The 71,151-nt window shown below is 47.7% G+C and overlaps 2 protein-coding genes across 24 annotated transcripts in view; both read right to left on the bottom strand.

Annotated features, from left to right (window-relative positions):
- Nucleotides 1-20,950: 20,950 nt before the first annotated feature.
- Meltf (melanotransferrin) lies at nucleotides 20,951-42,489 on the bottom strand. The gene is made up of 16 exons (XM_036203862.1): nucleotides 42,338-42,489; nucleotides 41,148-41,302; nucleotides 39,473-39,572; nucleotides 37,366-37,548; nucleotides 36,329-36,485; nucleotides 35,015-35,082; nucleotides 31,579-31,766; nucleotides 30,846-31,026; nucleotides 30,203-30,354; nucleotides 28,369-28,465; nucleotides 27,393-27,587; nucleotides 26,286-26,442; nucleotides 26,126-26,193; nucleotides 24,021-24,208; nucleotides 22,298-22,496; nucleotides 20,951-21,800 (listed from the first exon to the last, which is right to left on the bottom strand). Exons 1-16 carry the CDS (start codon nucleotides 42,384-42,386, stop codon nucleotides 21,721-21,723), a joined length of 2,217 nt encoding a protein of 738 aa, XP_036059755.1. The 5' UTR covers nucleotides 42,387-42,489; the 3' UTR covers nucleotides 20,951-21,720.
- A 10,994-nt stretch (nucleotides 42,490-53,483) lies between these two features.
- The window catches only part of Dlg1 (discs large MAGUK scaffold protein 1), a 206,747-nt gene continuing 189,079 nt past the window's right edge, over nucleotides 53,484-71,151 (bottom strand). For all 23 annotated transcript variants that reach the window (XM_036203736.1, XM_036203743.1, XM_036203745.1 and 20 more), the window contains 6 exons: nucleotides 69,993-70,043; nucleotides 68,948-69,049; nucleotides 68,533-68,705; nucleotides 63,992-64,101; nucleotides 58,632-58,723; nucleotides 53,484-55,173 (listed from right to left, as the gene is read on the bottom strand). In XM_036203736.1, coding sequence (XP_036059629.1) covers nucleotides 55,067-55,173; nucleotides 58,632-58,723; nucleotides 63,992-64,101; nucleotides 68,533-68,705; nucleotides 68,948-69,049; nucleotides 69,993-70,043 — 635 coding nt within the window. In that variant the 3' untranslated portion in view covers nucleotides 53,484-55,066. The remainder of the gene's footprint in view (nucleotides 55,174-58,631; nucleotides 58,724-63,991; nucleotides 64,102-68,532; nucleotides 68,706-68,947; nucleotides 69,050-69,992; nucleotides 70,044-71,151) is intronic.

Raw genomic sequence — 71,151 nt, 5'->3', positions numbered from 1 at the left:
CCCCCAAAACCCCATTTATTTATTCATTTAGAGAAAATGTGTGTGTGTGTGTGTGTGTGTGTGTGTGTGTGTGTGCGCGCGCGCGCGCGCGCGCGCTCTTCTTCCATCATGTATGTGGCTTTGGGGGCTGGAAATCAGGCGGTCAGACTTGACAAGAAGCACCTTTACCTGCTGAGCCATCTCACAGACTCTAGAATTGCTATGAAATGGACTTACTTATTTAATGTGCACGGGCATTTTGCCTGCATGTATATCAGGCACTACATTCGTGTCTGAAGAGGGAGTAAGAAATCTTGGAACTAGAGTTACAAACAGTTGTAAGCTACCCTGAAGGTGCTGGGAATTGAACTCAGGTCCTCTGGAAGAGAAATCAGTGCTCTTAACTATGGAGCCATCTCCCCAGTCCCTTCTAAAGCAATTTAATAATATCTGCTTTAGGATCTCTGAGCTTGAGGCCAGTGCGGTCTATAGAGCAAGTTCCAGGGCCAACCAGGGCCGCACAGGGAAGCCCTGTCTCACAAAAACAGCACCTGCCTTCATGATTCCAATCATACCTCCACGTGCAGATATTCAGATGTGTGTGCCCTCCACGGGGCCTCACAACATTCCGTGTCTGGCCTGGAAGCCTTGAGCTCAAGCTTGGCTCTGCTGAACAGGGCTGGAGGACCTGCCCAGTGTCACATATCACTGGGGACTAGATCTTTCTCATCGCTAAAATGAAACCAACAGAAGTGCCTTCCTTTATCTCAGGAAAAAAGCTTGTATCGTTGTGGCCACATCGAGAGACACCCCCACACACACACACACACACAACAAGACCACCACAGAGCCGATATCCGATGCAAAACACACAGGAGTTTATTACAAGCCCAGGCTTGGTCCGTGGCCAACATCCGACACAGTGGGTGGAGGAGGATGGCCCTGAGCTCTCAGAATGAGGGGTTTTTAAAGGGAAAAAAACACAAGCAGGGTGGTACAAGCCTTGGTGTCATATGATTGGGTGAGGGTGTGTAACCTTTGAATTTACTGGTTGGGGGTTACAGTTATCATTTGAGGGGCAGACCTGGACCAGTCCCAGGCTCTGTCCTTGAGCTGCCATGGAGGCTGGCTGGCCTCGCACGTTCACACTGACCCATGCACGTAGCTCTAAGTTGGTGAGGGGTCTCAGACAGTAAACACCTGGCTGAACCTTGAGCAGTCAGAGTATGTGCAGAAAGGGAGCTACTGCAAGGACTCTGTCTTTTGTTCATAGCCCTCCCAGAAACTGCTGCTCAAGTCTCAGGAAACTGAAATTGAGGCCTGATCCCTGAGAGAAGACTGAGCAGCCTGTTATGGCATCTGCTTGGTCCCTTCAGTATCATGTAAATGCTGTGGCTGTGCCCAGAGTCCATGCCCTTTTCAATTAGCTTGTGAAACCCCGTTCCCAGTGGGAGTGCCACTGGTCAGTTGTTTGTCTCCGTCCACGAAGCAGACCGTTCTCTCGTTATAGACACTAGGTGGCACCATGGATCCGCTTCCATGAGTGTTTCCATCTCAAAGGCAGCCGTGGGATCTGGTTGAATCTTGCTAGTGATGTTGCCTTTTTTTTTTTTTTTTTTTTTTTTTTTAAATCGGCCATTTCATACGGTTCTCCTAATGCATGTCTATCTAGTCTTCTGCTCTGGGCACTTTTGCTTGGCTTATGTCAGTTCAATGCTGTCCCTTCTCTGCGGATTCAGCTGCAGAGATTCCTTTACCAGCCTACGGTAGGATTCTCAGTGCAGCCCTGGCTGCGGGGTGACCAGAGGCCCAGGGCCGTGTCTGGCATGGATGCAGGTCTCCCTCCTGGAATCCTATGCAACCTGTAACCCTCAGATCTTCAGAAACACGTGGACCCTTGCTGGGCGGAGGGGACTAAAGTGACTGCTGCAGAACTTCCGGGGGAGAGCCAGCAAAGGCCGCAGAGGTTTGAGCCACCAAGTGAGGAGGACTCCTGTTTTTCATTTGGGCAGATTTCCCTGGCTCCCAGGAGCCTTTCCCATCCAAGGACAAGACACCGCTTTCAGTTCCCTGATTCTTGGCGCCCACAGGCAGGGCTCTGGGCCCCCAGCATTGTGAAAGAAGCTGAAGGTCTCTAATCATTAACAGGATTGTCACCCTAAGAGTGGGGGTGACTCACCCCAAGGCTGGGTGCACAGCTTCAGCCAGGTCCTCACTAAAGAGCCCCTGGTTTGACCTGAAGGCCGAAAGTGCATTTGTCCCGCTACAGGTCCGCCGGTCTCTTCCCTGCAGAGTGGCCGGGAACACTGGGCAGTTGGTGCACACCCAGCTTTTCCACACCTGGCTTGGGGTTCTCTTCAGATACAAGGGCTCAGATGAGAACGTCGGAGCTGTCCTTTGTTTAGTTATTGTGAGGTCTCTGTTCACTTGCTGCGGTGTGTGCGTGTGTGCGTGTGTGTGTGCGTGTGCGTGTGTGGGGGGACTTTTCCCTTCTAGGGTCCATTGAATTTCTGCTCATGTGGCCCCCTTTCCTTTCCTTTTTAAAAACGATTTCTTTTATTTTTTGAGATTATAATTACATAATTTTCCTCCTCCCCCTCTCCCTTCAAACTCATATTCCCCGTCTCGCTCTCTCTCTCACACTCACGGCCTTGTCTTTTCATTAACTGCTGTTATGTGTGCATATGTATATTCGGAATATATTACTAAATACATAATACAACCTGCTCAATCCATATGTTGCCCATGTGTGTTTTCAGGGCTGACCATTGGCATTGGATAACCAGTTGGTGTGCTCTTCCTGGGGAAGTCTCTCTCTCTCTCTCTCTCTCTCTCTCTCTCTCTCTCTCTCTCTCTTCTTTGTGTAGGGTGAGGCCCCATGGCCTTGTCCTCATCCACTTTGACACGTCTGGACAGTCATGCTGGTGAGACCTTATATATCACCAGGAGACACAGTCTCACAGCAAACTCCCTGATCCTCTGGCTCCTCAGGCTTCCCTCCCACTCTTCCTGAGGGTTCCCAAAGGTTTTGTATCTGCTGGGACTCTGCAGCTGCTTTTTTAAGGGCTAAGGGAAGAAAAAATTCAATTGTTTTGTTTGTTTTCTTCAGAAGATGAGGTCTTCCTGCATAGTGAGGCGGCAGGACTTAGCTTCCCAAGAGCTGGGGTTACGGCCAAGCTCTCAAAGGGGTTACAGGCTCTCTAAGAAATTTTTTAAAAAGCTACCTTAGTCAGGCATGGTGATGTACACCTTTAAAAAATATTTATTTTTATTATATGTGCATTGGTGTCTTGCCTACATGTATGTCTGTATCCTCTGGAGCTGGAGTTACAGACAGTTGTGAGCTATTATGTGGGTGCTGGGAATTGAACCTAGGTCCTTCTGAGCAGCAACAACCAGTGCTCTTAATCCCTGAGCCATCTCTCCAGTCCAGTGATACACACCCTTGAGCCCAGTGCTCTGGAGGCAGAGGCAGGTGGATATCTGAATTCGAGGCCAGTCTGGTCTACAGAGAGAGTTCCAGGGCAGTCAGGACTACACAGAGACCCTGTCTCAAAAATAAATAAAAAATGAAATAAATAAAAATAAGTTACCTTGCAGAAATATCAGAATAGTTCAGCTGGGCATGATGGCATAAGCCTGTAATCCTAGCGTTTAGGAGGCAGGATGATGTATTTGAGGGTATCCCAGGCTACATAGTGAATTTCAGCCACCCTGGGCTATAGATTGAAATGCTGTCTCAAAAACAAAATAAAAGCTTCACTACCAGGAAGTTAATGTAATTTATCATACTACCAAATGAGTAAATAAAAGGTCAGGGCTGGGAGATAGGAAGTGTCTGCCGCACGTGCATGGGGCCTGAGTTCGGATCCTCAGCATCCCCGTAAGAAGCCAGGTGTGGCAGCAGGCAGCCTGTAACCCCAACTACTGTGAGGTGGAGGGGAGACAGGTGGATCGGCTGCTCTAGCTGAATCAATGACCACCAGGATGAACGAGAGAACCTGTCTCAAAAATAATGAAATAAGCCAGGTGGTGGGACACATACCTTTAATCCCGGCACTTGGGAGGCAGAGGCAGATGGATCTCTGTGAGTTTAAGGCCAGCCTGGTCTACAGAGTGAGTTCCAGGACAGGCTCCAGAGCTACACAGAGAAACCCTGTCTCGGGGGGTGGGGGGTGGGGAGTATGTTTATCATAGTATCAGAGCCAACATTATGCTTTATGGGCACAAAATAGAGCATTCCCTAGTCTGATGTGGGAACAAGAGGGATATATGCACCTCACAGGTGTTAGTTAATGTTTTTCTGGATTTGGCAAAAACTAGAACAGAGAGATACTGACACCAAAGGAAGAAATGATCCAGACAGCATCGTCTCATACCCGGAAAACCCACAGTCCTTGAACTAAGAAGCATCCAGATCTAACAAGGATGAACAGAAGGCCCATTTGTTGCCAGTGGGAAGATAAAATGGCACAGTCAGGCTGGAAGGCTCCTCAGCAATTCCCCATCAAAGTAAGATCCGAGCCCCTTGGTGCTTATCTAAATGAACTAGAATCTTCGAACCACATGAAACCTGAACAGAAATGTATCTACTAGTTGTATCCAAATGCCAAAGCTTGGTGAATAATCAAGGCGCCTTCAAGGGGTGAGTGGATGGTCTGGACTCTCCAGACAATGGAATATTATCAAGTGCTAAGAAGAAATGAGCTTGCTAGTCTTGGTGACCCCGAGAACTCTCAGGTGCATATGACTAGGGACAGCAAAGTGTTTGGACAGGCACTCTGACTGTGGGACCTTCTGGGAAACACAGAGCTGTGAAATGGTAAAAAAGATGAGAGGTTGACCAGAAGGAAGAGGAAGAACATGAAGGATTTTGTCATATCCGTGAAACCGTTCTATGTGGGATCAATTTGTCCAAAGTTGTGCGATGTACAGTTCCTTGAGTGAGGCCAAGGTGAATGAGCTCAGGTGATGATGGTTTATCCATTTGGGTTCACGGGTGGAACAAACACGTCCCTCTGGGGCCAAGTGTGGGGGAGGGTGCAGAAGTATAGGGGAGGGGAGCAGGGAGTGTGGAGAAATCCCTGAAGAGAGGCAAGGTTTCTCTTTCGCTCTCTGTCTCTCTTTGCCCCTCTCTCCCTTCTTCCTCTCTCTTTTCCTCCTTCCCTCCTCTCTTCTTTTCCCAACATAATATTTTATTGTCTTTTGAGAATTTCATGGACTATATATATAAATGGCCCCCCAAGCTCATGAGAAGTGGTACCATTAGGTGGAGCAGCTTTCTTGTCGGACTTTCTTTGGCCCACCAGTCCCCAAATAATGACACAAAGACTTACCATGAATTATGAAAATTCAGCCTTAGCCTTGTTTTCAACTAGCTCTTTTTTTTTTTTTTGTTTTTGTTTTTCGAAACAGGGTTTCCCTGTGTAGCTTTGCGCCTTTTCCTGGAGCTCACTTGGTAGCCCAGGCTGGCCTCGAACTCACAGAGATCCGCCTGCCTCTGCCTCCTGAGTGTTGGGATTAAAGGCGTGCGGCACCACCGCCCGGCTTCAACTAGCTCTTATAACTTAAATTAACCCGTTTCTACTAATCCGTGTTTTTACCACATGGCTCTTTACCTCTCAGCACTGTGCATCCTACTCACTCTGCATCTCACCAGAGAAAGCAACACGGCTCAGATTCTTCCAGTTCCTCTCTCTCCTTGGAAGTTCCTGCCTATCCTCTCCTGCCTAGCTATGGGCCATCCAGCTCTTTACCAAACCAATCAGAAGGTGCCCCAGGCAGATGAGACCAAACAGAGATATATCTTCACAGTGAACGAAAAGATTATCCCACAACACTTAAAAGGTGTGGCCTTGTTGGAGGAAATAAGTCACTGGGGGTGGGCTTTGAGCTCAAGTCAGGTCCAGTGGCACTCTCTCTTCCTGCTGCCCGCTGATCCAGATGTAGATCTCTCAGCTCCCCTCCAGCACCGTGTCTTGTTATGTGGTCCTGGCCCGTCCCAGATGGGATGCAGTTTTCTTGTCTCAGCCCCCAGGATGCTGAGATTCAGGCTTGTGCCACTTGCCTGGCAGCATTCTCTCATTTATTTTGTGTTGTGAGGTATTCACCACACAAGAGTGCGCCGACATGGGTTTAAGCCAATAGGAAGTCTTTATCAGCTGGCCGGTGACTACACTGGGTGTTCATTATCCCAGTGAGGTCCTGAGCCTTTCACAGGGTGATCTTTTAAACAAAGCCATGTTCTAGGTTGACATGCTTCAATTAACAAGAACAGTTAGCCAGAAGCAGAACTACAGAAGCAAAAAAGCAAGGTTAGTATATTAAAGTCTCTCCCAGAACTATATGGACTTTGACAGATTAGGTCTTTGTTTTAGTTTTGGCAGGTGGTGCTGTCTACATGCTGGGCTTTACAGCCTGAATGGCACTTCCATCATGGAGTCAGTTGTGCTAAGGTCTGGGGGCCTGTTACATCTTGTATCTTTCTTTATTCTTCTGAGTCATGTTTTCCTTCCTTAGGTGCCTCTGGTGTCCCTGGTGCCCACAGAGGCCAGGAGAGGGCAGTGGTTCCCCTGGAACTGGAGTTGCAGATACTGTGAGCTGCCAAGTGGGTGCTGGGATCTGCGCCCTTGACCACTGAGCCACCTCTCCAGGCTAACACAGGGTTCTCAGTGGCAGACGATCATTTTTTACCCTCACTGGGGAAAGACAGTTTCAAGGGTTTCCAGTGCTAGGCCAACAGTTGTCTCCCATCAACATCTGCATGATTACAGTCATGAGTGTTAATATTCTGACCCGCCCCTTGGAAACCCGCCTCTTGGGGCCGTCCTGCGTCCTGACCTAAAAGCCCGATTTAAGGAAAAACCTCTCCCTTCCTCTCTCTTCCGCTCTCTTTCTCTCCATCCCACGAGGTGTGCACCCTCGACCCTCCTCTCTTCCTCTTTCTTCCTTCTGTCTTTTCCTCTTTCCTTATCTTTCCCTTCATCTCTGTCTATTATAATGAACTCATTTCCTCGGATGCAGCGCCTGGGTTGTGAATGACATGCCATCACATCTGCCCGGCATGTTTTCCCTCACGTGGGACACCCTGGTCCAGCCAGCAGGGAGGTGTCCCCTCCACACACACACACACACACACACACACACACACACACACACCCTGCACACTATCACAATGAGCTCCTGTACTCTTTTGTTGAGAAGGCTGCCAGTTGTCCATCCTTTGTGTGTAACCTCTCCTTTCTCTCTCTTTCCTTTTGTTTTACAGAGGTAAGTGTTGTGTGCGGATTTATTTATTTATCTATAATTGTACAACAATGGTCATACAATATATTTTGATCATGTTTTCCTCTCCCTCATCTCCTCCCATGTTCTCCCAACATCCCTACCTACCTACCTAAATTTGTGTTTTTTTCTCTCTCTCTTTAAAGACAAACAAAAAACAAGAAACAAAATCAAAAACGAAATAACAACAACAAAAACCCAAGAAATACAAAAATAAGAATCAAAACAAACAAATAAAAGACAAGCAAAAAAAAAAAAAAAAAAAAAAAAAAAGCCAAAATCACTGAGTGGTGGTGGCACACGCCTTTAATCCTAGCACTCAGGAGACAGAGCCAGGCGGATCTCTGTGAGTTCGAGTCCAGCCTGGTCTACTGAGTGAGTTCCAGGACAGCCAGAGCTACACAGAGAAACCCTGTCTTGAAAACAAAACAAAACAAAATATTGGCCAACCACTCCCGGGCCTGGAATGTGGTTGATACACCCAGTGAGATCCCTCTGACAAACCTGGTTTTCCCTTTCCCGCAGGTTTCAATTCCAGAGAGCTTATTGGTTAAGGTTGGGACCTCATGTCCCCTCCCCTCTCGGTGCTGGCCTCCCCCCCTCCCCGTCTGGCTCGACCCGGTGCAGGCCTGGGATGTGTTACCACAGCCTCTGAGTCAGCGCTGCCGTGTCTGGAGGACACCGATTCCTTAGGGGCATCCTTCCCTCTGGCTCTCACCCTCTTTCTGATTCTTCTTCCACATAGATCCCTGACCCCTGGGGTGGGGGTGGGGGAGACATTGGTATGGGTGTGTTTGTCTTGCTTGCTGTGCATTAGTATTCCTAGACCTATGATATCCATTTCAGTCGCTGTAAAAAGTACCGTAGATGTGTATTTAAAAAAATTTTAAGTCTCTTTAATCTGCATTTTGTGTGTGGGCTCTCTCTCTCTCTCTTTCATACACACACACACACACACACACACACACACACACACACGCTCCTTTTACATCCCCACTGATGTTCTTTTCTCACTGTTTCACCTTTGATAGATTATTATCTGGTTTATCTCATTCTCTCTTTATCTGCGTCAGACTGGCAGTTGGAATTTTTCTTTAACCTTTAGTTTTGTTTTGTGAGTATAGCTCTTCTGCCGGCATGTGTCTGTGCACCATGAATATGCAGTGCCTGTGGAGGCCAGAAGAGGGCACTGCACCCCTGGAACTGGAGTTGCAGACAGTTGTGAGCTGCCATGTGGGTGGGAGCTGGGAATTGAACCTGGATCCTCTGGAAGAGCAGCAGCCAGTGCTCTTAACACTGAGCCAGCTCTCCAGCCCTTACAGGAAACGTTTTTCATTTTTTCTTTTGTCTTTTCTTTTTGATTTTTCCAGACAGGGTTTCTCTCTGTACCCTTGGCCGTCCTGGAACTCACTCTGTAGCCCAGGCTGGCCTTGAACTCATAGACATCCGCCTGCCTCTGTCTCCCGAGTGCTAGAATTAAAGGCGTGCGCTGTGGCCACCACCACTGGCTAAGAAATGTTTTTCATTTTACTTTTTCTTTATTTCTTCAGTTCTCTCATTGCCTACAAATAAAAACATACATGAATATATTTTCGCAAATATGCATATATGTGTAAACTTCTTTCTGTGTGCATTTGTGTGTGCACGTGTAGGTAAGTACGTGTGTGTGTGTGTGTGTGTGTGTGTGAGAGAGAGAGAGAGAGAGAGAGGGGGGGGGGGGGATGTACATTGCCGGAGGATTGAACCTAGAGCCTTTGAACACTAAATGCATGCTCCACCACTTAAATTTTATTTTGAAATAATTTTAGTTCCCAGAATCATATGTCTTAAATAATATGGATTCTCCCAGGTTTGGTGGAGAGCTGCACAGAGATGGATTTCAGGTGAAATGTCCTTTAGTAACAACACCCCTGCAGTGGGAGAAGCTGGGGTGGAGCAGAGCCAATGACAGCCCGAGAACACAGCAATCCCTTCACAGACTCTAGAGAGGGGAGCGCTGAGGTGAGGGGAAGCATCTCTGCATGCAGCACCAGGGGCCTCTGGGTTTAAAGGATCTGTGAGGGTACTCGGTAGGAGGTATCGCCTTAATTTGGAAAGCTAATCTTTTTGGCCCTACACTACTTTGGGACTGCTGCATGCTGGGAGTTTAGCAGTTCAGGGAAAGTACCAGATGGCTCTAAGATGGGGCTGATTGTCTCTACAGGGAGCATCTGTGAGCCAACGCTGGAAAGGTGGTAGAGGCTGTAGTATAGTTTCATTTCACATCAACATCTCAGGTAACCATGGAATATCCACAACTAAGTGAGAGAGAGAAAGAGATCGGTTAGCACGTAACAGTGTGTATCAGCCGAACACTCATGCACAGACAGACAGACAGAGGGACACAGATAAACAGACACACACAGACCACAGACAGACAGACAGACACACACACACACACACACACACACACACACACACACACACACAAGTTTTATGAAGATGTAGGGATTATTCCAAGCTCAGTAGAATGGATGCTTGTGTTGGGAACAGGGAAGGACAGGAAATTGAAATGGCTGAGAGATGAAGGGAAGATAAGGAATGTGGAAGAGCCTAGGCTGCCAATAAACCACGGCAGATAATGAATCCAGTCTGTGAAGTCCATGGTAACTCTAATCTTTGCTATCAGCAGAAAGGTTTGTGTGTGTGACCCTGTCACATGGCTGGTCCATAGTCTTCCTGGAAAACTGCAAGCCACTGGGGGCCCAGAGGAGAGGCAGATGAGTGACCCACTCTCTCAAGGTGTCAGCTGTCCATCCAGTCCAGTCCAGGTCCCCAAAGCCCACATCACTGTCTAGAGGAGACCCAAGCCACGCATGGAGTCCTGCAGATGCTGCCTCAGCTTGTCCTGGGCTTCTGGGTTTTTCCAGAGAACTGACTCCAGGTCTGAAGAGATGGCACTGGTTGCTCTTTCGGAGGACCTGGGTTTGACTCCCAGAACCAACATTGGTGGCTCACAACCATCTGTAACTCCAGTTCCAGAGGATCCGATATCCCCTTCTGACCTCCACTGCAAGTACAAACATACACGCAGGCAAAACAACTATACACATGAAATACAAACTGAAATTTAGAAAGAAAAAGGCTTGAATCCTGTCAGCAAAGTTCTCCAGTGTACCCCAAACCCGGCTAGAGTTCTTTTTCGAGTCCCTTCCTCTCCCACTTATATAGACATATCTGAGTTAGAAGCAAGTCTGGGCCTCAGTGCGCCACATGAAATCCCAAAGAGAAAGGCTTCAGTGACAGCCTGCAGGGCACCAAAGAGTTTTATATTAATCATATTTGTTTTTTGGTTTATGAGACAGGGTCTGGCTACAGCCCTGACTGGCTGTCAATCAAGTTGACTCAAACTTGCAATGATGCTTCTGCTGGGGCCTCGCTAGTGCTGGGCTTCCAGGAGCACCACCACGCCTGTTTCCTAAGGACGAGAAATTCTGAAGATGTAAGACTGCTGAGGGGCCAGAAAGCTATGTCCTTGAAGAAGGTGGAGAATCGGTGGGGAGAAACTGGGAGGAGTAGAGGGAGGGGAAACTGTAATCAGGATAGATTGATCGAGAAAGAGAGAGAAGCAACTCATGCCTGTACTGTTAAGTGTCCATTGACAGAGAAACAGAGTGTTCCGCTGCTCACGGGGAAATGTAATCCCCAACCGCAGCGAGGCGATGCTTTCATCTATTAAGAAGGCCCCTCTCCAGAAAACAGGGGCTGAGGGTGTGGCTCAGCGGTGAAGCGGGCACTCGGGACGTGTGGGCACCGGGCTACCTTCCAGCCCTGCACAAAACAGAACAAAACCAAGAAGCAGTTGTTGACGGTGAGGTGGAGAAACTGAGGACTTGGATGGTGCTCGGGGATGGGAACAGCACAAATGCTGTGGAAAACAGTTTGGTGAGTTCTCAGAAAACCAAAATAGAAATATTGTAGGAGCTAGCAATTCTACTTCTGGGCATATACGTGAAAGACAGAAAGGCAAGGTCTGGAACAGATGCTCATGGAGGGAAGAGGGGGCGAGGGGGGGAGTACAGGAAGAGACAGCTAAAATTAGGGGCCATTTGAGGGGCAGCATGGACTCCTAATACAGTTGGAGCTTCCTAAAATATGCACATATATGAAGGTGATGTAAATGAAATTGCCAAATAACAGGGAGACAGAGCCCCAGCTGGACATCTTTTATCACCAAATGAAGCTTCCGGTACTGAGAATGGATTACATCTAATTGATTTGTGGGCCAAACCACGGGGAACCCCAAACAACCCAGGCTGTTGCCAAGAGTGTAGGCTGCTCTCCACAAACTGACATCAAGACCCCACTGCTGAAGATAACAATACACAACTCATGCCTACCTAGATCCTTCGCCCCCTACAGCATAGCGTCCTTGGCACCAGAAATGCACGCTGCAGGCTACCAAAGGAGAAAGGTAAATACCAATCCGCCTACCAACCCTTTGGTCTATGATGGTGACCTGGCCTGCAAGATACGCTAGTACAGTGGTGGTACAAAGCTTGTGGGAGTCCCCAACCAACACTTGATTTGACGAAAGGCCCACTCCATGAGATGGCGCCCATACCAGACACTGCTTGAGACTAGATAACGCAAAGACCTAGGGGAAAACCAAACACTACTGTTCTACTAAAGGAACCCAGCAAAAAAAGGGACTCCTAAAGACATTCTGCTCTACTCATAGATGAGTACTTTGCTCAGTCATCATCAGAGAAGCCCAGGAAGAGGAGACATCACAGACAGTCCTTGGTGAGGTCTCAGAAGAAACCCAGGTTCAGTTAATGCGTCCTTAGCCTCTGATGGAAATGGCAATGAAGGCTTCACAAGCTCTGAGCCTTGAGACCTCCCTGGGTGTGGCTGTGTCCTGCAGCCCTGTCCCTGTGCAGGAAGAAAGGCCGGGGTGTGGGGGGGCGGAGAGGTGTGTGCATAATGCCTATGTTTCTGTACTCAAGGTTGTCACAGCTTTGTGCTGTGCAGGGCTGGGAGCTTCAGCAAAAGCAGTAACTAGTCCACCCTCTGGGTCTCAGTAGCTAAGGTGAGTGGTACTTTTCAGCTCTGCAGGTCACTGCTCCCCATTCATACACATGCTATGTTGTGGGGTTACAGGCCCCCTCAGCCAGCAGGCTGAAGGCAGGCTGAGCTGCTCTCTATTCACCTCTGGCCCACCCAGGCCTAGCCTGGCAGCCAGTGCAGGCTAGAGAGCTGTGCTGTGGAATCCTGTCCTCAAAGAGATGAGCTGGCGCCCAGCCCATCCATAAAGGGCAGGGCCAGTACTTCTCTTATCAGGGAAGAGCCTCTGCTTCCTTCAGCAAATGCTCACAGGGCCTCTTTGCTGTGGGGGCACCTGCCTCAGTGGCCCCCAGATGATTATGGAGATGGGGAACAGAAGAGATAAAAGCAATTGCACCTGGACTTTGGCCAGAGTGTCCTGGAGGCTACAGGCAGGCAGGCCAGACAGGCCTGCAGAGGATGCTGGCTTCCCAGCAGCCAGTGCTCAAATCCCAGCTGGCTCCTCCAGTTTTCAAGTCTCATCTTCAAAACCCAGAGAGCAGGAGAACATCACCCAGCTCCCCTGCAGGAGTGTGGGAGGGAGCGGAGGCCATGGTGCTTCCAGGAATTGGTACACTATGCTTGGAAAGTGCCACAGACCTCTGCTTCCTTTCTGTCTCTGGATGGACACACTGGATCCTAACAGCCACAGGACACTGGAGCTGGAGAGAGCAGGGACAGGAAGGAAGGGATTAGAGGGGACCGCTGGTGTACCCCTTAAGCACTAAGCTCCTCACATGGAGCCCTGTACTAGGAGAACAGGCTTCTTCTGACATGAGTCAGCCAGCACCAGAGAGCTGTCCAGCCAGCCCACTGCAGGTCAAAGCTGCCTGCTCCCTTGACGCTCTTGAGGAAAGGCAAGGGGAAGGTCAGAGCATCTAGAGCTAGGCAATGCTTCGTAGGTGGACAGACCTTCTCTCCAGCCCAGATTGTCACAGTGTCCTTTGACATTTTATCATAGATGGGAGTAGGGACCAAGAGCATGGTAGAGGCTCTGACGTTCTGTGCTCAGCCTAGACCAGCAGAATAATAACAGATTGTTGCAGATTGAATGGCCCCTGCTAAGATTCAAATGTTGAAGGTCTAATCATCTCTACCCCAGGATTTGTTTGTTTGTTTGCTTGTTTATTTTTTGTGACAGGGTTTCTCTGTATAGTTTTGGAGCCTGTCTTGGATCTCACTCTGTAGCCCAGGCTGGCCTCGAACTCACAGAGATCCACCTGGCTCTGCCTCCTGCGTGCTGGGATTAAAGGATTGCGCCACCACCACCCAGCAGGATTTCTTTATGTAAAATCGGGTTGAGACCTAAGAAGCAATGGTGATGATAAAGGACCATCCACCCATCACTTTCCAGCTCTATAAATCCAGGCTCCTAGAATCTTAGGGACCATGCTTCTGCAGAGATTGCTTAGCTAAACACTAGGTGTCTGGTCTTGGGCCATGAGTCGGGTGTGGGGGTGTTTAGGGGTGTGGGGTGTGAAGAGGTGTGGGGTGTGGGTGTGTGTGAGTATGTGAGGGATGGGCTCTGGGTGGGATGTCTGTCCCTGAAGGTGTCATTCGGGAGAAGAATCATGCAAAGAGATGAGAATGAAAACCTGGTGCAGATTGACTTCATCAACCTGGATCAGGCTTCGGGGAGTCTAATGCCAGGCAGTCCATTGTCAGCATATTTTTTTCCAGAGCTGAGGACTGAACCCAGGGCCTTGTGCTCGCTAGGCAAGCTCTCTACCACTGAGCTAAATCCCCAACCCCTCTTTGTCAGCATATTTAAAACAGTACAATTTGGAGAAAGGTTTCCGGGCAACAATCAGTCCAATCAGTCCAATTCCAGGTACACAATAAAGCTTAAGCTGTAACTACATAGAGACTCCTTTACACAGTACATGTGACCATGAGCATGGGTTCTGCAGCTAAAGGCCTAGAACCTGGTGTGGTCTCTGACCGACAGCATAGAGGTCAGCAGGCCATAAAGTACATGTGACATCTCCCCTAAGGATGGGTAACTGTCTAGGGAGGGAAGAGTCTGGGATAATCATTCTGGTGAACTAGAGTGAGGTCTGTCTTTATAGCAAAAGCTGGGTGGGGTCTACTTCCGAAGATAGCAAAAATATCACCAGGTCATTAACCGCATCCACTCCCAGCTTTCTGGGTGGAATTTGGGTATTTGGTTTTTATCTCCTTCAGTGAGGAGACACCCCTTTGTGATGAACACTCCTGGTTCTCTTAGAGCTGCTCTGTGAGTACAAGGACCCCTGTGCCCTCAACAGGGCTACTCTAGCCAGGCTGTATGTCCTGCGTGTGGAAACCCGGAGGATTTGGAGCAGGCAGCCTGAGGGGAAGCCGAGACCAGAGGCAGGTCCTGCTTCCCAGACTAGTCAGCAGGCAATCCCAAAGGCCCTGAAGATCAACAGAGCTGTGTCCCAAACCTTGTCCCCTCCACTCCCTGCCACTGCCAGTGGTCCTGAGCCTTCTGCCAGGCTGTGGGCAGATGGCAGAGAGGTCATTGGGACATAATGGACGGAAGTACAAGCTCAGCTGAGTTGGGCTGGCAAAAGCTAAGATCTGCCTGATTGCTCAGGAGGCAGGGGCATGGGAAACCTCCTCTAGAGCTCTCCAAGCCCACCCCCTGCCTGACTTATTCACACGCATGGCACTCCCCGCACCCGCCTACGAACTAGGAAGGCAGGTGAGGCCCCTCTTCCTTCCTTCCAACTAGCCATGGGGCAGATGCTTAGGGGAGAAGCGGAAGGTCTCAAGAGCAGTAACTTCTCCAAGGTCACGTGGCCAACTGTACAGCTGCACCTACATCTGGATTGAGTGGCTCCAGGTCTGGGCTCCTTGGGCAATGACAAGCGCCTGTGTCCGTGACAGTGGAAGGCTTCTTTGTCATTACTGCCATTGTTTATTTGTCCATTCAAGATGAAAAGGGTTATTTATTCATCCATTCACCACCAGGCTAGAGTTTGAACCCAGGACCTCCCTCATAGGAAGACCATCACTGTACTGCTGAGCTACGTCCTCAGCAATGTTACTTCAAATGTTTTGCAATTCAAAATTTAGAGTTCCAAGAAACTAAAAATAAAGTTTAAAGAAAGTAAAACTCACCCTTAAATCCTAGCAACTGAAGAGAGTCACTTTTAACAGTTGGCTGAACAGAATCCCAGACAGCGCTGTGCGTGAGTGCGGGGACTTGGTGATGGAATCGCATACTGTTTCATAACATGCTCTTTTTACTCAACAATATGTCACAGGGATCTTCCCACCTCAGGGAAGGCAGCCCCACCCTTTACATAACGGCTGTCGACTGTCCGCTGCAAAGGAGGTACCAAGGATGCATTGAGATGTTTCCAGAATTTTGCTGTTCCTAAAATTATATGGTAAATGTTATACCATCATCATCATGGCCCCAGCTACTGTTTAACTATATCTTAGCAGGCTGGTCATTTATCTATTAGTTGTTTGTTTAATTCTATTCAATTTATTTATTTACTATTTATTTATTTTTGAGTGTGTCCACATTTGCATGTGAATGCAGGTGTCCACAGGGGCCAGAGGCACTGGATTCCCCTGGATCTGGAGTTATAGGCAGTTGTGAGTCACTGGGCATGGGTGCTGTGACCTGAACTCTGGTCCTTTGCAAGAGCAGCGAGTTCTTAACTGCTGAGCCATCTTTCCAGCCTAGAGTTCCGGGGTTTTAATGGGCAAATCTTGCCAATGACTCTATTGCATAAGGCTTCTAGGTCACCCTTGAGGAGGGTGAAGAGTCCTGGGCTGATAGACACCAGGCTGATATGGAAACATCTTTCTGAGCCACCAGTTAGAGGGTGATACCTCCACAGAAGGCATTTGCCAAGCGCTTTACATCCCTCCTTCTTGGGGTCAGGAAGTCTCCTCCCCACTGGAGAACTGCACGGTGCTTTCAGGATCCACCCGGGTCAGGCTGGAGGGTAGAGCAGCTTGGGGCCCTGCACCCCATTTCTCACCCTAGGAGTTTGCTCACTGTCCTCCCTTTCCTTCTCCCCTCAAGCCTTCTATTTCTAGGGGAGTGCCCCGGCCAGCGGGGAGGACTGTGCCCCACAGAACCAGGCCTAAGTCAATGCACACGTCACTGGCATTGGCTGACTCATGGCCTGGGGGTCACCAGTGCAGAGGTTTCTCTCCAGCATAGCACCAGATCTCGCCCTTCTCGGCCAGTAAAGCACTCCAACAAGGTTCCATTAGCTAGAGGGGTGCAGAGAGGGAGAAAGAACTTCGGGCTTCTTCTAAGACAAATGTGACGTCCTGGGTCAAGGTCAAGGTTAGGGGGATACCTAGAAACACTTGCCTGCCGGGTTAAAGAGCTTGCAACAACTGAGCTACTGGAGACCCCTTGAATTTCGTGCCTCGAGATTGTTTTTTGTTTAAATACCAGTCAGATAATTCCCAGGATGTCACCATCCCCAAGGTGGCTGTCTGCCCTGTCTCTGAGCTCTATGGTTTCCAGCATCATGAGTGAGCCAAACCAGGGCATGAGGAATCCCAGAGGCCAGGTTCATCCCCATAGATGGGAAACCAGGAAACAGGAGTGTCAGCTGCTCCAGAGCCACATGGCCTGCTCAAGGCCACGAATCCACCCAGCACTCTTTGCACCCTTGCCATCTTTTAGTGGCGACAAGGGACCCAAAGGGGCCGTTAGATCAGGTCAGTCCAGGCTGCTTGCCCTGGATTCCCTCTCTACCATGTCATTCTTTCCCTTTGCCTGCTGCTTCTGTGTCAAGGTGGTTCATTTTCAAGCCACCATGCCTGCTTTCTGGGCAGGAAGTGGTGAAGGGCTTCCCCCCACAGCTTTCCTGGGCTATGTGTGCCCAAACCCAACTGATACATCCTCAGCGCATCCCCTTACACCTGAGGCTCAGGGAAAATCACAGAAGAGGGGAGAAAAAGTGGTAAGAGCTGGGAGACCAGGATGTCTTTGGTGGGATCGCATCTTCTATACATGACCGGGAAGCGCCCCCCCCCCCCCCCCCCCCCGTGGACTTTCAAACAATATGGCTGCCAAACAGGGCCAGCATAAAAACACCAGCTGACTGCCAACCTGAAAGAGAAAATTCCATCCCCTAGATGAAGAGCCACAGGTGGCCAACGAGACAGAATCAGTCTTCTGTGAGAATGAGCCCCCACAGAGGTGGACACATGCACACATGAAACACCAATGAATGGACTCAGCAGATGATAGACGTGTGTGTGTGTGTGTGTGTGTGTGTGTGTGTGTGTGTGTGTGTATAACAATGATAATTAAAGAAGAGATCATGAATTTGGGAGTAGAGGTAGAGTTGGGGGGGGGGCAATGACATAGATGCAGGGCTCATGCATGAGAGTCTCGGAAAATAAAATTTTCTGAAGCTGACACCCTGTGACCTCCACTTAGTTTTCATTGGCTTGAACTCAGCTGTCTGGTAAACCCTAGTGAGTTTGGCTGAAACTAAGAACAGGACCTAGGGCAGTGGTTCTCAACCTTCCTGATGCTGTGACCCTTTGTGACAGGTCCTCATGGTGTGGTGACCCCAACTATAAAATTATTTTCACTGCTACTTCATAACTGTCATTCTGATACTGTTATGAATCATAATACAAATATTTTTGGAGACAGAGGTTTGCCAAAGGGGTCTCGACCCACAGGTTGAGAACCACTGACCTAGAGCCTTGTGCATGCTCTGCTAGTGCCCTACCACTGAGCTACCTCCCCAGTTCTGGTCAGCCTTAACTGGATATTTTCTACACTGGGGAATGAACTTTGGACTTCGTGCATCTAAGCAAGGGTTCTACCAAAGAGCTACATACACCCCTAGGGCCCTTTTTGCTTTATGTTTTGAACCAGGGTCTTTAACGTGTACAGACTGGCCCTGAACTTAATCTACAACAGGGACAGGCCTTGAACTTTCTAACTTCCCACCCCAGCCTTGTGAGTAAATGGGCTTACAGGACCGTGTCAGCAGGCCTGACCAAGTGGATAGTTTAGCTGGGTATATGGCCATAGACCAGAAGTAATCAGGTTCTGCTAGAAGGAAGATGAGAGAAGGGATCAGGTGACCAGGGAAGTTAGCCAGTGAGGTTTCTTGGATTGAGGTTTTGGCTAAGGACACTCGGTCCACCAAGCCACTGGGCTTTTTCTTCTCTTTGACCCCATGTCTCAATGGTGGGCACAGCAGAGAATATCAAGTTTGAGCTGTAGGTTTCTGGGGACTTTGGAAGCTAAGGAGAATGAGGGGTAGTCTGAGCACACACACCACTCCCTGGTGAACCTTTGGGTTCTCTCATCTTCCTACGGGCTGGAGGGAAGAGTCAGTGGCTGGCTGGAGGCAGGTGGCTGGAGGCTGTCCCTTGCAGCTGGCTTGTTGGAGTCCACAGCTAGGTGATGGTGTCTTTCAGCACATTCCACCTCCCACCACAGGATACTGCAGAAGCCACAGTCTTTCACCCAGCTTACTGCACAATGGACTTTCGACTACGCATCCTCCTGACAGAAGCCCTAGGCACTGGAGGGGCAGGCGCCTGCTCAATGGCCTCAACCAATGTCAACTCACATTGCCTCTAACCACGGTCTTCAGGTGAGGAAGCCTACCCCCAAAGCATCAGCATCAACTAGAAATGTGCCAGAAATACACACTCTCAGTCCCCTACCCCAGACCTGTGGGACATGAGCAGCAGGCTGCAGCAGCTTGTTCGACAAGGCCTCTGGGTTATGCAACTGTCAGGTTCCGAGTGTAAGAGCCCCCCCCCCCCCCCCCCCAAGTGAGATGACTCTCAGCCCTGAGACTGCTTCTGCCCCCGCAGCAGCCATGCCAAAGGCTGCTGGGAAAGAAGAAATGAGAAAGACTACCCAACTCTCTGTCCTTCAGTTCGGGCTGTGAAAACTGACTTTTCTTGACCTTGTTTGTTTTGAGGCAGAGTCTGGCTGTATACCCTTTGCTGGCCTCAAACTTTTAGTTTTTCTGGCTCTGTCTTCCAAGTACAGAGTGGGATTACATGTATGTGCCACCACACCTAGCTAAAGTGAAATATATATATATATATATATATATATATATATATATATATATATATATATATATGTTTATATATATATATATATATCCCAGGCTGGCCTCAAACTCTAGATTCTTCTGCCTCAGCCCTGCTGAGGGGAACATGGTAAAGGGCCATCTTCATGAGAGAGAGGAGCATAAAGCCCGTTCTGAGTTTCAGTCCAGGCCTGAAGAGTCTACTTTGAGAACTGCGGGCCTTCTTCCCCACTGATGAGTTAACAGGGAGCTTGCCAAAGATAAAGTGTGGGCAGCTTATTCTGGCGACACGGGGCAGGGGCAGCAGGGATGTTCTCATCCTCCTCGGCATCCAGTCCCCAGAGAAGCGGACACCCAAGAGGCTGAGGGGGTGGAGGCAGCTGGCATAAGCCAGGGATGGGTATGGCTGAAGCATTGTGGGGGCCAGAGAACCGGTCCAGATGGAGAAGCTAACGGAGGCCACAATGGCTGGAGCGCAGAGTGGTCCCTGACTCTGGCTTCCAGTCAACGGGGCACTAAATGATCTGTGCCATCTTGGGTAAGGCAGGTAGGCTTTTGAGCAACAAAGAAAACAAGTCTCCATCACAACCCAAGCCTCTGCATACACAGGGATGCTTGGCTTTATTTAAAAAGGAGCCAATGTCTTTCTTTAGCACCAACACAGCAGTGGCCCTTGGCAATCAGACGTCATTTACACAACACTCTTGAAAGTCACACCTGTGAGGCACACAGCAGACATCACACTTTGGGCAGCATGATCGCCCACACAGAATACATTTCTCACTTCCGAAAGTCTCCTTTAAGAAAAATATCCATCCCCAGGTCAGAGAGGAATGGCTGGCTCTCTCCTGAGAGGAGGGACTTGGTCTCCAAAGCAGCGTGGTGACCGAGATTCCCCAGGAAGGTGTGACTCCGGCTGGGACACTGCCAGGTCCCTTCTCTACTGCTGAGAGATATAAAGGATCTGTCCGTCGCCCACAGGTGGGGGCGAGCCACTGGGAACCTGGGCCTGTCATCAGCATCCTGAGGCCCCCCACACAGACCAGTACACAAATAGCTCCAGGCCCACGCTGCTTCCAGTGCTGACAAGGGCTCCTGTTTCTTCTTTTTATTATTTTACAGGAACAAAATGTGGAGTAAAAGCTGGTAGTTCTGGAAAACTTTTTCTGGCTCTTAAGAGAACAATGGCAAAATGGAGTGGAGAGAGGATCATCTCTAGAGTTTCTGTTGACTCTCACAGTGTGCAGGAATCAGGGGCCCTTCTATACCAGGTGCAGGGGTAGGTGGGGAAGACAGGGCTCTTCCCAAACCCGTGGCTCAGGTTTGTTCCTCAGACTCAGCTCATCACAGGGGCTGATTCTGGGCTAGCCCATGCTCCTTCAGACAAGGTATAGAAATGCTCTCACACAAACAAGGTGTGTATGAGTGTGAGCGTGCGTGTGCATGCGTGTGTGTGTGTGTGTGTGTGTGTGTGTGTGTGTGTGTGTGTGTGTGTGTGTGTGTTGATGGAGGCAAGGGGCACAGTGAGGCAGAGAGGAAGATAATGTTGAGATTGACCCCAGAGGAGGGAACAGTGGATTCTAGGAAGCATTTCACTCTGCAGTGAGGTCCAGGCATGGCATGGCAGGTCCTACACAGGAACTGCTAAGCAGGAGAGACCCCACCCTATATCAGGCTCCTCACCCACTAACATTCTTTCTAGGGGGCACTTCCTTCATCTGAGGTTTTCTACAGGAGTCCATCCCCACAGTCCGGTTCTGGCCTTTCTCCTGTCCCATTCTGGTAGAATCTGCTGTCCAGAGGGTTGGGCTCCTTGGTGTCACAGAAGGTTCAGGTGCTCAGCAACCTTGCTCCTCCGAGCCTTGGTGGGCAAATGTCCTCAGGAGAGAGCGGTTGGGGAACGAGAGCAGGGGCTGAGGGGTGTGAGTGTGCCACTGAGGTCCTCTAGGTTGGTGGTGGGCTCCCTGCCTTGACACCTTCCCAGGCTACTGGCAGAGGCTGGTGTGGGAAGCCGCTCCACGGTTGCCATGGCAACCGGTCTCTTTTCCCCAGCCAGCCCGGAGGCTCCAGGTGGGAGGCATGACTGGGCTGCTCGCCAGTCGCCTCAGGTACCGAGGGCTCGGGCAGGTGGGAAGACTTGGCCTTAACAATCATCCTGATTCCAGAAATTTCTCTTTGGGTTAGAATCGCACATCCGGGGACTGTGTACGAGAGACCTCGCCTTGCCTCTTGCATCCCGCGCTCTCCTGCAGGGTTAGCGGATTTCCAGGTTTCCTGGGTTGCACTCTGTAGCTTTCCCTGCTCAGGCTGCTGCCGCCTGCAGCAGCCACGTTCAGAGAAGGTGCAGGAGGAATCCTGCGGCCAGGCCCAGCAGGAGCAGAGACAGCAGGGGGACTCGGTGCACCGCGGCCACTGCGGGTGGGGGAGGAGGGATGACATGTAGTTAAGGCTGGAAGCTCCAGGCCTGTGGGAGACCAGCTTGGTGCTCACACACAGGCAGCGCTATTTCTGTGTGCTCCGCCAGCTCCAATCTCTTTCCTGCCCCATGACAATTTTGCCTTTCCCTGGTTTCTTTACATATGCATTCCCTTCCAAATTATGCTGCATGCATATTTATGCCTTTACCTCAGATCCACCAAGGACTATCATTTTCAGCATTTATGTGCATGATCCTGGTCTATTTGGGTGACAGGCTAAAGCTCCTGACTAGGTTATCTGCAAGCCTCCCTGTTTGGACTTTCCTGGGATACTTCACCTTGATAGTGTATGAAATAGGGATGTCTTCCTCTGCCTCACCCAGGCCTGGGACACCGTGCAGCTTTCTCAGAGTTTTAATTCCACACCCCCAGTGGAAATAGGGGTGTCTCAGGGCCAGTGACAAGTGTTGGCACAGAGGCCTGCTTCCCTACCTGCACCCGAGCACTGCTGAGACAGCATCCCCTCCAGGGCTGCCACATAGTCAGGACCGAGCCATTCCAGGTATGTGGTTTTCCGACCAACAGGTACTGCTCGTACTGTCGCATCTTTGAAAAGCAGGTCTTGGCTGTGGTATTTGGAGGAATCAAACATTTGGAACCCATTCTGGTTGTGGTCATCTCCAAACAGGTCCTGGAAATATCAAAAGCAACTGCTATGTCTGGGCTTATGGAAAATCGTAGGGGTCCCAAAGAGCAAGCACTCCAGGGCACCAAGTCTTTCAGCTGAAATCACCTACTGAACCACTGACGAGCCCGTCACGAACGGAGTTTGGGGAAAGCTTTGCATAGAGGTACCATCCAAAGACAGCCAGAAATGTCACAGCCAGAAATGTCACACCTGACGGTTCTTGAATACAGAACTGAAATGTGAGACTTATAGCAAGAAGGGCCCAGAACTGAGAGAGGGTGCAGATGCGGTGACTCAGGGCTTGGCTAGGCCTGCCCGGCAGTTCTCAATCCTTTTGGCAATGCTTTCCCGTCAATCTTACGGGCGTCCTTTCCATGAGCCAAGACAATCTCACAGAGAGAGGCCTTTGTTCTGTTACCAGGACTAAGAAAATGGGGAGCTGATGATGTCACTACTAAACCTCATCAGTGTCCCGGGGCGGGGTGTGTGTGACCCTGCTACTTGCTTCCCTGATGGGAATCCTTGGAGAAATGTTTGTTGGGCAGCTCCAAAGGGCTAGAGGAAGATGAGCCATAATGGCAGAAGCTGTACATGGCAGCCAGGCATGGTGGTCTGTACTCACAATGGACTCAGAAGCTGCTTATGCACACCGTGTGTCCACTGTTAAGTAACAATCAAGGGACAAGGAGGAAGTGGCCATGGCCATCAGTCCTTTTGGAGGGCACTTGTAGATTCTCCTGAAGCTATCTACTATCTCAGAAAAATGTACACCCACGCAGTCTTTGTCCTCACTTCGGAGAGCATGAGGGACCGAGGGGAGCCACGGCTTGGAGGATTTGCTCTTGGAACAGAGTACATATAATTCCAAAGTTGAGAAACAGTCCAGTCTATGGTTCTGGTGGGTCAAAAGAGGGCACATTCAGCCTAATAAACGGAGCTGGGAGGAGAGCCAGTCTGGTGTGGGGACCTGAGAGCCATTGGAGGAAGTGGTTCCAAGAGGAGGGTGAAGCTCAGGAGGAGGGAGCTTCAGCCAATGCTGCTGTGAGCTCAGGAGCAAGAAGGTCCTAGAAAGTGACCCTTGGATTCAGCAACATGGGTCACGGTGCCCATGACAAGAGCCGTTTCAGGGACCTAGTAAAGGTTGTCTGGAGTAGTGTGACCTCCAAGAGAGACCAGGAGAGGGACTGATTGGCCGTAGGGTGGAGACAGCTTTGGAGGAGTTTTGCTGTCAAAGGGAGTGAAGGGGCACTTCCCAGGCACGTAGGAGGCTCTAGGTTTGAACTACCCCGGGCCACATTAACAGTATCAGCAGTAGCAAGGACAGGGTTGTAATGGTACGAGGCCAGGAGGGTTCGTTTGCTGCTTGTAGATGGGGAAACAGCATGTTTGTCTGTTGGTGGACATGGCCCAGTCTGTTGGTGGAAATCACACAATTGTTGCCTAGTCTCCTCCGTTTCTTATGAAGGTACCTAGGGGCTTGGCTCACCACTGCCGTCCACCCTCTGAGGTCACTCCAGCTTGGCTCACCTGGGCCTTGTCCAGGAGTCCATACACACTGAAGATGTTTGTGTCTGGATGAACCATGACAGCGTGGGATGGTATCTGTGCCAGGTTGCAGGCTTGGAACTGGCTTACTTCAGCCCGGGCCCCATTGGGGCAGAGTAGCTCATAGTCTTGCGACCTGAGGTGAGCAGCCCAGGGCTCAGGGTTGTGGCCTGGGAGATGGCATGGGGTGGGAAGAGGTGGGAGAGAGATCTGTGAGACCCTTCATCAGAGGAGGTGGCGATATCTAGACTGCTTCCCAGGCGCTGTGCTCTGCTAGGTCATAGAGTGACAGAACCCAGCTGGGCGAATGTGGTGAGGAGGAGTGCTCAATGTGACAGGCATGGGTCACAGCCACTGCCTATAACGCGGCAGAGTGGGGACTATCACCTCCATTTTCCAGATGACAAAACCAGGGCCCTTCTTTTTTTTTTTTTTTGCGGGAGGGAGACAGGGTCTTGCCATATAGCCTAAGCTGGCCTCAAACTGTGATCCTCCTGCATCAGCCTGCAGAGTGGTAGGATTACGGGAGTGTGCTACAGCGCCAAGTCTGGTTATCTTCATGACTTCCCCTCTCAAGCAAGAAGTCCTATCTGGAGGCTGGGGAGATGGCTCAGGGGTTAAGAGCACCGACTGCTCTTCCAGAGGTCCTGAGTTCAATTCCCAGCAACCACATGGTGGCTCACAACCATCTGTAACGAGATCTGGTGCCCTCTTCTGTGTACAAAAATAAATAAATAAACTTAAAAAAAAAAATCTTAAAAAAAAAAAAAAAAAAAGAAGTCCTATCTGTGGGTTATGTCCTTGAGCCTGGGCATGGGTGACCTCGAAAGCTAAGTTCTCGGAATGCAGAGGGTCTGACACCACCCATGGGTGTAAGACACAGTTCCAAGGGGCCCTGCCTGTGAAGAACCTCACTCTGCACATCTTGGGGCGAGGCAGGAATCTGCATTTCCAACCAGCACTTGTGATGCTGAAGCAAGTGCCTGGGCTCAGAGCTTCCCAGAAGCCGACACCCTGGGGAGTCACATCATTTTTTGTCTTAGGCGTTTACTTAGCATCACCCTCCTCTCTTTCCAGAAGGAACCCCGAGCGGTTTCCACATGGAGCTAAAGACAAAAAAAGCACCCTGGGGGGGGGCAGGTGTGTCATGACAGCCAAATCTCCCACAGCCCTCTCCAACATGCTGCCAGGTTTGGGGGACTAGTCAGGGCTGCCAGGGTCATGGGGGAGGCCAGCTCCCTTCCATGGAAGGTGGGACCTGAGGTTCTAGGTGTCATTTGGGCAAGGAAGCAGGGCCATAGCAACAGGGAGGGCTTTCTCCAGCTCAGCTGGGGTGGAGTCCTGTGACCTCAGTGGCCTCCGGGGACTGTGAGTAGAATCTGAATTTTGAAATACTGATGTTTTTCCTACGTGTCTTACTTGCCTTCTGGGCCACAGCTGTGCCTCTGAGTTGTGTCTCTGAGAAGACAGAGGAAGGGTGAAGATGACTGAGCCTGGTTTTGGGGGGAATGTCAAGGCCTGGGGCGCGGCATTCACAGCAGGTGAAAAGCATTAAGCGCTGTGCGCTCAGCCCCAGCCTTTAACCCAGATGTGGCTTCTCCACCTGAGTGGGGGGTGCTGGAAGGTGAGAGGCACTGGACTCAGGATCTTGGATGTAGCTTTTGGGGTCCTGGGGCTCTTCTGCCCCAGTGGAGACTGTGAGGGTGACTCCAGAAAAACTAATGATTTCTGTGATGAACCTGGCTGGGCTCTGTCTTAGTGACTTGAGTGGACTTCCTTGAACAGGCCACTGACCTGCTCATGACCAGTGACCAGAGGAGAGGTCTTGCAACCCCCCCCACCCCACAGGCTTCAGTGCCCCAATAAATATCTGCAGAGGGCCTGAGATGCAGTTCCCACATTGCAGTGGGATATGAACTTGAATTCTGGACCAAAAGAAGGCATCCCCAGTAGAACCTTCCAGACCCAGTCTCCCCTGGATGCTGCTCGGTCTTCAAACCCAGCCAAGCCCTATGCTTGGTTATTTGGGACCAAGAATAGCCCTCCCTCCCACTTGCCTTTGCTCCGGCCCAAGTCCCCTCATGTACCATTTGTATTCTCAAAGACAGTTGTGTGCTTGACAAAGGCAACATCCCCTGCATTCTCCGCAAGGCACCTGTCACAGGAGAGCAGGGCAGACGTCAGAAGAAATGTCCCTCTTGGGAGCCAGGCCAGAAGACCCCCTGCCCGACAGCTGCCACCAAGTACCTGAAGGCCCCGCTGTAGCCATAATACCTCTCCTGGCTGCTGCCCACACACTTGTTTCGGCCATTCTCATCACCCACGCAGAGCGCACACAGCGAAGGAGGGTAGTTCCTCGGGTTGTTTACGGGCACACAGCTGCCATTGAAGAACTCGCTCACCGCTGGTGCAGAATGGAAAGGATGTGATGAGGAGCCCCATAGAAAGACAGCCAGGGAGGAGAAGGGCAGGCTTCAGCCCCTTCCCCAGCCCACTGGCCAAGGCCCGAACTTCCTCAGGGATGGGGAGGTCACTATCTGAAGATCTAGTCACCCTTTTAGAACAACTGCCGGACCATCAGGAGAGGGGACGGTCAATCCTTGTGTCCTCCATGTGCTTTGAAGTAAGAAAACTGTTTATTTTCTCTGAGTTCCCAGCCAGGAGGGAGGTACATGTGGCCAGTCAGCTTAAGGACCTCACTGGCTTTGAACTGTGAGACTATGGGGAGAGATTTGCATGAGACACATGGTGGGCAACTAGCAAACATTTCTTACTCTGTTCTCATCTTAGCACGTAGAACATGGAGACACAACAGTGTGTGCCCTGCCACTTTCTAACAAGGTCCTCAAATGCTAGGGGCTGGTAGGTGTGGGGGCCACCCAGGCCCATTCTCGTTCCCATATACCTGTGTTGGCCAGTGTAAATTCTACTCAGATTGAGTGTCTGGAATACTTAGCCATACCATGAAGCTCTGTGTGTGTGTGTGTGTGTGTGTGTGTGTGTGTGTGTGTCTGTGTGTGTGTGTCTGTGTGTGTGTGTGTCTGTGTCTGTGTGTGTGTCTGTGTGTGTGTGTTGTGTGTTGTGTGTGTCTGTGTGTGTGTGTGTCTGTGTGTGTGTGTGTGTCTCTGTGTGTGTCTGTGTGTGTGTCTGTGTGTGTGTGTGTGTGTGTGTGTGTGTGTGTGTGTGTGTGTGTGTTGTGTGTGTGTGTGTGTTGGGGTGCATCTCTCAGGACCATGTCAAGAACAAGGACCTATTAGGGAGGATTCACAGGCTCCCGACTCTCACTCAGAGCTGACCATCTCCCCATCGGATCCCAAAGAGCTTCGGGATCTGTGTCCCTTAGAGGGAAGGTACCTGTGAGGACATCACAGTCCTTGGGCCGGAGGAAGCCCCGCTGGATGAGGGAGCCTATGGGCACATCCCAGCCCGCAGGACTGCCCAAGCCTGGGTGGCAGGACCGCTTGCTGCGTAGCTCATCCAGGGTGAAGGAGTAGGAGCTGTCCCGCCTCACCACAGCCACCACGAAGTAGGAATTGCTCCTGTCCTCCTCTGCAGGGAGACGGACATCTTGAAAGGGTCCTTTATCAGAGCTGTGATCCATGCCTCAACTGTTCCCTCCTGTTTCTCTATCTCATCTTGTGGGTACCCCACAGGCTTGGGGGTGCCCAGGTTGATGTCCCTTAGCGAGCAGCTGGTGTCTCTACTCTTCACCCGGCTGAAGAACCAACCACAGGAGCCCTTACCCATGGTCTTCCTCACACCCAGGTGGTATTATTCTCACTTTTGGGGAGAAAAGCAGGCATGGCTGAGGCCTTTAGACACATTTTCTAAGCCCAGAGATTTCTCACAGCCAAGTGGAAGGGACCAAATGTCCCAAGGTCAGTCCTTAAGAGGACAAAGGACAAAGTCAAGCCCAAGCCACCAAGAAGGTGTAACTAAGTAAATAGGCAGAGGGCTCCACATAATGTCAGGGAGAGGCCAAGACACCCTTGCAAACTGTCGTCTATACGTATGGCCTGGGTCAGCCTGTAAGAAGGGCTTTTATAGTTGTTAACGGGAATTTGAAAATCAGAAGAATATGCAACAGAGACCAGCTGGGCTCTGCAAAGCCTACGGACCCTGCCCAGAAAGTTTTCAGACACGTTAGAGGTGTGCATTGTGCAGACTGGTAACTGAGGTCTGGGATAGGGGGGCTCACTTCACAACAGAAGCCTGGTAGAAGACCCAGAGATGAGGCACCGAGAGGAAGCTGGAGGGTCTCAAAATGATTTAGGGCAAGGCTTCAGAGTTATAAAAGAAGGAGCCACCAGGCAGGGGCAGGTACACTCACCGGCATACAGCTCCCCGGCGGCTGGGACCAGGCCGTACATCTTCCCTGCTGTGTAGATGTCCTCTCCTCTCAAGGTCACTGCATCAATATACCCTACCTGCAGGGAACAGAGAGAGTCCAGTGTGTTTCCGGATGGCAGGAATCCCTAGAAATGGCAAGCCTTTTCCCCTCTTGGGGAATGGTTTGTGAGCTCTACCTCTCTCCTTTGGGAAGTCACCCTGGTTGGGAGAATCCCATTTTGTTCCTACCCTGTCCCTTCCCGTACTTGTGAAGATGCCAAGCCTGGAGTTGCTGGGCAGATGGAGGGCTAAGGGCAGCCAGTATGGGCGGGGGGGGGGGGGGGGGGGGGGGGACACTCCAGCTCCTGCCAACATAGTTTTTGGGAACACGGCTGCTGAGACTCTCCCGAATCCCTGCTTTGCCGGGCACTACCCCTGCCCCACTGCTTGGTCCCCTGGAACTGCCATCTCCCAGAGACCTGAGGTCTCTCAGCACTCTTCGGTGGATGGTACATTGCATGGACAAGATGTACCTGCAATGGCAGAGTGGCCCAGAGATTAGAAGATTAGATGGCAATTCTGGGGCCTCAGGAGGATTTTCCTTGAGTGTTAGGGGCAGATCCTGTCCAAGAAGGTAGCGGACAGCTCTTCTTTCCAGCCACCCTGGACCCTTCCTTCCAGGTCACCTACGCCCTACCCCACCTGCCCATTCTGAAGCCTTTTGATCCTAGCCTAGGTAGCTAGCATCCTAGAAAGGGGTTACATGGCAATAAAGTCACAGGAATATGCTACACCCCAAGAGAAGGGCCAGGCTGGAGAAAGAGGGGTCCAGCACCCTATGAGGGTACCCCCACACTATATAGCCCACAGGTGTGAGGAGGTAACAGTGGGGCAGCAGACATTTGTCCTAGTGGGTGTGTCTCTAAGGGCTTTCTGTTTACTCAGAGTTCCTCACACCTCTGTGATACCAAGGAGGACAGAGCCAGAACCCATAGCCCCGGGGCCCACTCACTGTAGAACTCAGACTAGGCAAGTGAACGCCAACACTGGACACCAGCTCCAGAGTCTGGGATGCTAGAACTGAGGCTCACTGGGACCTCCTGCTGAGCTTCTGAGGGGGCCTGGGGTGGACTCTGCTCCTCTCTCCACAGGCCTGGGTGCCCCTTTCTCTGGCATGCCCCTCTGAGGCTGAGTGGAGGAGTCTCCAGCTGAGAGGCAGCTGACCCTGCCCTTGCCTTCTCTTTGTGCTGTGGCATTTGGAAAGAGCTACCCAGATGAAGGCCAGTCTGCCAGGCACCAGGACAGACACCCTCTCCTCCCAGCCTCCCTTTGCCTTAGTCTCCAACCAAGGAAGCCAGGAGGACGGACTGGATGAGCTCTGAGCAAGGGCTGGGGTTTTCACTGTGGACCAGTGGGTACCAATGCCCCTGAATGGATCATAGAAAGTACTCAGGGCAAAGACTAAAACCAGATGCAGTAGAAAGAAACACCGAGCATTCTTTCTATCCCTTTATATGCAGGATGCATAGTTTTCATACATTCCTACTAGAATTTTTTTGCACACTAGATCTCCAAACACAGTGAAATCTACTGAGTGTGGGCTGCCTCAGAAACTCCAGTGAAAGACAATCTCCCATTCTCTCCATGTACAGAGGAATCTGAAGTTCAGAAGGGAGAGAGACTTTCTCAGACCAAAGGTCTGCTCCAACCAACTGTACTCTTTCCTCCTCTCTCCCCCCCCCCCCCCCCGTGAGATTGTCATAGCACCCCCCCCACCAACCCCGGCACCATGCATTAGGATGGGAGATAAGGACCTCCTCCCTGGCCCACTCCACCTGGATCTGTTCCATGCAGTGCTCAGGGGACTCAGCTGACACACACTGGATCTCTGGCTTGAGTCTCTGCCGGTTGAAGGCCACAGCCATATCTCCGCACTTCTGGATCTCGGGTGTGGACAGCACGCACCAGCGTAGGTAATGGGGCAGCCCTGCGGGAGGGTACACATGGGGGCAGGCTCTTCATCAGGAAGCCTTTCAAACCAGAGATGCTTGAGGCAGCCTAGCTGCTGTGTATTGAACTCAGTCTGGCTTGCTATCTCCTTGGCCATAGGGATGAGGGCTGGAGGCAGGGAGCCCACTTACAGGCTACTGCATTCCTCTAGACAAGAGATAATACCTGAGCCCGTAAAGGTGCTGAGGGAGGAGCAGGAAGCTGTGGCGTGAGAGTTGACAGTTCTGGATCGTTCTAAAACAAGCTTCGACGACCTGGGTCCCAGACCCTGGAAGCTCTTCCAGGGTTCCACAGGTCACACAACTACAGGGCAGCTTCCTCCCCAAACCTGAGGTAGAAGTGACTACAGGGGCCACAGGCACGCGCCGGACTGCCCGGGTAGGTGTCCTGCCTGGCAGCCTCATCCAGAATCCTGCCATGTTGCTTACGCAGGGCTGCCCCTGGAAGGTCAAGGACCAGAGGACTCACGGTTGGGGTCACACAGCAGACCCTTCATGGCGTGCAGGTATTCCTGGCCCAGCCAGGCCTCATAGTTCTGTGTGGCAATGGGCACAAGCTCCAAGGTGGAGTCTTTGAACAGCAAGTTCTTCTGGCCGTAGGCCTCAGAGCTGAACATCTGGAAGCTGCTGGCCTCATGGCTGAATAGAATCTGCGTGTCAAGGGTAGAAGCAGGGTGGTGAGGGGATTGTGGGCTATATCCCTTCCTCCCAAGTTCAGTCACCTGAACCTCCTTCCTGCGGCCTCAGGCCGGGTGCCCACTCTGCCAGTTCTCTGCATTGCCTTCCCCAACACTCTGCTCCCTCTGAACCCCTCCGCTTTAGCCTCATCAAACCCCACCATTTGAACACCAGGCTCGTGGCCCAGGCTTAGATGCCTACAAGCACACTGGGTGGTGACTGGCACAGCAGGGTCTCTGCAAAATACTGTTTGCCAGTTAAGCAAACAGGAGTTGCTATCTTATTTGCCCATAGGTTGTGGTTTTGATCTTCAGAGGCACACGGAGGAAGGGGTGCCCATGCTCGGGCTATCCCCCATCCCGGCCAGCTTGCAAAGTGTTTTCTCTTTCACACTGACCTGGCTGCTGGCCCCATTAGCTCTGTCCCAGGTGGAGTCCTTCCAGACCTTAGCCCTGAGTCCCCACCCTCCACCCTAAGGGGCCGGTGCTACCTGGGAACTTTCAGGGCACAGCATCCCTCCTCACCTGGCCTTTATTGAGCAGTTGGAATATGAGGCCCCCATCCATGTCATCCCTGACCACCACGGCATGAGCAGGCACCCGGGCCAGGTGGCATCGTCTCCACTCAGTGACGTCGGCCCGGCCGCCATCCCGGCACAGTAGCTGGAAGTCCTGTGCCATCAACGCCTTGCCCCAGGATGGCAGGGTTTTCCCTGGAAAGTGGGAACTGGGGAGTCAGCGCCTGTGCTCACAGAGGGTGGGAAGAAGGGCAGTGGGGGATGGGAGAGGGGTCTGGAGGAGGCTGGGCATTTTGATTGGTGGGAATCTAGCAGTCAAGATGAAACCCCTTCAGCTGTACACGCCGCCTTGGACATACACTTTCCACCGCTCACAGTTTCTGTTCAGCAGGACACACGCCGCCTTGGACGTACACTTTCTACCTTTCACAATTTCCGTTGAGATGAATGTGAGGTAGCGTGCCACAATAGAACACACACAAACATGGCTACTTACAAATGGTAAAGAGGAGTAAGAAACCGGAGCTGCTTAGGGGAGAGAGCTAAATGTAGCAAAGAAGGTAGCGGTGGGGGGGGGGGGGGGGCAGGGGACGGGACAGAAGACACAGTGAGTCACCTGGCAGAATCCCCTCAAGCTGTGGCCCTGAGGGAGAAGGACGATCCTCCAATCTTTGCCCAAAGCGCCAAATGTTACTATTTTTGTTTATTCCCCCTTAAGGTCTTTTCTTCTAATTCACTTTCTATTTTTCTTTTCTAATGCCTTGAACATAATTAAGCACAGAGTTAATTTTGCACACCACTTTTTCACCTACCTCTATATTTTCCACATTATTTTTATAAAGTCCATGTTTCTTTTCTGCAGATTTATTTATATTTTTGTTGGCATCTATTTGTGTCTGTGTGAGTGTGAGTGTGTCTAGTTCCCTGTGGAGGCCTAAAGAGGGCATCAGATTCCCTGGAGTTACAGTGATTGTTAACTGATTGGTGCCTGTGCTGGGACTTGAACTCAGGTCCTCTGGAAGTGCTCACCTGCTGAGCCATCTCTGTTCCCAATTTCACACATTCCTTAACAGAAACACAGTATTTATCTGAGATTGGCCATCAATACCAAACAGGAGTATTATGAAAAGTCATCTCAAGGACTAGATCCAAACTACAGTGGGTCCTACCTACGGATCCTCCTTTAACTGCTAAACCAGAGGATCTCAACCTTCCTAACGCTGCTGTGACTGACCCTTTAGTAGTTCCTCATGCTGCGGGGACCCCAACCATAAAATTACTTTCATTGCTACTTCGTAACTGTCATTTTGTTACTGTTATGAATCGTAATGTAAACATCTGATATTTCAGATGGTCTTCGGTGACCCCTGCGAAAGGGCCATTTGACCCGCAAAAGGCTTGCAACCCACAAGACCTGCTGCTCTAAACCCAAACCAGGGGACTCTGCTGGGAAGTGGGAAGGCAAAGGTAACCTGTGGGGTTACGAAAACTCTCACAGCTAGCGAAAACCGCAGGCACACCCAGCAAGGCCATTTCCACTCAGCACACAGACGCGTAGAGCAACCTCACATCACACAGGGCGTGTCTCTCCACATCCGGCCTCTCTCCCCTTTAGGCTGCTGAAAACCTGCCAGTATCTTTGGTCTAAGAGCCAAGCGTGCCTTTCAGGCCTCCGCCTGCCATTCTTACTTCTCAGCTTCCAGGGATAAAGTCCCTTACTCTACTGTTCTAGGCAATGTTGAGTCCGCTGTTAAAGATGTTTCTTTCTGTGGTGTGTGTGTGTGTGTGTGTGTGTGTGTGTGTGTGTGTGTGTGTGTAGACAGGATCTCTCTGTGTAGTCCTGGCTGTCCTGAAATTGGCTATGTAGACCAGGCTGGCCTTGAACTCACAGAGATCCACCCTGCTTCTCTTTTCCCAGTGCTGGGATTAAAGATGTGCGCCACTATACCTGACTCATGAAGATGTTCTTAAGCAACTAATTCTTTAGAAACCATTAGGTTACTACTCAAATTTAGAAACACAACAGCAACCACACACACACACACACACACACACACACACACACACAACAACAACAACAACAACAACCACAACAAAACGATCTGGGGCTGGAGAGATGGCTCAGCAGTTTAGAGCACTGGCTGCTCTTCCAGAGGACCCGGGTTCAATTCCCAGCATTCACATGGTGGCTCACAACTGTAATTCCAGCTCTAGGGAATCTGATGACCTCTTATGGCTTGCTTGGGCACCAGGTATGCAAATGATGCACAGACATACATCCAGGATAAACACTCATGCATACATAAAACTAAAAAAAAAAAAAATGAAATGCTGATTCAAACTCAACACATCCCTATTTTTTGCTCTCCTTCTAAATTCTCCTTTGCCTAACCCATCTTGGAGCCTGTATCAAGGACAGTTCATTTAGACCTTTACAAGATTGGACCCTCAAATTGTCATGGAGTGGGAGGGGCTGTGAAGACCCAGTCCCCCCTGATTCTAGAAGCAGTTATTATTACTGAGGGAGGAGGAAACAGTTTTTCCCCCCAGTGGCGTAGCCACTAGAGCCCACTCTTCCATAAGTAACTCCTCATCCCTGCTCCTATAAGTAATCCTAGTTAGACTCATTGGTTAACAATCTACAAGGAAAGCCGGGTGGTGATGGTGGCAGCGGGTGGCGGCACTGGTGCCACACGCCTTTAATCCCAGCACTCGGGAGGCAGAGACAGGTGGATCTCTGGGAGTTCGAGGCCAGCATGGTCTACATAGCGAGATCCAGGAAAGGCACCAAAACTACACAGAAAAACCCTATCTTGGAAAAATAAAATAAAATAAAAAACTTAAAACAAAAACAAAAAAGTAAATCTTGCTGCATATAATTTCTACTTCAATTTAGGGAGGAACAAAAACCCCTTATTGATATCCAGGTAAATCCAAATTAAAGGGCAGTTCCAGCCAGGTCTGTAATCTTAGCACTTGTGGTAATCCTCCTGCCTCAGCCATCCAATTGCTGGGATCATAGGCATGCATCACCATGTCTGGCTGAACGTGCTAAAACTCAGCTACTACAGAATTAAAAACAAAATGAAACCAATACATCCCAGCAACACATCTTCAGCAAGACTGTCCAGGAGCAGGCCAGTCTTCTCCAGGTCACAGGGGCCATCAGGAAGGGACAGGGCAGCCCACAGCGTCCTGTGCAGGGCATGTAGACTCAAGTGGTCGGGGACAGAACCCAATGCCCCACTCAGAGCAGAGCCTGGCTTGCCCCCACCCTTGCTGTGGCAAGCAGTGGGACCCACCTGCTGCCTTCTGCAGATGGGAGCTAAGTGCACAGATGTGGGGCTTGTCCAGAGTCCCTGGGGAGACTCAGAGCAGCAATGAACCATACTGCTTGCTGCCATCTGGGGCCAACCCAGGCAGCTCCGGCTGATCCCACTCACCATCAGTGTTCTCCAGCACCGTGCTGTGCTTCACAAAGGCTACATCACCTGCTCCTTCCGCCAGGCACCTGTGTAGGAAAAGCCACCAGCCTAGTGGGAGCATGACCCCTGCTCCGCACGCTCAAGCCCACCCATTCTCTACCCTGGAAGTTTGACCAGGGCCGCAGGTGATAATTCTAGGAGGCATATTTTTACAGCTTTGCAGTTCTGGGGGCCTGCCCCAAGTTGTAGACCCTTCCTAGCTTCATGTGTCAGGTGGGACAGTAAGGTAAGTGGGGTGGGACTCCTCTGGGCTTGAGTGCTCTCTCTCTCTCTCTCTCTCTCTCTCTCTCTCTCTCTGTGTGTGTGTGTGTGTGTGTGTCTGTCTGTCTGTCTGTCTGTCTGTCTCTTTTCAAGACAGGGTTTCTCTGTGTAGCCCTGGCTGTCCTGGAATTCACTTTGTAGACCAGGATGGCCTTGAACTCAGAGCTGTACTTGCCTCTGCCTCCCAAGTGCTGGGATTAAAGCCACCATGCCGGCTATGAGTGATCTCTTACAGTCAGCTCAGGTCCTGAGATGCCTTCCTTGGCCTGCTGTCTGAAGCCCAGGCACCCAAGGTGTTTTGAAGATGACTCTCTTCTGACACAGGGGACTAGACTAGGGGGCCTTTCATGCCATACCCAAATATCCCAAGTGGAAAGGATCTCAACTTTCATATATTCTCCCAATATAGGAGGCAGGTTGGGAACTCCTGGGTGAAGGGGCTCCTTGGGTCCTCGCAGTAGACTGGACCGGGGGCAGGGAAGATACCAGAACACTGGGGGCTCTGAGGGCATAAGGAAGAAGGGGCAGATAGCCAGGGACATGGGGAGGTGGTAAGGACTTTGTCCTTTTTCTGTGGTAAAACTTGTTCTCTCTTGCCCCCAGGAAGACCCCCATCCTAGGTGGGGACACTGAGGACTGATTGCTACAGGGTCTAGGTTCTCATGGCATTAGACATGAGCCCTTGGGCTCTCTCTTAGGTCACGAAAGGCTAAAGTGCCTGTCAGGACCAGCATAAGGAAAGGCCCTCCCTGATGGTCGGACATCAGAACGGGGACCCAGGAGCAGCCTAAGATGGCTTTTTCCATTCTCTCTGGTCAGAGCCCTCCCTTTTCTAAATACACAGAACATGTTGACTTTGTGAGCAAATCCTGCCTTGGCACCGTCGGGTTTCATGTTTATAAACTAACCGGGACAGCTCCGCACAAAGAGCTCTTTGAAGGGGCGGCCCACACCGTCATCCCCCCCCCACACACACTCAGCTCTCTCACTGCACCCTGCCCTGCCCCTCACCGGAAGGCCCCACTGTAGTCGTAGTATCTCTCTAGGGGGCTCTTGTCACACACGTTGTGCCCAGAAGAGTCACCACGGCAGAGGCGGCAGAGGGACTCAGAGTAACTGGTTTCTCCTGTTCCAGGGACGCAGCTGCCCCCAAAATAGTCACTAACAGCTGTGGGAAGGAGCAAAGAGAGGTCACTGACCCGACCCTGGGAAGTCAGGAGAGGCACCAGCCACCTTCCAGTGCCAAGTGAGGAAACACCAGTATTCCCAGCCTGGGCCCTCGGACCCGGGTGGGGCTGTTGCTGCGGATGGGAAATAAAATGTTTTCTATAAATGTCTTCATAGGACAACTGAATGAAAATTGGATCCTGTCTTCCCTTTAGAGTTTTCAAATCAGTGACCAGCGATCTTACCACAAGAGGGGAAAGTATCAAAGAGCCGGGAGTGGTCAAGTGGTCTGACCCACTGGTCCGCATAGATTATTGCGGGTTTTTCTTTTCTTTTCTTCATCGTTAGTAAGGCCCCCAGAAGCACTGCTTCCACAAATACGACTGGTGGACCACCCACCCTCAGCCACCCTGAGAGGCTGTGGCCCTGTGTTCTCCCAGGTTGTCAGTTACACCCTGGCTGGGCCCACAAGCCACTTGGAGGCTTGTGGGTGAGGTCAGTAGCATGTCTGGGTCCTGAAAATGTAGTTTCTGATCCTGTAGAGCTGGGGACACGTGTCTGGACAGAGACCATCCTCACCAGCCTACCCAAGGTCGATCCCTTCTTGGTTTTCTTTCTACAACTGTGTGTTACACGGGACATGGGAATGGGCAATGTGCTGTGCAGTGGCCAACTAGGCAGAAACTCAAATGGAGGCCACCAGGCCTGGCCAGTGGAGTGGAGGGAGGGACTGCTCTGGCTGAAGTCAGGGAAGGCTCGCTCTCACAGGAGGAGGGGCTTTGCAGCTTCCGAGGGGGCGTGGCGTGAAGGTGACTTGAGCAGACCACGCTGAGAAAGGAGGGATTGATCCCGAGGCCCCAAGCTGGGCCTGAGGTCCTCACCTTTGAGCACATCGCAGCCCATCACCGAAAGATGGCCACTCTCCACTAGGTAGCCAATCGGCACGTTCCAGCCCGCAGTCCGGTTGATGCCTGTGTGGCAGGACTTGGCACCCTCCAGGGTGTGGATGGTCACATTGGAATTGCTCCTGACCACAGCCACGGCGTAATAGGAGGTGCCAGCGTCTAGGAAGAGAGAAGTAAGGAGTGAGGACCGCCAGGGAGGAGACAGGTGACTCCAGGAAAGGCTGTGAGATGGAATTCAGTGAGCATGCGTGTACGGATGAATGCGTGGATGTGTGCTTGGTTTCCTATCATTGAGAGAGCTGGAGGGCATGGTCTCATATCACCACAAGATCTCCCCCCCACGTCCCTCCTCCACCTCATGAACTAGACACTTACAGAGACAGTAATTCATTCAAGCTCCCATTTCCCTTCTCAAGCCATCTGGCCATTGCCAGGGTCTCCATTTGCTCGACTCAGGGGAGCCGTTGATTTCTAAAAGCTGAAACCCTTAGGGGAACGTGGAGGTTTGAAGGAGGGCACCATGGTTATAGAGAGAAGACAGCTGAGGGAGCAGGCTAGGGTGATCCCTGAAGTAGGAAAAACCACGTCATGGTGCTGAGCTGTGGGGGTGGGGATGGAGGTGGGGATGGGGGTGAAGAGACACAGGGAGCTAGTGACGCAGTGCCAAGTCACTCAAGACTCACGGCTCTGGGTATGTGAGCTCTGCAGCCCCACAAGACTCCCCTGGGCCCACTGTACAGAAGGTTATACAGAAAAGGCACATAGCTCATATACAGGTCAGTCACATACAACACACACACACACACACACACACACACTCGGGTCTCTGTGTCTCCCACATACACACACAGTGTGTGGTCATGGATGTTCATGATCAGAGCATGCTTGGGTTTGAGAAAATTAAGCAGCTGTTTCCAGCCATCAGGTACTGCCTCTCTCCTGAATTACTGGAGCCATCAAGACCTCTCCCACCAGGCCCATCCCTGCAGCCCCGCCCCATCCCTGCAGCCCCGCCCCATCCCTGCAGCCCCGCCCCATCCCTGCAGCCCCGCCCCATCCCTGCAGCCCCGCCCCATCCCTGCAGCCCCGCCCCATCAGCCTTCCTTCCTTCCTTCTAGCCTCCTCTGTGGGCTTCCCGGCACCTCTTTCTCTTGGCCTTTTCTTTTCCGCACAGTACTTGCCCTGTGGGGACCTGAGGTTTGGGGGTGCGTGTCGGCTATCTGAACCCTGCTGTTGAAGCAGGGCCTCTTCTCACCACTCCCGTTCCCGACCAGGGTACAGTGGGTGCTCAGTGGGGTTGCTGAGTTAACCAGAGGAAGAGCCAGGGCTGTTGGTGGCCTTCTCTGGCAAGTGTGAAGACTTGGATGAGGCACCCATCAGAGGTTGGCAAGACGGAGGGGCAAGGCCTTAGGTAAGGCTCATGGAGGAGAATCAGAGCTTGGGAACCCTTCAGAGGCCCTTTGCAAAGACGGGAGGGCCCGGGAGCTCATGAGAGGATGTGACTGCTGCCTTGCCAGCCGCAGAGGCTGAGCATTGGTCAAGCTATGGGAGACACACAAAGCATGTCCAATAGAGGGAGCCTGGCGTAGGTGGGGCTGAAATGGGACATGGGATGGGCTGAGGAATCTGCCCCAGCTGTGGCATGTTTCTGGGTCTGCTGGGCTCCGCAGCTCTCACCTTCCTGTTCCCATCCCCCACAGGCTGCCTCTGATAGGGGCTCTGAAGTGTGTGTACATATGGGCACCTTGGTCACCAGGCGCCTGCACATTGGATTCCACCTAGTCCTGCCCCAGGCATGGCACTGCCCCTCAGTAAGGTCTAGTGGACAAAAGTTGGGGGGGGGTGCTATCGGGCCACCCAGGAAGAAGAACAGACTCAGTCAGCTTTTATGTTCCTGGCTCTCCCACCTGAAGGTTTCAAGAGAGAACTAGGAAAGTCTCAGAGAGGCTTTCTGCCTGGACCCCTGGAAGTGTTCTGTGGACAGAGCTGGTGACCAGCCTGGGGGCTTGAGGGTCACGTGGCCAGACTGGCCAGCTGACTTCTGTGTGGGATCTTGGCTACTTCCAGAACCAACACCCCTTACCTTGGTCATATACTTCACCCACCACTGGCTTCAGGCCATGCTCCTTCCCTGCCTCATAAATGGCTCCTCCATCCAAGGTGATGGCATCAGCTTTATGGTCCTGATAAGAGAGTGAGGGTCGGCTAGCCCAGCTGTGAGCCCACTCAGCCAGAACTCAGTGACACCCACAGGCATCCCAGAACCCCTCAAGAAGCATGGCAGATCTCCAGTGCCTTTTGCATCTGACCCAGGAGCCTTATCTTATCTTGGCCCTGCCCTAAGGGTCCGGGACTTCCCCCTTTGGCAGGCCCAGAACTGCACCTGGCTTTACCACATTTGCTCTTTACAAATATTAGTTACTAATTTTACAGGATCATAACAGACACACACACAGTGAAAAACCAGAAGATGCGAGATGGAGCTGAGCAGAAGTATCTCTTCACTATGAGGTCTCAGCCTCTTGCCTCGATTCCCACCCAGGCTCTCTCTCCTCCAAGAGAGTTCATGCAGGACGAGGCTGAGAGGAACTGTCATTCATTATTGCGGCCTTCTACCCTTACAGGGCTGGCCCCACTAGTGGATTAGTTCTCAGAGGCCTGTTGGGGGTCAGGCTGCAATGGAGACCCAGTACCTGTCCTCTGGTGACTACCTTCTTCAACCTGACCTGCCCCTGAGAATGGTTGACGCCAGTTCAATGGGTCTCCCATCACCCAGACTTGCTTTCCTTTCTCACACAGTTACTCAGGACACTAGAATGGGGGTTTCTTCTCTAGGAACCTTACAAGCCTCATTCTGGAAAGCTCCACGGCAGTGAGTGATCATCACGGGCTATGAAGTCACTGTGTTGGTTAGGTCCCCCCCCCCCACACACACACTTGGACTTGAAACAAGCTACAGTTATCTAAGAAGAGGAAACCTCAATTGAGAAAACACCTCCATCAGATTGGCCTGTGGAACATTTTCTTTTTGTTTCTTTTTCTTTTTCTTTTGGTTTTTCAAGATAGGGTTTCACTGTGTTGTGTAGTCCTGGCTGTCCTAGAACTCACTCTGTAGACCAAGTTGGCCTTGAACTCACAGAGATCTACCTGTCTCTGGCCTCCCCAGGGCTGGGATTAAAGGGCTGTGCCACCTTTAATGGTTGGAGCATTTTCTGGATTGATGATTGCTATGCACAGTGTGGGCAGTGGCATCCTGGGCAGGTAGGTGGTTCTAGATTGTATAAGAAGGCAAACTGAGCAAGCAAGCCAGGAGGAGCAAGCCCATAAGCAGCACTCCTCTGCTTCAGTTCTTGATTCCAGGTTCCTGCCCTGAGCTCCTGCTTTGATGGACTATAAGAAATATAAGCTAGGACAGTCACCTATGGCTTGCTCTCTCCCCCAAGAGTGGGGAGCATCCCTGTCGACACCCTAGCAGGGCCATTGTGCAAGGAAAATTCTACCAGAGGATTTTCTCCACTTCCTCCTTTCCTCACTGGTGCCTGTCTGGACTAGAGCCCCCTCCATGCCCCCCCCACCTCCCACCTGGAAGGAAACAGTCAGAAGCTTGCTGCTGGGAAAACTCCAGATTGCATCGCCCAGCCTTGGCAGAGGGACATCAGCCTCTTTCCCAGTGAATGGGGCTGTTGTGTGCTCCTCCTGAGTCAGAGCCCTCTTGTCTGGGCCAGGGGTGGGGAGCGGGCAGAAGGGAGAGGCCTCACCTTGATGAGCTGGACACAGTGGTCAGCAGAGGTGCCCTGGATGCAGAGGAGGGAAGGCTGGATGCCAGCCCCATGGAAGGACTTGCTCATGTCATTGCATTTCTGCTGCTCCGGGTCTGAGATGGTGCACCAGCGCACCTCCATCCCACCGAGTCCTGTGGGGCAGGACAGTTGACATCACAGCCTCACCTATCCAGCCCGTGGTGACCCCACCCGCCTGTATGGCCAGTTCCCTGCCACATAGCCTTGCACTCGCATGGAGAGGCAGGGCAAAGCTGTGCTTGCAGGCGGGTGGTTCAGAAGGCAGCCCTACAGAGTAGTGGAAAATGCCTGCCATAGGGCTCAGGCTGGGGAAAGTGAGCACTGGTCCCAAGCCTCAACAGGCTCTGTGGCTAACAAATTCTTGTCCCCTTCCAAAAGAGGTACTGGCCCGGGATGCCACCTCAGCCTGTCCCTGCCCTTCCGCTCAAGAACTGGACCTCATGACTGAGTGGGTGCCTGTGGGTGCCTGCCTTCTGCAGTGGGGGCGGAGTCAGGTCCCTGTCAGCTACAGCGAGGGAGGCTGAGGAATGAGGAGGTGGATTCCTGTTTCTGCTCCCTTAAGGGTGACTTCAGGAGACTTATTAGCAGGTGAGAAGCCCACCTTCAGTGTTGGAAGTCAACCTAGGCAGAGCAGGACACACAGGTCCTCTGTGGGCTTCCTTCTGAGTTCCTTGATCTGACCAGGTCAGAGTCCTAGGGAGCGTCCCAGGAGGGGCCCAGAGGAAGGGGTTCCAGAGTTCCTTGGGATTGATGACTTTGCAGCATCTGGAAATTGCCTTTGGGCTGTTTGCCTGGGGGCTGTGTCCTTTCTGCTGACAGCCTGCTCTCCATCCTCACCTGGACATTCCACTGCCTTCCTCTGCTATAGGGCTCAGAGCACCCAGCCCTTGTCCCCAAGGCTCCTCTCTTCCTCCTCCTTACCCTCTTTTTCTCCTCCTCATAAGGGCTGTTACATCCCCTAAGCTCCCTCCCGCCTTCCGCACCAGACAGGCCACTCCAGGACTTCTTCCCCAACATGTGGCCTGACTCAAGGTTGCCTCCTCCAAGAAGCCCTCAGGACGTCGTGGTGCGTCCTGGTAGGTGTGAGGGGACCGTAGGCTTAGCACAGCGCTGCTGGGTACCCTCCCCTCCCTCGGGGACACTCTCACCAGTGTGCAGGACCAGGAGCAGCAAAGGAGCCACGCTCAGGAGCTTCATGGCAGCGTTGGCCTGGCTGGGTCCAGGGGGTTCCGGCCTGGCTTCCTTCTCTTGGTCTCACTGGCCCTCCACTATTTAAGGGCGGCCCTGGCAGAGTCCACGCCTCTGACACACCCCTCACTGGATACCTGGGCCGGTCAGCACCGCCTTGGCTTTGGCTCTGGCACCCCCTGCTGACGCCTCCTCCGCCCCCAGCTGGTCCAAGGTTGCTGACCCAACACGACTACTCCCTGGGCCTCTGTCCTCAATAATGCGCCTTCCAAACCATCCTCTTCTATGCTAGAGGACCCCGATGTCACATCCTATCTGACAGGGACAAATTCAGATCTGGAAGGAAAAGAAGGGTGAGTTGGAGGGAAGCCGGTCACCGAAATTCACTGCCACCTCCCTTCACATGCAATGCACAAGGGGTCTGCAGGGGCGGAGGATGAGCGTATGCAGTACTTGCTCTGGGGAGGGACAGCCGGTTGGAGGGACCTCAGGGTCCAGGCAACTGCTTCTGCTTGGGCATAGAGAGAGAAGGGTTTGCCTCCAGCTATCCCCTGTATCCCGCTACCCCTGTATCCCGCTACCCCTGTAACTGGCAGAGAAGTCACTAGGCCCAGGTGTCCAGGAGAGCTGACTCATCATTGTGATGGGCAGAGGACCAAGGAAGAGGAGGAAGAAATGGGAAGAGGAGCAGGGGAGAAGGCAAGAAGGGGGAGGGGGAAGAGGAGGAGGGACGGAGGGAGGGAGGGAGGGAGCTACAGGAAGTATAACTAGAGGAGGCAGGTGAGGCGAGGCAAGGAAGGGAAGGGTGGTCCTCAGAACAGCAGTATGAAGTTCACCCAGGAACCTGCTGGGACTCTGACCTCAGGCCATTGGCTCTGCAGATGGGGCCATCCACCTGTGGGGCTCCCCCGCCCCCAAACAGTAAAGTTTGAGAGCCACTGTTCCAGGCCAACCAGTGCCCTGGGTCTAGTGTTTGTTCCGGTATGTGGGAGACAGGCTGCAGAAGACCTCCTCTCCTGCGCCCCCCCACCCCAAGAAGAGGGCCTGGGAAGTAAGGGATGGAGGCCCTGCAGCAGCGAGTGAGCTGTCAAAGGAGACAGCTCACTACTCCAGGTGTTACTTGTGGGGCGTGGGCTGCTGCTGCGGCCATGTGCACACGTACGCCGGGAACGCCAGCAATTGTGAACAAAACCCTTCGCTCTAATATATATATATATATATATTCTTATTTTTAATTATATGTCGGACTGGGCATGTGAGTGCAGAGGCTCTCAAAGACCTCAGGTCTCCCTGGAGCTGGAGTTCCAGGCGGTTGTGAGCTGCTTGACAGGAAAGCCAGGATTCAAACTCAGGTCTTCTGTAAGAGCGGCCTGTGCTCTTCCTCACTAAGCCATCTCGGCAGCCCTGCTGTAGCGGTTTTTTATGTGATGCTGCGGCTGCATTTAGGCGAGGCCTGCTGGGTTGCATGTGTAAGCTTGCTTTTTCTTCTTTCATCCTTTCCCTTTTTAGAACAGAGTCTCACTCCGTAGGCCAGGCTGGCCTTGAACTCCCAGCCTCCTGAGTGCTAAGATCACAGATGTGGACTGCCACACTGAGTTTATCCACAAGCTTTCCAAGGGCAGAACCAGTGCTCCATCTCTGCTCATCACGGAACCTTAAGGGTGAAGTCTCCCCACCGATTTCCCTGTCGCTGTGACAAAATCCTCTGCCCAGGGCCAGGGAGATGGCCAAGCTGCTAAAGGCCTTTGCTGTCTGCAACTCTAACAGCCTGGGCTTGAGCCCCAGGACCCACATGCTGGGAGATAGCCAGCTCCCACAAACTGTCCTCTGACCTTCACAATGCACTGTGGCCTGTGCACTCAAAACTAATGAACATCAGCGTGATCAAACATAAAAATACAAAAGCAACCTGAGAGAAAGGGTTCAGCTCAGCACACAGTTCAGCGTTTTGGTTCATCGCTGGAAGGAGGGTCGCAGAGGCAGGAGCCGGAGAGGCAGGAGCCGGAGATAGCCGCTCACACCCATCTTCAGTAAAGCATCGAGGAGCAGGGGATGAAAGCATGCTGTGCTCAGTGCCCTCTCCATTTCAGACAGTTCAGGTTGCTCTGCCAAGGAAAATGGTACCAGCCGTAGTGGGCGGGTCTTCGGCATCCACTGACTTATTGACTTTGTAGACAGTTTTAGAGGCTCATCTTTTCTTTTTACTTTTTTTTTTTTAATTCAAAAGTTTTTTTCCATTTTATATACCAACCATAGTTCTTCCTACCTCTCCTCCTCCCTCTCATACCCCACACCACCCCTCATCAGTGGACTCCTCAGAGAGGGTAAGGCCTCCCATGGGGAGTCAACAAAGTCTGGCATACCAAGTTGAGGCAGGAATGAGCCCCTCCCCCCCTGTATGGAGGCTGGGCAAGGTATCCCTCCATAGGTAATGGGTTCCCAAAAGCCAGTTCATGCACTAAGGATAAATCCTGGTCCCACTGCCAGTGGCCCCACAAACTGCCCAAGACACACAACTGTCACCCACATTCAGAGGGCCTAGTTCGGTCCCATACAGGTTCCCCAGCTGTCAGTCCAGTCTGTGAGCTCCAGCTAGCTTGGGTCAGCTGTCCCTGTGGGTTTCCCCATCATGATCTTGACCCCCTTTTCTCTTTTCAGCTGGACCCCAGGAGCTCCACCCAGTGCTTAGCTGTGGATCTCTTCATCTGCTTCCATCAGGTCCTGGATGGAAGTTCTAAGATGACAATGAGGGTAGTCATCAGTCTGATTACAGACGAAGGCCAGTTCAGGGACCCCTCTCCACTATTGCTTGGAGTCTTAGCTGGGGTCATCCTTGTGGGCTCCTGGGAATTTCTCTAGCACCAGGTTTTTTCCTAACCCCATAATTGCTCCCTGTCAAGATATCTCTTTTCCTTGCTCTCCCTGTCCACCCCTCCCCCAACTCGACCATCCTGTTCCCTCATGTTTTCTTGTCATCTCCCCTTATCTCGTCCCTGCCATGCTCCCAATTTCCTCAGGAGATCTTATCTAATGCCACTTCCTAGGAGGATCCATGCATGTCTCTAATCTTAGAGTCCTCCTTGTTCCTTTATGTCTAATATCTACTTATGAGCGAGGACATACCATGTTTGTCTTTTTGGGTCTGGGGTACCTTATTCAGGATTTTTTTTTGGAAGCTGAGGATCGAACCCAGGGCCTGGCAAGTGCTCTACCACTGAGCTAAATCCCCAACCCTAGGATTTTTTTTTTTTTTTTTTTTTTTTTTTTTTTTACAGCTGAGTAATAGTAAATGTACCACATTTTCTGTATCCATTCTTCAGATGAAGGGCATCTAGGTTGTTTCCAGGTTCTGGCTATTATGAAATAATGCTGCTATGAACACAGTCAAGCGAATGTCCTTGTGGTAGGAATGTGCAGCCCTTGGGTATATGCCCAAAAGTGGTATTGCTGGATCATAAGGTAGATTGAGTCCCAGTTTTCTGAGAAACTGCTGCGGGCCGCAGGAATATTATCATAAGAACTCAGCTGGTTATGGCAAAGTCGCTACCTGAAGGGATCAAGGAATTCCTTCAGAGGAAGCCAAATTCTAAGGAGCTTTTGGTGTTATTTGGCTTGTTATATATCAGCTGTCTTCTGTTATGAAAATCATGTGTGCCTTCATAGATTTCCCAATTGATTTTTCTCTAAGAAGGGCTAACAGTGTGGACTGATGACTCTCTGGACATACACATTCAAGGTATTTGGAGAACAGCCTCAGGAAAGGCTTCCTCTGGAATCAGATATCTCCCTTAGCCACTTTTTTTTTTTCTTGTTTTTTGAGACAGGGTTTCTGTGTGTAGCTTTGAACCTTTCCTGGATCTCGCTCTGTAGACCAGGCTGGCCTCGAACTCACAAAGATCTGCCTGGCTCTGCCTCCCGAGTGCTGTGATTAAATGCGTGCGCCACCACCGCCAGGCACCCTTAGCCACTTTTAAGGACTAACAATGATAAGCTTTACACAACTTAGCTCAGACTCTCCCTTCTTACAGCCACACTAACTTTATAGACCTTTAACTCCTTACCTAACCACTTCTAGGGATATTTAGATAACCTTGTGCACTGACAGCTATGCCCAGCCAGAACCCCAGTTCAAGCCTACCTGTAATTATCATCAATGGCAGTATCTGGCCAGGTCCATCCCCAGATGGAGGAAAGTATCTTATCAGAGATATACCTCTGTACTCTCTAAGAACAGACTTAAGTGGCCAGACTACCTGTCTGAGAAGGCCTGGCAGATGTGCCAATTAAGCTTAACTTCCTCCTTGCCCAAATCTTACCTCTAGTTCCAGATCTCCCTTTAACTATCACCAGGGGCATCTAGCTGTACACAGGTTGCCCAGTGACTGAGCACACTTTGCCCCACCCTGCAGAAAAAAAAAAACGGCAGATAGATTGGACAGATGGAGCCACAGGAAAAAAGAAAGCAGTTTTATTTTTCTCCCATTGACCCACTGACCTAGCAACTTATTTTCTGACCGACATATAGGGAGGAGGCAGGACCGGTCTAGCTGGTCTCTCCCTGGGGCTGAGCAGGATGGTGAGTGTCGGAATGGCCCAGACCTCCCCTGTCCACCAGAGAGAGACACACTGGGTCGGGAGTCTTGTTGAAGCAGGAACTCACTTTATTGCATCAAGAGTGAACTTATATAGGTTGGGGTGATGGGAGGGTGGGGGCGAGGATAGCTGGCCAATGAGATGATGCTATCTCAGCAGTTACTAGGCAGAGGCCTATTTTAGGTCAGGTAGTGCTGAGTCACTCATATTCAGAAGTCATGTCCCTGGACAGGTCGCCAAACTCAAGCTAGGCTTGGGAAGCTACACTGGGCCTCACGCCTGGGCCTTGTGGGGCCCAACATGTATAGACTCTTAACATTTTCTACCAATCATGTTTAAGATTATAGTTGTGCACATAAGATCCCTTTTCTTAGATATTACCTAAATTTAGCCGTTAGTTAATTCATTGGTCACTTCTCCTTTGGGTTGCAAATGATAATTAACAAATACTGCCCCTTTATGTGATTCTTATCACCCCTCCATTTGACCCTGGAAACCTGACAATCACTGCCTGAGGAAACTCTAACCAGCCTTTATGACCACAGGAATTCAGGCCTGGTGACCTGGGTGCAGGGGAGGATTGTGATTGTTTGGGTATATAACTGTACAGCTAGAGACGGAATGATGAATCAAAGTGAATGGATTAAAGATCTTGGTATGCCGAGATTCTATTTTCCCGAAAACAGTCCTTGCCATTGTAGTTTCTCTCCTGAGTCCCTGGGATGTATGGTATTAAGGCTGGTCCTTCTAAATACTATACAAGAAACCACCATACAGATTTCCAAAGTGGCTGTACAATTTTGTACTCCCACCAGCAATGAAGGAGTGTTCCCCTTACTCCATATCCTCTCTAGCACAGGCTGTCATCAATGTTTTTGATCTTAGCCATCATGACAGGTGTAAGGTGGTAATCTCAGATTTGTTTCGATTTGCAGTTCCCTGATGGCTAAGGATGTTGAGCTTTTTTTTTTTTTTTTTTTTTTGAGACAGGGTTTCTCTGTGTAGCTTTGTGCCTTTCCTGGAACTCACTTGGTAGCCCAGGCTGGCCTCAAACTCATAGAGATCCGCCTGGCTCTCCCTCCTGAGTCCTGGGATTAAAGGCATGTGCCACCACTTCCTGGCTCTGTATCCCATTTTAAAATTGGATTATTTGGTATTTTGATGTCCAGTTTCTTGAGTTCTTCATATATTTTGGAGATCAGTCCTCTGTCAGACGTAGGGTTGGTGAAGATCTTTTCTCATTCTGTAGGCTGCCATCAGCCAACACCAAACTAAAAGGAGAGAAATTCATAGTGATCCCACTAAAATCAGGAACAAGACAAGGTTGTCCACTCTCTCCATATCCACTCAATATAGTACCTGAAGTTCTAAGTAGAGCAACTAAGACAACAAAAGGAGATCAAGGGGATACAAAATGGAAAAGAAGAAGTCAAAATTTTGCTATCTGCAGATGATATGATAGTATACATAAGTGACCCAAAAAATTCTACCAGGGAACTCCTACAGCTGATAAACACCTTCAGCAATGTGGCAGGATACAAGATTAACTAAAAAAAAAAAAAAAAAAAAAAAAAAAATCAACAGTTCTCCTATATACAAATGATAAACTGACTGAAAAAGAAATCAGGGAAACATCATGTGGTGATGTATTGTGTTCCTCCAATATGTTGTGCGCCCTAATAAAGCTTATCTGAGGATCAGAGGGAAAAGCCATCCACTAAAGTAAACACAGAGGTCAGACAGTGGTAGCACATCCTAGCATTCAGGAGGCAGAGCTCCAACCGGATCTCTGTGAGTTTAAGGCCACACTGGGAACAGAGCCAGGCATGGTGGCACACGCCTTTAATCCCAGTACTAACCATAGAGGTCTGTACAGACAGACAGGAAGTGATGTAGCTGGGCAAAGAGAGGAAGTGAGATGCAGAACAGAAAGGCATATAGGCATGGATACATGGGAAGTAGGTCTCTTTGGAAGCTGAAGGGTCAGTGAGGGGAGGTTGTCTGTGGCGTGTCCTATTCCTCTGGTCTCTCAGTTTTAACCCCAATATCTGGCTCTCTCTTTTTTATTAATAAGACCGTTTAGCAATTTGTCTTACAACATCACCTTTTACAACAGCCACAAATAACAAAAAATATCTTAGGGTAACTCTAACCAAACAGTTGATGCGTCAATTTCGTCACTGACCTCAAGCTCTACTACAGAGCTATAGTAGTAAAAGCAGCTTGGTAGGGGCATAAAAACAGACATGTGGACCAATGGAATCGAATCAAAGACCCTGACATTAACCTGCACACCTATGAACACCTGATTTTTGACAAAGAAGCAAAAAATATACAATGGAAAAAAGAAAGCATCTTCAACAAATGGTGCTGGCATAACTGGATGGCGGCATGTAGAAGATTGCAAATAGATCCATATCTATTGCCCTGTACAAAACTCAACTCTACATAGGTCACAGATCTCGACATAAATCCAGCTACACTGAATCTGGTAGAAAAGAAAGTGGGAAGTAGCCTCCAATACATTGGCACAGGAGACCACTTCCAAAATATAACATTGGTAGCACAGACACTGAGAGCAACAATTAATAGATGGGACCTCCTGAAACTGAGATGCTTCTGTAAGGTAGCGGGCTCATCTCTTGGGTGATTCTGGACTGTCAAGTTGGCAGTTGACACAATCACAGAGGGTTACTTTCAGTGTGATCGATGCAGTTTTGTAACTAATGTCAACAACTGTGGTTAAGCACTGCTGCTGAGGAAACAGATGAGACCAGCCATGGACTGGGACCAGGCTGCTCCTTAGAATGCTGCTGAGCAGCCACAGTGGCATGGTGAGGGCATGACCAGGAATCTAGGTCCACAGTAGGGGGGCATCTTTGAATCTCTCTCTCTGTAGGTCAGAGAGCAACTTGTGAGAGTCAGTCCTCTCCTTCCACCATGCGGATTCCAGGGATCAAACTCAGGCTGTCAGGCTTGCCAGCTGTTGGGGGCATAAGAGGTCCTTGTACTCAGAGAAGCACAAAGAGAACCAGGAATGTTAATCATGTGGGTGTTTCCTCAATGGAGATAAAAATCAAATACCCAAATTTCACCCAGAAAGCAGAGAGCGGATGACACAGTGACCTTTTTGTATCTGTGGAGGCAGACCTCACCTAAGTCCCCAGAATGATTATGCACTGTTTTCTCTTTTTGTTACTGTTGTTTGTTTTTCAGAGACAGGGTTTCTCTGTGTAGCTCTGGCTGTCCTGGAACTCACTCTGTAGACTCACAGAGGTCTATCCGCCTGCCTCTGCCTTCCAAGTGCTGGAATTAAAGGTGTGCGCCACCATGGCTCAACTGCATTTTCACTCTCCTGTCTTTGAGCAGTTCTGGTCCCTGTATGATACCTTCAGGGACTGCCCTTAGGCAGCGAGTGCTTTTACTCACTGAGTCATCTCACCAGCCAGGTAGTGGCTGGATCAGACAGGGCAGGGGCTGTGAACCCCTGATGATTTAAAGGACCATTGCAACAACTTCCGGGAGCTGAGAAGGGACCTGGATCAGAGTGACGTCAGTAAGAAAAGTGTGATGTTTGGGAAGAATTAAAAGTATCTGGTGACTGAAGCTGGGCGGTGGTGGTGGTGGTGGTGGCGGCGGCGGCGGCAGCGGCACACGTCTTTAATTAGGACTCAAGAGGCAGAGGCAGGCGGATCTCTGTGAGTTTGAGGCCAGTCTGGTCTACAGAGCGAGATCCAGGACAGGCACCAAAACTACACAGAGAAACCCTGTCTCAGAAGAAGTATTCGGTGACTGGAAAGCTAGGACATGTCAAAAGCACCAGTGTTGAAGTTTAGGTGGCTGAAAGAGCATCCTAGGACACAGCCACTGTTAGCCACGGGGAGAGAAGTGCTGAACTATAGTGCCAGGTAAAGTGGACACTGAATGTTAAAGAGAAACGGAGCTATACTCAGAAAACTGTCTCTTCTAGTCTTAAATACCACCGGGGAAGTAGGTATTTTTGATTAAACGACTCACAAGATTTAGAAAATCTTTTTGTAGACTTACACTGTGGGACATATGGAGTGTTCATGCTCTGCTGTAGCTGCTCCATCTGGGAAGTAAGAGAGTCTAATTTTAGACACACTGAAGACAGATTAGGTCATTCATCTTCCCTAGAGAAAGTTCCCATCATGCACTCATTAGCAACTTTCACATGGTATTTGTTCTATGTGCTGATTTCCAAGTTTTTTTTTTTTTTCCTTCGAGACAGGGTTTCTCTGAAGTTTTGGTGCCTGTCCTGGATCTCGCTCTGTAGACCAGGTTGGCCTTGAACTCAAGAGATTTTCCCGAGTGCTGGGATTAAAGACGTGCAACACCACTGCCCAGCCCAATTTCCAAGTTTTTTACCCGTGTACATTAACTGCACAAGGTAATAGATTTGTGATATTTTTGTTCATATTCCATATCTTTTTTTAAAATTCACCCATCAGTACAAGCTGTCCCAACAAAACGCCTCACTAACCACTCACTGTTTGAGGAGAGGTATGTATGTGCAAATGTCTGTGCTGTACCACGATTCCTAAGGGTTAGTCCAGAGCCAATCTAAAGGATAAAACAAAGTCAAAATGCATGAGAGGTCACATGAGGAGGGACAGTCGAGGACCACATGCCGTCTGCAAACTGTACTTTCAGGTCAGTATATGGAGCCAGCTGACAAAAGGATCCTTAAAGACCCTGCACTTGAGTCATATTTCTATAAACCACATAGTAGATTTAAAATCCATGGGTTACTACACAAAGCAATCAGGTAACTGATTTTTATGGAAAACAAGCTAGAACCATTTGGAGTTCAAAAAACCAGACTTCAATCTAGCAGCTATCTTTTGGAATTAACTCCAGGACCCCTGTGGATACCAAAACAGGGATCAGAGAGAGGTGCTCTGAGATGTAGCAGGAATCTTAAAAGTTCTTATTAATAAAATCAAACCTGAGGCCAGTTATTGGGGTGAACACTGGAAGATCAGAGAAACAGAACAAGCCACAGCTTCCTCACCTTGCCAATTCCTCAGCTGGTCTTGTTTCCTCAGACTGCAAGCTTCTGAGTCCTCATCCAGAACGAATCTCAGCTGAACTGTGTTGCTCCAAAGCCTAAAAGCTTAACCAGCCAAAATGCTTAACTGGCTCTGTTGCCTGGTTTTCACACTTTATATCTTTCTACTTTCTGCCTCACTCCCTGGAATTAAAGGCTGGATTTCTGGGATTAAAGGCGTGTGTTACCATGCCTAGCTGTTTCTAATGTGGCCTTGAACTCAGAGATGCAGAGGTGTTTCTGTCTTTGAAATGCTAGGATTAAAGGCGTGTGCTACCACTGCCTATCCTCATGTTTAATATTGTGGCCGTCCTGTTCTCTGTGACTTTATTAGCCTGCACAATATTTTTAGGAACACAATACCACACCGAGTGACCTGGACGACCTGAGTATTTGGGAAGCTGTGTATGAGTTATACACAAATACAGTATCACTTCCTTGGGACTTTGGCATCCACAGATTTTCCTGTACCATGGGTCAATTCTCTCCTTAGATACTAAGACAGGCAATATGGAAAGGAAACAAATGGCTCTCACAGTCATATTTAAAGTATTTTCATTTCGTGACAGCCATGGTAAGACCTTTTTGTAGAATACATTTTTTTAAAACGATTTTTGTGCATTGGTGTTTTGCCTGCATGTATGTCTGTGGGAGGCGTCAGATCCCTTGGAACTGGAGTTAGTTATGATCTGCCATGTGGGTGCTGGAAACTGAACCCAGATCCTCTGGAAGAGCAGCCAGTGCTCCTAACTACTGAGCCACCTCTCTAGCCCCTTGGTGTGACTTTTTAAAGAAAGGTGTATGCATATATTGAATTGGAATTCTTTCAATGCACCATGGTTTCTTTCGGTGCACGTGTGATTGTGAATGCGTGTGAAGCCCTGTGGCCGTGGAGATCAGTGGCTGATGTTACAGTCTTTCTCTAACAGTCCCCTCCCAAGGCAAGGTTTCATGTGAACCAGAGCGAGCCATTTGATGCAGGGATCTCACTCCGGCCTCATTCCTCGCCGCTTCCCCAGTCCTGCTGGATTCCCTCCATTGGTCTACAGAATCGTGGAAGATCAGTGGGAAACTACCGTACTGGCACCCGCTCCCCAAGGTCTCAGTAGTATCAAGCTACCCAGCCATCAATTCTGCTCTGCAGACGTCTGGAAAGAAACCAAATACAATGTTCAGAACATGGATGACATCCTTCCTGCTCTGCAGGGTGTGACCACTGACTGCACACTTCAAATGGCTTAGGCTGGGACCTTGCTTGTTGTAAGGAGGTTTTTGGAGCACTCAGTACCTTCCACTTTTCTTCTTGAGTGTTTATGTTTGGCAACAATCTACCGTATCTACTGTAAGAATTACACATATTGCCTCCTGTCTTTAAACTTAACTCGATTAAAAAAACAAAACAAAGCACAAAACCCCTCCAAAAATTCAAGACACATTTGATATATGGATTTTACAATAAAGTTTATTAGCTGTTCTCCTCTTTCTCATAAATGGAATGGATAATGTTGGTAAAATTTTTACAAACCAGTACTCATTTAAGAAATTTTAACAAGGTTGCCAAAAAACCACATATTGAATAAACAATTCCAAAGAGCAATGGGAAGCCAAATGATGATAATAATGGACTAGAGAGACCGATTTCTGAAGGCATTCGGCCTCTCACTAAAATTTAACAAGTTTGCTGTGAAGACCTGTGCAATTCTAGTACAGCGCAGCTACATAAGATGACGTCTGGGGAAATCTCGAGTGGAGCTTGTTCTTCTACTAAGGAGAGAACTAAAAGGAAAGGTGGAGGACCCCAATCAAACTCCACGACAGCATACAACACCGACAGGAGACCTAGGAATCCTCTGGAACTTCTGTGGGAAAGAGGAGAACACACTCACAGGTCTACCTGCTGCAGTCTAGTTTTCTAGAGGTTTTCCTCACCACCATACATTTGCTTTCAGTTCACATGATTAAGGAAGATAAGTCTCATCAATTAATACTTAATTTAAAAACCAAACAAAAAGTTAGAAGTAGGTGGCAAAAGAAAAATATATTTTAAATATATATATGTTTGTGTGTGCAACTATGTAAAGAAAATAATTCCCATAGTTACAGAGTTTAGTTAAAGAAAGTTTTATATATATTTATATATATTTTATTATAACAAAATAGGCAGTTATTGTGGGTAAAATAGTCATTAAAATCTGCCCCCTCCCTAAGCATACATTAAGATTTCAGGCTATGAACTGGACACTTTCCCACTGACATGATTATCACCACACCTCTACATGAACTTTCTTGTCTGCAGTTCTTTCTGTGGAACTTCCTCGCCTTCTGTGGGAAGGTGAGCCTCGAACCCCTCAACAGAACTGTAGTCAGGAAGTATATGGACAGCACTAAGCTGTGCTGCTCATGCTGACTACAGCGCACACCGCTGTTCTCCCTAGCAAGCAGACTAGGGGAGGGTTCACACAATAAAGACCTCTCATGAATAACAAACAGCCCTCCTGAAATTATGAGTTAACCAGACATTAATTTGGAAATAAAACCCCTATCTTTCTTGTCTTTAATGAAATAATTACTTTAATACCAGAAGTCAATTGAGGGAAGAATTGAGAGCTAATACACCAGCCAAACCATGCTACTGAATGAGCGTGCACTGTTGCTCAAGGTCCAGAGTCACTGATTAAAACCACCTTTCTTTTGTTTGTACTGAAACTGGAAAAGAATGTATATAAAGCTTTTCTGAAAATCTCTTAAAGTTAACTTTCCCTTAAACATTAAGGAATTTTACAATTTTGCATCTCCCCAAACCCTTCCTAGCTGGTCTGGCCGTTCTTCTGCAGTCTGAAGAATGGCCGGAAACCGAGAGTAACATAGAATAAACAATAATGCACATGAAGGAGACACTGGAGGTCAGTGACGGGCACAGGTGCCAACCGTGGGGGTCTGAGTCAGTGTGAGAGAGGAGTACTCATGAAACTCCAGGACAGGGAAGAGAAACGAGACCGTGTGAAAAGGAACAGAAAAGCCATCTTCATAATTTTTCTTTTGCTGGGACCCAAATATAAGGCCCGGACTGTTCTTCTATGACCTGCTTCACTTGGTTGTAGATGTCCTCCAGCGTGTCTCCTTGTACAATGGCTGTAATGACAAAAAGGCCCAAGTGCCCATTAGTTGTCTGTCTTCGCCATCAACAGCACTGTGAACTAGAAGGCAAACCTTGGAAGCGGTTGTACACAAGCATCTTCTACTTGCTTGGCAACAACTGGTCTCCAGCTAACTTTACAGTACATGCACAAAGTGACCAAAGATGAGACATGGCCATTCTACCTTTACCTTTTGTTTATTGTTTAGTTTGCTGTCATCTAAGCTTGTATTAGCTCGCTCACTCATTCATCTGATGGTGCTGGAGCCTGAACCTAGGGCCTTGCACAAGCTAAGCACATGTTCTATCTCTGAGTTATGATTTCCTCAATCTCTGTGGGAACCACAGAGATCAAGCACAGCTACGGATCCCGCGGTGGCGGGGTAGGATATTAGGGAAAGACAACTGACTGGACTGTGCACTCTGCTTGAGTGTGCAGTATGCCAGGTCCTGGGTGTAGGTGGACTGATATACATAAGCCAGAGTCTTGTAGTTAGAAAGTATTAAAATCAATATTAAGAAATACTGTGTGAACAAAAAATGGCAACACAGGCATGTATTATGGTGCATGCCTGTAATTTCATGACTTGAAAGGCAGAGGCAGGGGGATTATAAATTCTAGGTCAGCAGGGGCTACACAACTAAATCCTGTCTCAAGAATCACAAACAGAGCTGGGCGGTGGTGGCACACGCCTTTAATCCCAGCACTCGGGAGGCAGAGCCAGGTGGATCTCTGTGGGCTACAGAGTGAGTTCCAGGAAAGGTGCAAAACTACACAGAGAAACCCTGTCTCGAAAAACCAAAAAAATCACTAACAGTAACAAAACAACAACAACAAAAATGGTGATTACTAGGAACTAATTACTTGGGTACTTGGAGCCTCTAGTCTGTAAGGATGAAAGGCGAGTTAATGAAACTAAAGAGGACCCAGGCAGGTGGCTTACAGAGACTAATCCAGCACTCAGGAGGCCCAGGCAGGTCTGTAAATATGAGGCCCACATGGGCTAGCACCAAGTGTAAGCAGGTGTAAGGAAACCACAATGTTTAGTTTCTGATGGCCTGAGACATCTGGAATCAAATGTCAAATGGAGACGAGATGTTAGGTAACACTGTCTGGCTGGTGAATGAGGTTGAGTATACCCTAAGGAGGAACATCTGTGTGCATAAGAAGAGCTTCTACGTAGCTAAGAATGTTGGAGTAATCAAAAGTTTTAAGTTTTATAATGTCTGCAAGTATTAGTTTTGTGATAGAAGTTCACATTCTGAGCTACTCAGAGTTATCCTTTAATGCTATCTGCGAAGACACAGACATTTGGCAAACATGTTTCATTCTGACCGGCTCACAATGCTGCACAAGGCAGGCCACAGTGGCGAGCACCTACTGAGATTCTGCCTTGGGAAACACACACACTTTGTTTACTGGGTAAGCTGTGGTTCTCATGGGTTGGAAAAGGAAGAGATCAAGGCCACAGACACCTCAGCCATTACCACTGACACCACTACCACTAGGAACAGTCCAGGATGGCATCCCAAGACTGCATGATGCAGAGGTTCACAGTGTCGCTTCTTGATATGCCTGCTCCTAACTCAGACCCCACATCTGGGGAGATCACAAGTTTCCCACTGGCTTTCACTCTGAAAGAATGCTAAGGTTATGACTGGCTAATAAGTAAAGGATAATGGGTAGTTCTAGATTAAAGTAGATCCAATATATGTGCTCCTGGCTTGGACCCTGAATTTTATTTATGTATTCTGTCATCTCACTCTAACAACTGCTAATATCTGGGGAAAGTCTGTATTAAAAGGTAAGATTATCAACGTTAAACTTCCTGAGTTTGATTAGCAGCATTCTCGCTATATGAGGGATATAATCAAACATTCAAATGTCCTTTTTTTTGAAATACTGACATACTTAGAAGTAAAGAACATCTATTTGTAACTTACTCAGATGTTTTAGAGATAAAATGCTAACATTTGGAAAATGTGGGTAAAGGGCACAAGCCGTTCTTATGCTAATATTCGTATGGTTTCTAAGTCTGAAATTAAAAAAAAAAAAAATAGACCCCTCTGCCTTCAGCACATGGCTTATATATCAGAGCACTTATTGGAACTCATGTGACCATTAGTTCAAATGAGGTCTTCGAGGTACTGTGTCTCGTGGTCCCAGCTACTCAGGCAAACAGTAAAGAGTTACTTGAGTCCAGGAGTTCAGGGCCACCCAGCCAGACCCTCTCTTTTCTAGTCAGTCTAAGCTGTTGTAACAGCAGTGGCTAGTTGCTGCCGGAGTGGGGTTGTTCATAGTCTCCTCTAGTCCCCTAGTAGCCTGTGTGTGCTGGCTGTTCTTCTGTAGGTCAGACAGTACAAAGGCACTCACAAACTGTAATCCTTTTCATCATCATGTAATTCCCAGTCCTCCCAATTGTCAGTTAAAAAATGATTGCTTATACCCAGTCTACATTATACTGTTACTGTAGCAGAAAACACAAAGACACATGATCCAGCAATCTCATTTCTGGGTACGTACCTGAATAAAAAGAAATCAGTACATCAAAGAAACACCTGCAATTCTTTGTTAACCTCAATATTCACAACAGACAAAATAATGAAAACTACCTATATGTTTGTCAACAAAGAAAATATGGGGCATCTAAATATATATGATAAAAATAGTATTCAGCCATAAAAAGGAATCCTATTATTTTTGACAACATGAGCAAATATACAAGACACTACACTAAATTAAATAAATTAGACACACAAAAATAAACTTTCCATGGCCTCATTTACCTGTGGAATCTAATCTGAATTCACAGAGGAGTACAGTGACAGCTCCCAGAGACTGGGAGTGGGGGAGGAGAATAAGAAAATGCTTATCAAAGGATACACATTTCTCTTTTTGGGAGGAAATGTGGTGCTATGGCCTCAGTTCAGTGATGCACTTGCGTAAGGCCACAGCACTGGAAAAAACCAAGACCCTCAAATGACAATCTCTGTACTGACGTACAGCATGGTGACTACATCAACCAAAGTAGACCTCAAATGACCTCACCAACACATACCACACACCAGGAACTGTGGTGACATATGTACTACCATGACTGCGGTAATCAACTCACAAGGTATATGATATTACACTGTACACCTGAATACCTCTGAAATCTATCTCAGTAAGCCTGGGGAGAATAGATCAAAATTTACAAAGGGTAAGAGGAAAGGCTGAGGCTTCACAGATGCAGTGAAATTAAATCTAGTTTCCTCTGGTCGATTGTGAATTCTTCCTGTGCACACACCATAGACACTACATCTTAAGGCTCCCCATTCCCAGCTAGGCTAACTTTTGATAAAACCCACAGATCTTGTAGTTTACTTTGAAAACTATAGGACTAGTTACTACAAGTAGATGTGGATACAGCAAAATTCTCTCATACAGGGCACTGTCACACATGGTTCCAACCTGTGAAATGTTCAGTGAATTCCTGTTCCAATTTCATGGCTCTTTCAAATGTTTTTCTGGCTTGTTCTTCTGTTAGGCGCTTATTCATTTCCCTATGCAAAAAAATTTAGAAATTGGTGATTACCATCTTGTAATACTCTTTGAAAAAAGCTCAGAGAAGACATAAGGTAATGGGAGTTCAACTCTGGCAAACCGCAGCCGTCACTAAGAACAGCTGCAGCCACAGGCCTGCTACCCAGCACACAGTGGGACAGGGCTGCAGCACTTTCCACACGAGCTCCAAGCAGCCAGTGCACTCACCCTGACAAGGTTCACGGTGCATGGCATACATAGCACAACATGATGCACAGGCCTATATACCAACGCACAGACTAAATGAACACACCAAACAGCGCCAACATACCAATCAGAAAACACAGTGTGAGGAAACTGGGAAATAACCCAGCTCCTTCACTGCTTAGAGTGAGTGGGATGAGAGAAGGAAGGCTGTATGTTACAAGTTTAATCATCTGTCCCGAGTGAAACTTACTTAGAGGGAAAAAACTGTAAACATATGACATAAGGACATCTGACTATAGGATATGAAAAATATTATGTTAAATGCCACATTCACAGTGGAAATGCTTGCTTCTAATTCAGCAATGACTCTTCAAATATATGCAATGATACATGACATTTCTTTCAGATAACCTGGGCGTGTGGACAGTAGTAGCAAGCCAATGCTACATCTTTTCTTGCAGCGGCAGGACAGGTATCCAGGAGGGATTTGGTCCCACTTGGGACAGGAAGCTTTTGCTGTCTCAGCATGAAGAAGGGTATTTCATGTGGCTATGGTACAGTGTTCTTTCAATCAGGATTCAGAATTTCAGTCAAGCGTCAGGATTCCCTAGGCATGTCTTGTAGGATGGGTATAATGGTGATGAACTTCTGTTTTGGTTTATCTGAGAGCATCTTAACTTCCTCATTTAGAAAGAATTTTATTACCCTGTGTGTCACGGTACATGGGCATACACACCAGGCTTATGTAGCAAGCTCATCTCCTTGCTGGGCTGGATCACTGGCCCTTCCCCCACTCTTGCTGGATGTAGGATTCTTGATTGACAGGCTCTATTTCTTCCATGTTTTTAACGCACCGATTCACTGCCTTCGGACTTAAAAGTTTCTGACAAGAACTCTGCTGATAATCTTACTGGAAATCTCTTGGATGGGATGTGTCATCTCTCATGCTGTGTACAACACTGTCTTCCAACAGTCTGACTGTAATGTGCCTCACAGGGCACCTCCATTTCTTATGCTTGAACTTTACTCAACATCTTGGATATTTATGTTCATTTTTAAATAAAATCTGGGCAGTTTCTTCAAATAATCTGTTTCCTTCTTCCATAATGCATGTTGGTCTATTTGACGCTATCTCCCAGTTCCTTGAAGCTCTGCTAACTTTTCTCTAATGTTTTTTAGTTGGTCCTCAGACTTGATAATTTCCATTGTTCCATCCTAAGTTTGGTGAGTCTTGTCTGTTCAAATTTACCTAAATCTCTAGTAAATTTACTTTAGTAACTGGTTTTTTTTTTTTTTTTTTTTTTTTCATTTCCAGAACTGAAAAAAAAGATCTTACTTTCAATTATGTATCTTTGTGTTGCTGTATGGGTATGTGCGCATGGATGCAGTGTCTGTGAAGGCCAGAAGAGGATGTTGGGTCCCCCAGAGCTGGAGTTACAGGCTGTTGTAAGCTGCCTAAAGTGGGTCCTGGTAACCTAAGTTGGATCCTCTCCAAGGGTAGTACACGCTCTTAAGGGGTAAGCAATCACTAGCTCCCCAGAACTTCAAATTTTCTCTTATTCATGTTTTCAATTTACTCAGATAGAATTTTCTTGACTCTGACCTTGTCTTTTATTATCTTTAAGGCATTATAAATAATCAAATAACATAAGGGCAGAAAGAATACTATGGGGACGAAGAGGGGACAACAGTGGGGACACAGGTGAGTATGAGCACTGAGATTATATATATATATATATATATATATATATATATATATATATATATATATATGAGACTGCTATATGGAAACCCATAGTTTCTTATTTAAAAACCATGTATTGTAATAAAGTCATTCTACAGTCTGTAGTGTTTGACATCTGGTCTGTCTCAGGGAATTTATTTTATTTTTTCCTTTGAAAGGATCATTCTTTGCTATACTTTTGTATACTTTTTTAAAAAAAGATTTATTATGTATACAGTGTCCTGCCTGCATACCAGAAGTGGGCACCAGATCTCATTACAGATGGTTGTGAGAAACTATGTGGTTGCTGGGAATTGAACTTGGGACCTCTGGAAGAACAGCCAGTGCTCTTAACTGCTAAACCATCTCTCCAGGCCCCTTGTGTATACCTTTTTGTTTTTGTTTAAACATTACATTTGGATCTTATGATTCAGTAACTCTAGATACTACTTTTTGCTGTTTTATCTAAAATCCAGTTATCTATTGTTGTAGAGTGTTTCTGTGCTGAGGCAGCCTGATAAAATGTTCTCAGGTATTTTCTGAGACTGGCCATTCTATTGGTCATGTACAATATATCTCTAAATTATACCCATACATGTGACTACTTTTAAATGTCCTGGGCTGGATACCCAACCCTCCCACCCCCCCAAGAGACAGAAGTCAAGGGGCAGGGGCAGGTCTGTGGAAAGGTATTGAAGCTCAAGTCTTTGAAAATTACTTTTTAACAGGGGTGACTTACTGTACTTCTAAGTCAGACACAGCAACCTTCTAGCTAGCAGTTCCTCATCCACGAAGACAGGGGCTCTGTTGTGTCCTTGGCGCCTACAAATTGCATGCAGATTGCTGAAGAAATGCTTGCTATGGGGCTAAAAATAAAGGAATGGGGCACCGACATCATGCTGAGAGCTAAAATTAACCTTTTAAACCAACTCTAGGGAGCTGTAAGGCTTCAAAAGATTTCAAAGTTCCAAAATAGGTGGAACAAATAGATCCTGCCAGTTGCATATCCTGGAACAATTGCATATGTGGGGGTGATGGATTACTGTTGTAATCCATCATTACTTGGAGATCCTTTGTGGTGACCCTGCCACCCCCACCCCAGGCTTTGTTTATGGTGGACAAGCGCTCTTGTAATTAAATATTACCATATTTAATTATATTAATATATTAAAATAATATATTGCATATATCAGTATACTTTATTATACATTATTTATAAGTGTACATTAGTATACATTTATACTTTACTATACTTTAGATATGTAAGATTTTCTTTCCTTTTGTCTTCTTCTTGTCACTTTTGTTTTTTTTGAGACAGGGTTTCTCTGTGTAGCTTTGCATCTTTCTTGGAACTCGCTTTGTAGACCAGGCTGGCCACGAACTCACAGAGATCCACCTGGCTCTGCCTTCCGAGTGCTGGGATTAAAGGTGTGCGCCACCACCGCCTGGCTGTACACTTTCTGAAGTGTTACTTTAAAAACATGGAAGTGTAGTATCTTAAATGTACAGCTTGACAAATGGTCACAAACCTGTGCACCTAGTACTCAGGTCCAATGCAGAGCATCACCAATGCTCTGGAAGTCAAGAATGCCATCCTCAAAGCTAAATTTTATTTGGTTTCTGCAAGAGATGATTAAGCCTGGAATTTCAAAGCAGGCGAACTTTTAATTTGAGGTCTTTTATTAAAATAAGATTCTTCTATGCATCTGTACATAGCTGGTGACTGCTCATGCTTATTTTTGCAAAATGTTCATCATGAAAATGTCTTAACTGATGTATTCGGCTGGTGGTAGTCATTTATGTAGTTCCTAGGTGTTGGTTTTTTGAATAGCACTTTTGTTGGCAAGCAAGTATGTTTGGTTAAAACAAGCAATGATTTCTGTTGTATGTTTCTAGGAATGAGAGTTCCAGGCTAATCATAAATTAGCATATGTCAACCTTTCAAAGCTACTGTAAATTTATCAGTGTAGATTCACCAAGAGACTGTGAGGCATTTCAGATGCTCCACATCTCTGTCAAAGACGTGCGCTGTCTTTTTCCATTTTTGCTATTCTGAAATGTGTAGGTAGGTAACATATGACACCGCGGCTTTCACTTGTGTAGAGCCGGTCTCCTGCTGAGTGTGTGCCGACGGTCTGGAAGCCCTTTCAGTGCTCTGTCCACGGCCTGATTTCTATTGGGCCCTGTGTCGAACTGGAACGACTGCTCGTGTACACTGATGACCCCTTCCCATTCTGGTGTTATGCTTGACTTGGTTTCTTGATCATTCTTAATGTTCCCTGTATTTTCAAAGACCACCTTTCCATTGATCTTCTCTGTTGTAGGCCGACTTTCTATTTCATTAACTTCTCTTCTGCCTTCTTGGAACTTAATGGCTTCCAACTTCTCTTATGCTCTTTGAAACAGCATCTCTCTCACTCTGTAGCCCAGGCTGGTTTTGGATTTTCTCAGCCTGCCTAAGCACCTCAGTCCCGAGAATGGTGTTTGACACCACCAATGTCTGGTTTCGTCTACTATAGCATTTATAGGCTGTGTGATCTCCTTCACCAAAGACACGACAGTAAGTTTGTTAGCTGTTTTGTTGTTTAGTTTTTTGAGACAGGGTTTCTCTATGCAACACCCCTAGCTGTTAGCTTTTATATGTAGTTCAAAACATTTATTATTTTTTTCTGGGATTTCCTTTTTAACCTATTCAGAAGTATAATACTCAGTTTTTAATATACAGGCCTTTGAGTTCTATTTTTATTATTAATTTTGCTGTGGGCAGAGGATATTTGTTTTCAATCACTTGAAAACTGTACCTGAGCAGACAGTTTGGTAACTGTCATGTGTGTTTGAAATCAATGTGTATTTTGCAATATATTGAGTACAGACAGTATTTAGTTGAGTATTGGTGTCAAGTACAGTATTTTAATGAATGGAATATTTAGGTTCATCGATACTATTTTTTTCTCCTTGTTTTTATTTGTGCTTTTTCTTTTTTACTTAATTCTACTAAAAAATGGAGTTACATTTTTATGTGTATGTATGGGATATGTGTGTCTTTGTGTGTGGGTCAGAGAGCAACTTGAAGGGGTCCCCCCTTCTGCTCTGTGGGTCCTGGAACTGCACTCGGTCACCAGGCTTGGAGGAAAGCGCCTTTATGGAACCATGTCACCTTCTGTCAGGTAAGGAGCCACCGTCCTTTATCTTTTAGTGGTTATTATACAGCTACTCTTCCCGTTTAATCACAGGAACGAAGACGCTGCTTTACTCACAGCACCCTCTAAGACAGGTACAAACACTGCCCTCTCCATTTCACAGGAGACAATGCGAAGCACGCTGCAGTTCAAGGGAGCACCATGGGCATTACACTTACATGATATTTTCCATGGATTTGGGTTTAATAAAAATAGATATTGGGTAAAGTTGTGCAATCTGCAATCTCTTGATGGCATTTCCGGACACATCAAGGATACAATGTTTGCCCTAAAATAGAGACAATAAAGAAAATTAAGTAAATGGACCAAATCTTTTCAATTATATTGAAAATGTCCCCCACAACTCACCATCTGAATTATGCTTCATTTAGATCCTTTTTATAACAAGCAAAATTGTCATTTATCAGTAAATTTTAGAAGGGAATAAATGAAGAAAACAATGATTATAAATAATTACTTTTCCATTCTCAAAGCCATTTAAAAGAATTAAAATACAGTTCTCATATCCCTCGTTTTTATAAAGCAATAACTGCTCAATGGATGGAGAGACAGCTCGGCGCTAAGTGTATGATCTTCTTGCAGAAGATCTGCATTTAGTTCATGGCACCCATGTTGGGCAACTTACAGCCACCGGCCAAATTACAGCTTCAGGGGATCCAAAACCCTCTTTGGCCCCAATTGGAACCTATATGTACTCATGTGTACGTATGTACGTACGTGTACACACACACACACACACACACACACACACACACACACACACACACATACGTGAAAATAAACAATTCCAAAGGTCATTAATGAACTTCATTTTATAAAATGACATGACCAACAGAAGGTGAAAAAAATCCTAGAATTCACACGCTTTCAAACCTGTAAATCCTCACTACCACTATTCTTTAAAAAAAATTATCTGTATTTATGTACATGTCTGTATGTGCTCAAGGAGACCAGAGGAGAACAATGGACCCCCTAGAGCTGGGGGTATAATAGGCAGTTGTGAGCTACATATGTGAGTGCCAGGAATTGGTTCTCTGTGAGAGCAGTACACACTTTTAACCACCGAGCTATCTCTCTAGCCCCTCATTACCACCAGTCTGTTCTTGCAATCCTCATTTTATTGGGAACTAGAAAATAACATAAATTGCCATTTGGAAAACCTAATTCTGGATTTATGTAAGTTTTCTGACAAATTCACTGACACAAAAGGTCATTTACATTTTTATTATAGATGAGTATTTCTAGTTACATAGGAAATGAAAATTAAATAAATTTTGTGATATTTAAAATTAGGTCCTCAATCTTATAAAGTGCCTTGTTAATTTAAAGGTTAGAGTTCCTGTTAAGAAATAATATCTAATTTAGCAGGCATATTTACAATAAATTGTGAAAGACTCTAAACATACAGAACAGGAAATGATATACTCACAGTATTCAATTTTATTATTTTTATGTATATGTGCATGTGTGTAGGCGAGAAGCTGACCTGACACCAGGTGTTTTCCCTAATTGTTCTCTACCTTACTTTTTGAGACGGTCTCCCTGTCACTCAGCTGGCCTAGCTGCCAGTGGTTTCTGGGGAGCTTCCTGTCTTCACTTCCCAGTGCTGGGACTACAGGTACACACAACACGCTCTGCCTCTTGTGGTACTACAGGTCTGAAGTCAGGTCTTCCTATCTATGTGGCTAGGACTCTGCTAACTGAGTCATCTCTGTAGCTCTGTGTTAGGTTCATGACACAATTAATGGTCAAGCTCAGTGGACTATTTAGAAGTGAGGCCTGGCTGGAGGAAGTAGCTCACTGGAAGGGATTCTGAAGGGATTTGTGTATATTTCCACTCTCTGTTCCTTTTGCTTCCTCACCATGGATTGAAACCTCAGAGACCATGAGCTAAAACAAATGTTCTCTCCTACCCCCCTCCCTGAAAACTAACATGATGGCTTCACCCTTCACATAGACATATAAATTCCAGAAATATTACCCACAGATAGTGACATTTACTATACTATCACAGAATAATTCTAGCTGGTCATCTAATGTTCCTTACTGAACAAGCAATAGAAAGCTGCTGGCTGAGGTTCCAATTCAGGACATGTATTGGATTTACTTACAATGTCTGAGTTGCCATTGGTTGGGCACAGTTCCTCAGCTCTCGCCATTCCAGATCTGGGTATTTTATTAACTGCTCTGTGTGCTGTATGCATGTGGGAATGTGGGAATGGGGAGGGCAGAGGCCAAAGCTGCAAGTTATAGCTCCTGACCTTACTTTTAAGGTCAGCTTTCTCACTGAACCTGGGCTACATCGGCTGGCCTGTGAGCTCCAGGGACTCATCTGTCACCACCCTGCACGCCCCTTGCCTGGCTTCTCCATGAACACTGGAGAAGGGAACACAGGGCTTACTCTAACAAGTACTTCACCCAGTGACCATCTCTCTAACCCCAGTCTTGGCATTTTAGAAGAGTACAGACCATTCATTTCACAGGATATGATTAAATTTGGCTAAGCCTGCCTCTTGACTATCAGAGGGCAAGTTATACATTTCTAGAAGGCATACCACTGATATGAGATATCTATTTTTCCCATTTCTACTGACAATGTGATCATATTTAAACTTCTGTCTGCTTAGAATTTCTCCAAGATAAAATTATCTTTGTCTTTGTAACTAGTAATTTCAGGGATGACACTTTCTCAGTATGTAAATAATCTTGTTTCCTACAAACCATCACTTATTTTGATTGTTTTAAGATAAATTTTAACCATCTCTTAATGTTATTGCCTGAAAGAATTACTACCATGTGGTATTCTTTCAAGAAAGATTTCCTTACTTTGTCATGCCTTGACCTTGATTAGCAGCAGACAGTGCAAGCAAGTAAAGCTTCTCCTCCACCTTTTCATTTATGTATTGCTTATGCCTTCATGGGCTACTTCATTTTTATTTAACCCTATGCTTTGTAATCAGTTATTAATTTACTTTGACAATCAAATGCTAATTTTAAATTTCAAAATTATACAAAATGTTTACTCAAATGCCACTCCCAGCCTCGTCGACCCATCTCCTATTTTTTTTTTTAAATAAGAACGTGTAGCTAGGCTGGCCTCGCCTCCTCCTCCAAATCCTATCAGTACACACACCTGCGGCCAGCTCTACCTTCCTTGTGCTAGTAACTATCCTCATTAGGTCCTGATTACTCCTCCCACGTTTTCACACAACTCAGTAGATTTGTTTCCTTATTCTTCTTTTCAAATATCAAAGCAAGATGGGCGAGGTGGTGGCGCCTTTAATCCCAGCACTCAGGAGGCAGAAGCAGGAGGATCTCTGTGAGTTCGAGGCCAGCCTGGTCTACAGAGCGAGATCCATGACAGCCAGGACTACACAAAGAAATCCTGTCTTGAAAAAACAAAACCAAAGCCAAAACCAAACCAAACCAAACCAACGAACCAAACAAGCTCCCAAAGATAAAAACATAGATCTTTCTTCATGTTGCATATCAATTCATAGATACTTCAACATTTATTAAGTGTAAAGAACTCCATTTCATGGATATTGCTGATTTTCAATCACTTTTCAATTATTTCTGCTTATCAACATTTACTAGTTTTACATATTATCAACATGTACTGAGTCTGGACTCATCAATACAATTTTTTATCCACTTTCCCTATATTTTTCCCTATCTCTACTAGTTATTAGCCTACCATTGTTACTTTTTTTGTTTTTTTGGAGACCAGGTATTACTGAACCACTGATGTTGGCGTGAAACTCACCATAGTTCAGCCTTGCCTCAAGGTTATAATTCTTCTGCTATGTTTCCTATTGACTGATCTGATAATGACAGATTGACCTTGAATTTATTGGACAGACTGACTCAGTCATGGTATAGTATCCTTATGATATAGTTAGTACATCATCTTGACTTCATTATAAAAACTGTTTTAACCTAATGTCAATATATATTATCAGAATATGTTAGATAATGTTTTAAAATAACTTGATGCAGGACACCTTTAGCCCCAGCACTAGGGAGGCAGAGGCAAGTGGATCTCTGCCACTCAAGTGCTCCAAGTTCAAGGCCAATCTAGTCCACAGAGTGAGTTCTAGGACAGCCAGGGCTACACAGAAACCTTGTCTTGAAAACCAAACCAAACCAAAACAATAACAATAAAAAATAAACAAACAAACAAACAAAAAGCAAAACCAAGACCAAACCAAAACAAAAAACCCAAAGCTTGCAGTCACACTGTTTTTGAATTTTTATGCTGTCTTTGAAGACTCTGGAGACTTTTTTGGCACCTATGATTAACATCTTACTCAGTTTTTCTCATGGATACTTGACTTTAGCCAGGACAAGGTCTGGCTCTAGAAAAGGCCTTAAGATTTTATTTTATTTTACAGATACATGTGATCATCTTATTTTCAGATTTTGACAGCCTTTTCTTGTATGTATTTTTCCAAGCCACTCAAAACCAGATTTCTACTTAGCTAAAGCAGTAGCACTAACAGGATATTAAGGCTATGTCATCTGTCTTCTATTTCTTTTTCTTCTTTTTTTTTCTTTTTTTGTCAGAGCTGAGGATGAATCCAGGGCCTTGTACTTGCTAGGCAAGTGCTCTACCACTGAGCTAAATCCCCAACCCCCTGTCTTCTATTTCTTAACACAAACTCCTTAGAAACCGCACCAGGGCGGCTCTGGCACTTACCTTCTCCGCTACTGCTCGCACAGACTGAACGCTTGTTCCATACAGATGGTTGTTATACTGGCCAGCTTCAATGAACTTATGTTCCTGGATGTCCTTTTCCATCTGTTCCCTTGAAGTCACAAAATGATAATCTCTTCCATCTACCTCATAGTCACGCTTTGGTCTAGTTGTATCTTCAATAAAAAAGAACTTGGGGAAGTGTTTCATATTTTAAAACAGAATAAACACATCTACTTAATTCATTGCTTTTTAAAAAGTTTAACACAATAATTTTAAATCTAAAAAAGAGAAAGTAATATCAAGGATGAAGGAATAATTAATAAAACAATTAACTATAACCCTTTAAAGCAGTTACATTTATTTTTACCAAACAGTGACAGAAAGTGCTAAAACAGTTTTAATTTGGGTTACTCACGAGGGACGCAGGATCCAAATTTGTCGGGAAATTCTGAGATTAAATCATCATTTACCCTGTCTTTCATGGGTCCCAATATAATGACTGGTCGAGTATAATTAACTACAAAGATAAACACATCAAAAAGAATAAACACTTAACACACACTAATGTGTTTTATTTCAGAGAAGAAAACCATTCTGAAGAATCTCTTCTTTATTCTTTCTCTACATTATGCTCTTTTGTGAATAAATGTTATTAAAATTAAAATAAAAAAGTCGATCAAGTCAGATTTACCATCTTAGACATTTCAATACATCGCTAACATCTCATTATAAACAGAAAACAAAGCATGGTGTTTTATTGGTGGTTTCTGAAGTTAACTAAGAAAGCGGAGCAAAGAGGACAGGAACAAGAACAAGAGGGTGCAGAAGTGATGGACGGCAGCAGTGATCTAGAAAGACGATCCAGTGGAGGACACAATAGGCCGTGCTGAAGGGAAGCTGGTGGGAGCATCAGACTAGTGTTGTGGTTGGGGAGTTAGATCTAGTGAGGAAGATTCAACACATGGGGTAAAGAGGGAGGGCCCAGAACCCGTCTGGGGGAAGGGGATAAGAAACAAGGACTTTAAAATTGTCTCTGATTCTTTTTAAAGTTATTTCAAGGGTAGTAATGCAATATTATACATGCTGAAAAGTAGTGGCTTAGGAATATAACACCAATAAAAACCAGTCAAAATAAAATGTTCTAATATTCTCTGGGTTAAATAGTGCTTCTTGAAATTCATATAGCAATTTTCTATAAATATAGTTAAAAACAGCAAAATTCTAATACAATACTTTTGCATCTAACAGACTGATTTTTGAAATAAAAAGCATATGTATTATTTTACATTAACTAATCAATAACTTGTGGGAGTTGCTTCTCTCTTTCCACCACGTTGCTTCTGGGACTGAACCAAGGGCCATCAGGTCTAGCAGCAGGCACCCTGTCCACCTGCCTGTCTCACTGGCCCTGAATATATACTTTTGAATAAGGCTAGAAAACATTAACAAACTTCACAAACCTTCTTGTTGGTTCACTGGCTCATACGATAAAACATATTCTTCTTGACCACCTATGGAGAGTTAAAGCAAGGGTAAGGAAGTCTCAAGAGAACGGATGCCAATGTCACCCTCTTCCACACAACTCACGCAGTTCTTTACACAGAAGACACTAGGATGTTCTGAGAACTGACAGGGTATACAAAAAGGTACTAGAGCAGAAATTATCCAAGGCAAGATTCAGTACAAAAGGGGAAATTATTAAACCAGAAAGGTAAGTTTGATAGACATGAGAAGAAACAGAAATGTACTATTTTTTTCCATAACAACGTTATTATGTGCTTCTTCTTTTATAGATCATCTTCCTTTCTAGCTAGAGGTTTAATTTACTGGAAGGCTGCCTGACTTGGCTCACCAGTACTACAGAAAACAAGCAACAAACAAGTAACAACCTCTCCAGACAAAAAAACCAAAACTAACAAAAATCCCTTCCTATGTACTAGGGCTGGATGTGGGACTGTTTGCCTACAATCCCAGCAAGTTAGAGGTTGGCCTAGACTGTGTAGTGAGTTTCTGCCTAAAAAAAAAAAAAAAAAAAAAAAAAAAAGAAAAACCCAATAAGCCACAGAAAATACTGTTTTTGTTCTAATTGAGTATATTTATCTAAAGCTATATTTTATTTTTAAAAACAATTATAATCTTGCGTTGATTACAAAATTAAAGGAACTTTGAAAAAAAATATAAAACCAACAACTACCAACTATGTGAACCCCATGAAAATATTTAAAACCCTAGTTCTAAACATGTGCTATGAAAACAGATTCAGTGACTGAAAGCAATGAAAGTGAATAATGTGTTTGGAATATGGCCTCCTTATCAAGATTCTGTAACAACTCTACCACCTCTGTGATTGGTTTTCAATGTGTGCAGCTGTCGGCCTTATCAATCTGTAACAGTGGCACACATATCTGTACTTGCTTTAAACTGTGTGTTTAAATGTGTGGTTTGTTTCCAATCTTATTACTGTAGTATCCCGAAACAGACACTTCATGAGCTGTTTTCTCCTCCCCTCTCCCTCTTTCTCAACTACTGATGTATCTAGGCATGGTGGCACACAGATCTCTACGAATTCCAGGTTAATCAGGTCTATGTAGAGAGTTCCAGGCTAACGAAGGCTACACC

Source organism: Onychomys torridus, chromosome 12, assembly GCF_903995425.1.
Source record: "Onychomys torridus chromosome 12, mOncTor1.1, whole genome shotgun sequence".
In the NCBI taxonomy this organism is placed as follows: Eukaryota; Metazoa; Chordata; class Mammalia; order Rodentia; family Cricetidae; genus Onychomys; species Onychomys torridus.
This window is presented reverse-complemented; position numbering and strand designations above follow the sequence as displayed.

Bases quoted from the DNA above. Each gene is read 5' to 3' on its own strand.
- Meltf (XM_036203862.1), bottom strand. From the start codon at position 42,386: ATGAAGCTCCTGAGCGTGGCTCCTTTGCTGCTCCTGGTCCTGCACACT. The intron at 37,549-39,472 runs GTAAGGGGTGTT...CTCTCTTCCTAG, and splicing joins GGGTGAAGTATATGACCAAG to ACGCTGGCACCTCCTATTAC. The intron at 30,355-30,845 runs GTGAGTCCTCTG...ACCCTCCCGCAG, and splicing joins TCTGCTGTGTGACCCCAACC to GGCTGCCCCATTACCTACGC.